This window comes from Euleptes europaea, chromosome 21, assembly GCF_029931775.1.
Source record: "Euleptes europaea isolate rEulEur1 chromosome 21, rEulEur1.hap1, whole genome shotgun sequence".
Taxonomy (NCBI): Eukaryota; Metazoa; Chordata; class Lepidosauria; order Squamata; family Sphaerodactylidae; genus Euleptes; species Euleptes europaea.
The window spans coordinates 14,210,568-14,281,685 of record NC_079332.1 but is presented as its reverse complement, the minus strand read 5'-3'; the positions used below and the strand labels follow the sequence as shown (position 1 = coordinate 14,281,685).

General features: G+C 48.7%; 1 protein-coding gene across 1 annotated transcript; it reads left to right on the top strand.

Annotated features, from left to right (window-relative positions):
• The first annotated feature begins 14,134 nt into the window (after positions 1-14,134).
• UNCX (UNC homeobox) lies at positions 14,135-19,851 on the top strand. The gene is made up of 3 exons (XM_056866625.1): positions 14,135-14,377; positions 15,791-15,966; positions 18,808-19,851. The coding sequence occupies exons 1-3, from the start codon at positions 14,143-14,145 to the stop codon at positions 19,849-19,851; spliced, it is 1,455 nt and encodes a 484-aa protein (XP_056722603.1). The 5' UTR covers positions 14,135-14,142.
• Positions 19,852-71,118: the final 51,267 nt, after the last annotated feature.

The window sequence follows — 71,118 nt, the reverse complement described above, 5'->3', positions numbered from 1 at the left end:
TCCCGCCTGAAGCCAGGCTAACAACTAACAACAGTTCAAACACCATAAAATACAATACAATAATTTAAAAAAATATTCAAAATTCAATTCAGCGTTGATTTAAAAACCAACATTTGTAACGTAAAATCAAATGGCGCTCAATTTTGGCACACAGGCGCACAGCTGGCCTGGGGAGAGCAGTTGGGACCTCCATTTGAATGGTGTAATGAAATGTAAGATGCTAAGAGACTCTGGTGCATTCTTGGTAACACATGGGAGGTGGGGGTAGGAATTAAGGCATATTCCACCAGACTCAAGAAAAGTGCCCACTTCCTTTAAAGGAAGTGCTTCAACAGACTTTTTTTTGACTACCAAAAAGATTTCACTCCCCACCCCATGAGGATGAACACATGAAGCTGCCTTATACTGAGTCAGACCCTTGGTCCATCAAAGTCAGCATTGTCTACTCAGGCCGGCAGCGGCTCTCCAGGGTCTCAGGCTGAGGTCTTTCACATCACCTACTCACCTAGTCCTTTTAACTGGAGATGCCGGGGATTGAACCTGGGACCTTCTGCATGCCAAGCAGAGGCTCTACCCCTCAGCCACAGCCCCTCCTATAGTTGATTCTGGTCTGCAGTTGTTAGCTGGAAACAAGAACTGGAGGGGGGAGATTGCTGCAGATTAAAAAATTATTCTTTCGCATTAATGTGTGAATTGAAGCATCAGGCTGATACTGGTCTAGCAGAAAGACAAAGGTCACGTTCTTTTTCCAGCTTCTAAGCTGCAATACAATTGCCTCCAGATTCTTGGTTCACAAGGGTGGTGGATCTGAACTCAGCACTTTGCTAGGGCTCCCTGTGGGCTAGTGAAAGAGGGACTAGGCTAGTTTAGCTTAGCCAGCCAGAAAATTAAAGGAACAAGACCATTGCCTTCTGTGTATTTGCGGTCTGTAAATAGCTTCTGAGAACTTTTCTCTGAGCCTTCTAAAATTCTGTACTTTTTAGAAAAAGGATACCTACCACCAGGCTGACTAACTGCTTTAAAAAAAAGCTTCTGAACTTTCAAAACAGAGTTTCTTCTTCGGCCACAAGAGCAAAACACAGCAGACCTGAGAGATATCGCCACTGCGGCAACTGATTTCTCAATAGGACAAACTTTTTAAATACTTGCAAGTTGGCTCAAGGAAAGCTCAAATGTTTTGGGGCCTGTAAATGGTGGTTCAGATATCCCAGACTAACCCGATCTCATCCGAGCACGGAAGCTAAGCAGGGTCAGTACTTGCATGGGAAACTTCTGTAGAGGAAAGCAATTGCAAACCACCTCTGCTTCTCACTTGCCTGGAAAACCCTATGAAGAGGAATTTCAGAGAGTCGCCTTGTCACTTTGACCTGGATGGCCCAAGCTAGCCCAATCTTATTGGATCTTGGAAGCTAAGCAGAGTTGGCCCTGGTTAGTACTTGGGTGGGAGACCACCGAGGAAGTCCAGGGTCGCTACGCAGAGGAAGGCAGCAGCAAACTACCTCTGAACGTCTCTTGCCCTGAAGACGCCAGAGGTACAACTTCATGGGGCTCCGATGAGTTGACAGCACAATTTACTTCTTCAATACAAGAGCCCTACTAGATCAGACCACTGGTCATTCTAGTAGGCAAGCTGTTAGTGGCCAACCAGTTTCTCTGGAGGGCCAACAACAGGACATAGGGTCCGAGGCTTTCCCCTGATGTTGCCTCCTGGCACTGGGATAGAGGTTAACTGCCTCTGAATGTGGAAGTTCCATTCAGCAACCATGGCTAGTAGCCACTGATAGACCTGGCCTCCGTGAATCTGTCTAATCCTCTTGGTAGTAGCCAAGTTGGAAAAAACCAGGTTCAGATTTCTAGGACAACTCTGAAAATCCCTGTGACAGTCACTTCCTTTATGGGGTGTGGCTTCTCTTTTAGGAGATATACAGGGTCATTTTATATTTCGAGGGCCTCCCCTTATTTTTCCAATTACCATACAAGTAGCTTAAGAAAGACCCACACACTTTCATGATTTGATCAATGGGTTCCAGAAAATATTGAAGGAGGGGTCATTAAATGCAGAATTAGGTTGCAGAACTTGCAAACTTCTTCTTCTTCCTCCTCTTCCTCCTCCTCCTCCTCCTCCTCCTCTTAAAGCCCTACCTGATTTGGGACCAGGATATCTGAAGGACTGTCTTCTTCCATACATTCCTGCCCTGGAACTAAGTTCAGAGGGAGAGGGCCTGTTGACTGTCCCAATGGCCAACGAAGCGCGCCTGGCCTTTTCAGTGGCAACCCCACAGTTATGGAATAACGTCCCCCTGAAGGTGTGCCTGGCCCCCTCTCTTTTGATCTTTAGGAGGCAGCTAAAGATGGTTTTATTTAGGACTGCATTTGACTAATTTAGTTTTTTTAAAAAATTATTGGCAGTCCAAATTGTGATTTGGAATCGTGGCCTTAATTTATTTTTCAAAATTGTTGTTTTATTTACACGGTAAGCAGCCTTGAGTCCCACAAGGTAGAAAGGCAGCAAATAAAAGTTTTAAAAAATTATCATCTTCATTTGTAGGCTGCCTTTCTCACCGAGACGCAAGGTGGATCCCGAAATATGAAAATAACTCAATAGACAGCAAAGACCTCTGATAAACGATGCGGTGGTCTAGGATTACAGAGAATGGAAAACTATGCGTACAAAAAGCTGCCTAAGCCAAACAAAACTGTTGGAGGCATGACACAGGGGGTGATTTGCTTAGAATGCTTTTGAAGAAAATAGCTAAAAATGGAGCCTCCACGTCCTGAGGCAGTATAGCTGAGTTGCAAGACACTGTGGAGGAACAAGAGGGACAGTCACCCTGATCTTTTAGAAGCATCTGGGTGGCTCAGTTATTGGAAGCAGAAGATGAGCTGAACTGGACAGGCATGTTTTCATGCAAATGTTTTGTAGGTTGCAGATGGGTAGTGTGGAAGCTAAAGCAAGGTCGACCCCGGTTAATATTTGTATAGGCGACTATGAAGGGAGGCCAGGTTTGCTGCAAAAGGCAGGCAATGGCAAGCCACCTCTGTTCATCTCATGCCCTGACTTGGATGGCCTAGGCTAGCCTAAAGCTAAGCAGGGTCAGTTCTTTGATGGGAGACCACCAAGGAAAGCTCTGCAGAGGAAGGCAATGGCCAGCCACCTCTGCTTCTCCCTTGCCTCGAAAGCCCCTTTGCTGGGGTCACTATAAGTCGGATGAAACTCAGCTTCATTTTATACACACACGCCGAGGTTCATCTAATTTTTATTAATTATTTTTATTAATTATGTTATTTATTCATTTATGACCCCTCGTTCCTCCCTCGGGGGGGGGAGTAGCTTGCCCCATTTGTTTTCCCTTCCTCCATTTTAGACCCACAGCAACGACCCTGCGAGGTAGGTTAGGCTAAGGGAAGGCACCAAGTTCGCCCGACAAGCTTCTTTGGAAGAGCAGAGATTTGAACCTGGGCCTCCTACATCATGGCCTGTCACTCCGACTAAGGGGTACTTAGTTAGTGACTGGCAGAGAGCCCAGTTAATACCCAGTTAACCAAAAAGAGCCAGATTTACTTCCATCCATGCAATGAGGCCTGTACTTCAGAGACACTCACAGCCTACCTAGCAGCTGTTCCAAGGGGGGAAATTGCCTATTTTATTGATTTACTTACTTGATTTAGATCTTGCCTTTCTTACCAACGGGGACCCAAAGCTGCAGACATCGTTCTTCTCTCCTCCATTTTATCCTGACAAAAGGCCTTCGAGGTAGGTTACCTACCAAGAACAAGCCCCACCGAGCAAGCCCCACCTTACCCACTTTCCTGAAACATGGTGCAGATGCCACATTGGGGAACCACTTGTTCCTCAGAGAGAGTATTACTGCTCTAACTACTAGACCATTGCTGCCTTGAGTTATTCCTTTAGTTTGCGGGGTTACTAATTATTATTACTTATAAAGATGCAATGTGAATTGCAGGTTACCATAAGGAATCATAGAATAGAACCATGGAATCATAGAGTTGGAAAGGACCTCCAGGGTCATCTAGTCCAACCCCCTCTACAAGGCAGGAAATTCACAACTACTTCCCCCACACACACCACCAGTGACCCCTAGTCCATGCCCAGAAGATGGCAAAAAACCTTCCAGGATCCCTGGTTTATCTGGCCTGGAGGAAAATTGCTTCCTCTCCCAAAGTAGCGATTGGCATTTCTTTGGGCATGTAAGAAAGGGCCACGAGAGCCAAATACTGATGCAACCTTTCCTGCCCTCCCTCTCATGATCTGCCTGAGGTCATAGAATCAGCCTTGCTGACAGATGGCCATCTAGCCTCTGAGTCAAAACCTCCAGGGAAGGAGAGCCCACCACCTCCAGAGGAAGCCTGTTCCACTGAGGAACCGCTCTAACTATTGGAAAGTTCTTTCTAATGTTTAGACGGAAACTCTCGTGATTTAATTTCAACCCCTTGGTTCTGGTCCGACCTTCTGGGGCAACAGAAAACAACTTTGTGCCATCCTCTATCAAGGTACCTTTGGACAAAAGTAGGAGAGAGAACACGGGGACCAGAACACTGCAGAAAGTTGGAAGAAAGTGGAAGGGGAAAGTAACGAAACCGTCAGAGGCACTTCTAAGAAGGAATAGGTATTGTATTTTGTGTGCTCCAGCTGAATGGAGCCACCTAGAAGACTTGGGTGTGCATGGCATGGTGTTGTAGTTCGAGTGTCCACACTGTCCAGCCTAGCAGGGAAGTTGTAAGGATTGCCCCAAATCCATAAGGTGGGGTAGTGGCTAGAATGCTGGACTAGAATGTGGGTGGACCCAGGTTCAAATCCCCGCCTTGCCATGAAAACATGCTGGGTGACCTCGGGCCAATCACGTATTCTCAGCCTAACCTGCTTCACAGGGTTGTTGTGCAGATAAAGTAGAGGAGGGGGAAACGCTGTAAACTCTTCTGGGTCCCACTTGGGTAGCAAAGAATATAAAGAAACACATATATAAATAAAAGCAGACTTCCTCTTTGGCCCCAAAAAGTAAAAATGACCCGAAATCACTTTCTGCAGGGAGGGGTTCCCACGTACCTGTCGATCACTTGGATCAGTGGCATGGTGTGAATGAGCCGCCAGAGGTCACACAGCATCCACAGAGATTTCATGTCACGTGGGATGCCGCTGCAATCAGAAATCCAGAGGTGTCTTACATGGGCGGACAATCCTCCATGGCTGCCCATTCTAGAAGACACGTGAACACATGAAGCTGCCTCATACTGAATCAGACCCTTGGTCCATCAAAGTCAGTATTGTCTACTCAGACCAGCAGCGGCTCTCCAGGGTCTCAAGCAGAGGTCTTTCCCATCACCTACTTGCCTGGTCCCTTTAACTGGAGATGCTGGGGATGGAAACTGGGACCTTCTGCATGCCAAGCAGATGCTCTTACCACTGAGCCACGGCCCCTCAGCAAGATTAGAAAATGATACGCTTCTCTCCCCCTCCGCCTTTTCTGGACCTCTTGAAAGTTTCCAACTGAAACTTTAAAGAACAGAAGAGGAGCCGTGTGGGGTCAGACTCCAGGTCTACTCCAACGGTGGTTTTGTGAATCTTCCTCTGAACTTTTCCATTAGTTCAAACATTTCTATGCTGCCTTCCTAACTTATTCAGGTTCCCCCAAGGTGGAGGTGGTCAAGACGCAGAGGGGACGTTCAGAGTATCACCTCAAGGAGAGTTGCAAGCCACAGCACGTCTACTCAGAAGTAAGCACTATGTTAGTTAAGGGGGCTTATTCCCAGGAAAGCTTCCCTAGGACTGCAACCTAGGGGGAAGAAGAAGAACAACAACAACAACAACAAGAGTTGATTTTTATACCCCAATTTTGTCTACCTTTTCAAGGAGACTCAAACCGGCTTACAACCGCCTTCCCTTCCTCTCCCCACAACAGGCACCTTGTGAGGTAGGTGGGGCTGAGAGAGTTCAGAGAGAATTGTGACTGGCCCAAGGTCACCCAGCGGGCCTCATGGGGAGGAGTGGGGAATCGAACCCAGTTCTCCAGATTAGAGTCCACCGCATCTAACCACACCACCACGCCGGCTCTCACTGCGTAGGATTGCCCTGGGAGTCTATATACGTTCGTATATTTAAATCATTTATACCCCCTTTTCTTCCCAATGGGGGCCCAAGCCGGCCAACATTGTTTCCACTTCTCCATTTTATCCTCACAACATCCCTGAGAGGTAGGCAAGGCCAAGAAGGTGTGACTGGCTCAAGGATATCCAGAGAGCTTCTGGGGGTTCCTGCACAATGCAGGAAATTCACAACTACCTCCCCCCCCCCACTCCAGCGACCCCTACTCCATGCCCAGAAGATGGCCAAGATGCCCTCCCTCTCATGACCTGCCTAAGGTCACAGAATCAGCATTGATGACAGATGGCCATCTAGCCTCTGCTTCAAAACCTCCAGGGGAAGGAGAGCTCACCACCTCCCGAGGAAGCCTGTTCCACTGAGGAACCTCTCTAAATGTTAGAAAATTCTTCCTAATGTCTAGATGGAAATTCTTTCGATTTCATTTCAACCCGTTGGTTCTGGTCTGGACTTCTTGGGCAACAGAAAACAACTCAGCACCATCCTCTCTATGACAGCCCCTCAAATACTTGAAGATGGTTCTCATATCCCCTCTCAGTCTTCTCCTCTTCAGGCTAAACATACCCAGCTTCTCCAACCTTTCCTCATAGGACTTGGTCTCCAGACAGACCCCTCACTATCTTTGTTGCCCTCCTCTGGACACGTTCCCAACTTGTCTACATCCTTCTTAAACCTGAGTCTGCTGAATAAAATGTGAAACTTGACTTTTATTTGTTGTAAGGTCACAGAGCAGCCAAATTCTGAGAGCTGTCATGGCTAGAGTTTCCCAGATTCTCCCTTTTCCTGCCCAGCTAGGCATTCATGCTCGCTCACGCTCTCTTTCTCTCTTGGCCTGCTTATGTATGACATTTTTCTCCCAGGGCAGCTCAGGAAAGCTCCAGTTTATCTTTGCAAAAGCCCTTAGGGGTCATTTGGACTAAAGCTACTGAAAGCCAGGCTGAAGCCCCCTCCCCAGTCCCAGGCAAAGACTCCCTGTGGACTGCAATTCATTCCACCCGGAACCCCAACCCAACTACGGAAACAAAAGTCACTCCGCTTGCCCGGTTCTGTCCCCACCACCCTGATGACCAAGGCCTCAGGAATTCTGGACCCCTTCTTCCAGAGGCCCAGACAAGGCCCAGAATCGACTCTGGGTTTGTGTGCCCTTGCAAAATAGAACGAAAACTCCAGCGACCCCTTAACTCCCCCCACTTTGACACAGAAGCCTGCTGGGTGAACTGGGGCCAGTCACCTACTCTCCGCCTAACCTACCTCTCAGGGAGGTAGTGGATCCTAGCCCCTCCCCCCAGGCTAACATGGTAACCACTACCCCATGCTGCCTCTCAGGTTGGCTCCTCTGGTTTGGTTCTAACACAGGGGCCCTCGGAGGAGGAGAGTTAGTTTTTACATGCCAACTTTCTCTACCACTTAAGGCAGACTCAAACCGGCTTACAATCACCTTACCTTCCCCTCCCCACCACAGACACCCTGTGAGATAGGTGGGACTGAGAGAGCTCTTAATAGAACTGTGACTAGCCCAAGGTCACCCAGCTGGCTTCGTGCGTAGGAGTGGGGGAAACAAATCCAGTTCACCAGATTAGCCTCCCCCACGGGGAATCGAACCAGGTTCTCCAGATCACAGCCCACTGCTCCAAACCACCGCCCTTAACCACTGCACCACTCTGGTTCCCTGCATTGAACTCGGCTGGCTGTGCCATCCACCTGGGGTGTTGCTCCAAGAGGGGGGTGGAGGTGGGAAATGACTTTTCTGGCCCCCTAGACTTTGACCTTTGATTCTCTTGAAGCCTGGGAATCCCCTCCCCCTTGATGATTTCAAAAACAGATGGGAGAATCGGGAGCAAGGAACCTGGGGAAGGAAAACAGCCCAGATATATGTCGAAGGCGACAGAGGCCTTTCATACCCATGTCCTCCTGATTGGGTTAGCAGTGGTTGTCAGAAGGGGGCGCTCTGTTCCTGGGGTTAAGAGGAGAGAAGGAAAACCGACCTGGGGTCTGTGGCAAGACCCCCAGCCCTTCCACAGGCTCTACATAGTTGTTCCTCTAGGAAACAACTGCTGTAGGCTCTTGGGGGGTGGGGGGAGAGTCTAGTTTTTCATTGGGGAGGGTTAGGTATTATTTTATTGATTTTTAGTTAAACATTTATATCCCGGCTTTCCTGGGGGTCGAGGTGGCTTAGAAGTCATAGCATTACCCTGCAAAGTAATACTAGGGATTTAATTAAACAAAATTCCAGGGGGCACCTTAAAAAACTAACAGCATTTAATTCAATATGAGCTTTTCTGAGTCACAGCGCAGTTCTTCCAATATGTGAATATATCAATAATAATAATAATTAATGATGGTGGCAATAATGCTAGTACCAAAACTAATACTACTAATAATATATTCTTCTTATTAGCTCTTGGGCCGCAGTGCAGAATCCTGAACCCTTTGGAAGTTACTGGGATTCAGGGACAACATGCGATCCTAAACAGATTGTTGCAAAGTTCCTGCAGGTGCTTACTCGTGAGAAAGGCCCCCCTTGGAGTAAGGTGGGATTGAATTCGGAGTTAAGGTAGACATAGTGTCAGACATAAATTGGTTTTGGGATTTAGCTGGGGGTAGAGCGGAGGTCCTTAATACCCAATTTAAGTTTTTTTCCCCCTCAAGAGGAAGGAAGGAGAGAGTGGATCCTCCTCTTCTGTGGATCCCAGAGAGAGAAGATCCAACTCTTCTGTGGATCCAGGGAAGAGTTTCTAAGCCTTGGAATGCCCCCAAATTCTTCTCGGGACCCCCAGGAAGATCAAAAGGCCAGGAAACGACAAATCAGAGAATCCATCCTATTCTCCCTATGAAGTGGTCCTAGGCCCCTATAGAAAGCTATGGGGCAGAACTTTTTTTTACAAAAGGGGGGGGGGTTGTCTCTGTTCTGTCCAAAGGCGCCGGTCCCAAAAACCTCATCTCTTGGAGGGGGGGAAGCTGCACCCCCCAAAGAATTCCAAGAAACGTCTCCCAAACCTTCTAAAAATTGAGTCCTCGGGTTTGGCTGGGGACGGAGGGGAGGGCAGGGATGCAGCCTCTCCCCTCTGGCCTTCCTCAGCTCCCTTCGGCCAGGGGGGTCCCCAAACGCCCCCCCCCTCTCCAAGGCTGGCGGCACCCCGAACCCCTCCCTTCTCCCTGCCTTGGGCGGAGGAGCTCTCGCCCTTCCGGGGTTTTCATTTGGGGGCTTTTTCTTTCTCTTCCCAGGAGACACTCTCTCTCTCTCTCTATATATATATATTTCCTTTTTTAAAAAATCAAGCGAGCGCCCACAACAGCCGGCCGCCAGAGTAAGAAGCTCTGCCTGAAGATAAAACAGAGAGATTGTGATAAAGAAAGAAAGAAAGTGGAGAGGGAAGAGGGGGGGGGAAATATACCAGGCGAGGCGCGTCCAGAATGCGGGGCTTGTTCGTCTTATTATCAAGTTAATTAAAGGCAGCATCTGACAATGTCACTCGGCTGTAGAAAAAAGGATTTAAATGCAGCGTCTCCCAGGACCGCGTGTCAAGGGCTCTGCTTTCTCTCTCTCTCTCCCCCCCCTCTCTTTGCGTGTGTGTTTTCTCTCTCTCTTCTTCTTCTTCTTCTTCCCTTCCTCTCCTTCTTCTGCTCTGGGGCTGAAGGGGGGGCGCAATTTTTTTTGCCTCCGCTTTGAAAGGGGACCGCAATCCGGCGAAGAAGAAGCAATTATGAAAAAAAAAAGATGTTGGAAATAATAAAAGGAGATGTTGGGGGGGGGGGAGAGAAGAAAAAGGGTCTGCTCTTCTTGGCGGGGGGGGGGCGGTTTAATAGAGAAAAGATGAGGACAGGAAGATACGGGGAAGGGCCTGCATCAAAGGGACCCCTCCCTTGAAAGGGCCTTCTCAAGTACTTTAAGAGAGATTTATCCCCCCCCCTTCTGTTTTTGAACCTGGCCAAAGATCCGGGAAACATGAAATAAGGAAGAGAGGAGAGGGTTTTTTTTGGGAGGGGGGGTTCTTTCTCTCTGTGTATGTGTGTGTGTATATATATATATATTTGAAATGCACAGAGCTGATCTCTACCTTGCTCTCGGAGGTCAAGTGACGGACGGCTTGTATGCTTCCCCATAATAATATTAATTAAACAATTTGCATGCTAATAAGGTAACAATTATCGGGGCTTCTGTTGAAAGAGTCGGGTTATTACAACACGCCAGGCTGGGGGCCAAAGGTCAGGGAATGAGAGGCGAAGGAAATTTCGGCTCAAATTAACATTCTGTCAGCTCCAGAAAATGGGATAAATAAAGTCGAATTAATTCATTATAATAAAGAGAGTGGAGAGAAGGGGGGCGAGAAGAGAGAGAGGGGGGAAGAGATCCACCCCCCCTTTTTTATTCTTTGCAGGATTGATTACCGTTCTGTATTCAAAAACACGCTCCTTTGGCATTTCTGTCCTGAAATCCGATAGAAAATGAGGCTTTTATTGCTACAGGCGAAAGGGGGGGGGGGAAGAAAGCCCCTTGCTTCAGTGGCTACAGTTTACATTTAGTATTTATAGAGAAAGAAATTAAATTATGCTGAAAAGAGAAGCCCTTGGCCTTTCACCCCGGAATTAATACCAACACCATCATTTTCGCCTGGCTCTTTTGGGGTGGTGGTGGCAGGAGAGCTTGGGGGGGGGGGCGAGTGCGTCTCCAAACCATTTTTATTTTATTTTTTTAAACATAATCTTTTAATTGCCATCTCTGGCGGAAGGGGTGGGGGACAGGAGGACCGAAACGGTGGCACGTTGTGGGATATTCAATTAGATGTGTGTTTGGGAAAGGGGGGGGGATTAGCGGGGATCTGGATTCCGCGCTTCGGTTCGGACGGGAGATCGCATCCCGGAATACCCCCCCCCCAAAAAAAAAATATCAACCTCCTTCCCCTCCGATGGGGGCGAAAACGCACGGGAGGTTTTGCCTTGGATTTGCCACTCTCTGAATGCACGTTTTTCCCCCATCTGAGTCCTCGAAACTCTGCAGGGGGGACTTATTTTTGAGTTTTGAGAATTTGGCTGGGGGAAATGTGCATTCAGAGAGTGGCAAATCCAAAGGCGGGTTGGTCTTTTAAAATGCGCTTCCCCAAGAATAACGCGCTTAACTTTTCCGGTCCCTGAAAAAGTTGGAAGATTTCCGACGGGCATCGGACGCCCAGAAAGGGTTGAAATACCGAGAAAAGAAAAGAGAGAAAATAAATAAAAGAAATTCACCGCCGGCGTAATCCCTCCCCTTCCAGTTTCTGTACAGGTTTTAAAGAATACAATAAAGTTGCCATCCTAAACACGTTTAGGGTGCGATCATAAAAAAAAGAAGACTTTTCCGAAAGTAAACCGTATTGAAAAGATCTGAGAAAAACTCTAAGGCCATTTATGCATGGGAAGTTTTGCTTTGGGTTTGCCGCTCTCTGGATGCACATTCCCCATCCAAATTCTCAAAACTCTGCATGGGGGCTTATTTTTGAGTTCTGAGAATTTGGATGGGGAATGTGCATCCAGAGAGCGGCCAAACCTCCCATGCATAATTGGCCTAAGTAGTTCTGCTCGGGATTACTTCTGAGTATACATGTTAGTTGCCCAGAAGAGGACCCCCCCCCCCAAATTCCATTTTGTGTAAAAAGGCCTGGAGACAATACCTTCCAAAGACCAAGGATAGAGAAGTTGGTTTTCTTTTTGGAGAACCGGTTTTCAATGCGCAATAGCCGCCGGATTCTGCTTCGCATCCCCGGCCGGAATCCTCCTCCTTCAGGCTTCGCAGCTTCCCGGTCCGATCCACCGGACCCCCCTAACTTCGGCTAGAAAGGGAAAGGCGCAAAGGAAAGTCCCCCAAACCGGCGAGACCGCGAGGAGAGGGGAGACAGGTACCCTTCTCGGGCTGGAGTCCTACTCACATTCACTTTGGGGCTGAGTAAGGTGGAGCCTTCCGCAACTCTAGGCGTCCTGACTCCGGGCAAGCTTGGGGGAACACCCGGGTTTACTCTCGAGGAAGCGTGCCCGAGCTCCGGCAGCAAAGTCCCAGAGACGTCCCCCAGCAGTCGATCCCCCAGTATCCGCAATCTTGGTTTTGGAGAGGAAGCTTTCCCGGATCCCCTTACAAACGCGTGCGTTTCTTTCCGCTCCAGGTCTCCCTGCGAGAAAAGAGCTTCACGTTGCCGGGCGGGTGTAAATGTAATTAAATGACGCAGGATTGGGAGCAACTTCGAAGGAAGCTCCGGTGAAAGGGGACAGGAGGAGTTTCAAACCGGAGTTATTCTGGATTGGGCTGAAAGTGTACAGTTTGGTCCGGCGTACCGGTTTAAACCTTAGGTTTATCTCCCCCCCCCCCATCCCAAGCGACCAGTATGTGAACGCGTGTCAACGGAGGGCACACGGGCGGAATCGGGAGCGCGGGTTGCTACCCCGAGTAAGTACACTTACTTAAAAGTAAGTCCCCTTGAACTGAACCTGATACATTTCTCCAGCGACAGGCTGACATTGCAGCCCCCTCACAACTACTCGTGAGTAAAAGCAGCGACTCGGTTGCCCTTTGGGGCTTCTTGTCTATTTGTTTTTTTAAACCGAGGTGGAGGTTCATCAGGTTACACGTTACTTCTTCTGACCCCAACCACGGGCTTATTCCCAAGCACAGCGAACGCCTTCGGTAGGCCGCTGGGGTTGGTGCCTCTTTGCCGGGCGAAGGCGGGGTGGGGAGGGGGACACCTTTCTCACTGTTTTTGCAGAAGGACCGGCAAAGTCCCAGGCCCGCATTCACACGTGCCTAGACCCCAGCTTCTCTGCCCAGGCGCGCGTTTCTCCAACACCTGCGCGTCAAAACGCACAACAGGGGCGCGCGTTTGCTTCCACCCACACCTCGGGCCCTTTCCCCCCCCCTTTTTTTTGCTAAGTAGCCTGCCTTTTTAATTAGACACCCCCTGGCCCCATTCATAATTTAATATGGGCTTTCCCGCGGATCAATAGGGGGATGCCGTTAATTATTATTTTGATTGATACGATCCGATGGGCGCCGGGGTTTAAACGGTGGCGCGCAAAGAGGCGCGTTATAAAAATCTAATTCTCCCCCCCCCACCTCCGTCCTTTCCCGTTTCTCTGCCCCCCCCCTCCGGATAAAAGTCTCCTCCGCCCCCCCCTCCTCCCCCGCGCCGGAGAAGCCCGAGAGGAGATGAAAAGGCTTGTAGTTTTAAATTCATTGTGACAGGTCTGGAAAGAGCGGATGATGAATCTCCTATTATTGGATCAGTCTATTTCCCGCTCAATGTCTCCCTGTAATTGGAGCAACATCACTTTAAGGGTTCAGAGGAGTCGAGCGTTTTCTGGTGTAGACGGGAAAGGGGGGGGGGAGGAGAAGCGGGAGAGGGGGGGGAGAAGACAAGAGAGAGAAAGAAACGCTCTTTTCCGCCGCGGACCCCGGCCAACGTTTCCAAGGAGGGGTGGGGGGAGAGAAAAATCTATTAGTGGTTTGCAGGCGGGAGCGCGCAGCTCCGGGTGGCTTTGGAGTATTTAACCGGGTATCAATCAGGGCTCCTCCTCTGCCCCCCATCCTGGTTGGCCTGGGCTTGCCCCCCATCCTGGTTGGCCTGGGCTTGCCCCCCATCCTGGTTGGCCTGGGCTTGCCCCCCCCCCCGGTCCCCGTTTCCAGGGGCTGGGAGCCCCCCTGCTCTCCCCCCCCTCCATCGCCCGTGTTGTGACAACTCCGATACTGTTTATGGAGGGTGGATGTCAGGTATAATTAGCAATCGATATGGAAAGGGGGGGGGGAAAAAAAGGGAAGAAAAGAAAAAAGCGGCCCTGGCCCGTCTCTGACGTCAGGCGCGATTAAGGCTTCTTATTGGTCCCAAATTCCCCGGGCCCGGGCCTAATTATTGGGAGGCCCCCCGATGGTGAGCGCGTTAAAGCGGCCCGGCACCCGGCGGCATGCGCCCTTCCTTGCGCGCCGGCCGCCCGGCAGCTCCGCCGCTCCTCCCGGCCCTGCGCGGCTGCTGAGCCCGCGGCTGGCCTCCCCCCCGCCCCGGTCCATGATGGACAGCCGCATCCTGGAGCACCCCCATGCCCAGTTCGGCGGCATGGTGGGCTTCCCCTACCCCCTGGGCCACCACCATGTCTACGAGCTGGCCGGGCACCAGCTGCAGGCGGCCGCCGTGCCCTTCTCCATCGACGGATTACTCAACGGCTCTTGCGCCGCCTCGGTGGTCAACCCCACCCCGCTGCTGCCCTCCGCCTGCGGCGACAACCAGCCCTTCAAGCTGGCCGGTAAGCTCGCCCCCCCCTCCCCAGCCTTCTCTCCGCGCCCATCCGGTTCCCGGGCCCTCCTTCTTTGCGCGCCCCCCACCCCCGGTTTTCCCAAAACTACCTTTTTTGCAGGTGGCCGGCTGTGCGCGCCTAGCCCAGCCTTCCTGGGGTGAATTGGCTTTCGAGGCAAATCGGGAATATTCTCCCCCACCCATACACACAAACACGCGCCAAGATTGGGGGGTGGGTGGGTTGGGAGGCACTTGCGAACTGCCCTCCCCTCTGAGTTGGGGGCACTGAGCCCCGCCGGGGGAGATTTTTGGAGAGCTTGATTTGGGAAGGAAGATCTGCTGTCAGTCTTGTTGTTTTTAAGAGTGGATTTTTTTTGGGGGGGGGGCGCAGGCCGAAGACAAAAGCCTCCATCCCAACTGGAGCTATCCTCGGGTTCGTGCAATTTTTTAATTTTTTTTTGGGGGGACGGGTGTGTTTTTGAAATCGGGATGTTCTGGCTCTTAGGGGAACCGGTTTCCCCTCTCTGTTTGGTTTTTCGAATTCCTGTTTGCGCCAAACAGGGAACACGAGGGCCTGGAAATAGGTTATTCTCTTTTATTAAATATTCCGATTGTTGATGTCAACGATCTAAGGCGTCGGCACCTCTGTCTCTGCACCTTACAATTTATTTATTTTTAATTCGACCCCTGCTTTCTGCAATAAGGGAGACGGGAATGTTTTATTTTATTTTATTTTTGCTTTTCCTGGCGAAATTCGGGACTTTGTGCGGAAGGTGGTTTGGCGAATCTAGTGGACTCGGCTGGGGGTGGAGAAGAGATCGGAAAGGTGCTGCTCAAAGCCTTTGGAGGGGCTAAAGGTGACAGGTTAGAAGGGACGGTCCCTGGCCCATCTTAAGGACAGAGCCCCCTTAAAAAAAAATCCATATATTCGCGCCTTTGTTCCAGGATTTCAGACCCCGTAAGGAGAGGCCTAGATGTTGAGCCAAAGTGGGTTTGTCGCGCGCGTAAAAAACCAAAACCCACCTTTGGTCTGGCAAACACTGGCGCACGTTTGAAAGGGTGCTGAGATACCCCCACCCCCAAAAAAAATCTGGAAAGCTTTTTTTAAAAAGTGCATCCTTCTAAGGAATTTCTTAAGCCTTCCCAATGCCAGCAGCAAGAGGTTTCTCTCTCGCCTTCTCTGCAATTTCTTAAGAAATATGAAGGGGGAAAGAAAGAAGTTTTTTTTTTGGCGATTGAGGGGGTTTACTTCGAAGTAAGGACGTGTTTAGAGCGGGTGTGTGTGTTAAGGGGATCGTCTAGGAAACGGTTCCAAGCTACCTGTGAGAAGAGTCGTGCCCGGTTTGCCAGCCTTATCCCCCCGCCGGGCGGAGGGTGCGCGCGGGGACCCGGCCTGCTTGACCCGCTCCTCCGCCTCTTTCAGACTCCGGCGACCCGGACAAGGAAAGCCCCGGGTGCAAAAGACGCCGGACCCGGACCAATTTTACCGGCTGGCAGCTGGAAGAGCTGGAGAAGGCGTTCAACGAGAGCCACTACCCGGACGTCTTCATGAGGGAGGCGCTGGCTTTGCGGTTGGACTTGGTGGAATCCAGAGTGCAGGTACAAACACAAAGGAAGAAGGGGGGGACCCCGCTTTCTCTCTTCCGCCCCCTTCCCCCCCCCAGTCTTGGAGCTCAAGGGTACGATCCCGCCCCCGGTTAAGCGCTTCCAGAGACTCCCCTTCTTGGCGCGAGGGGGGACGCACGTGGACTTAACTGGGCCCGGATCGTGCCCAAAGGCCGGGCTTTCTGTTTGTGTCTGTGTGTCTTGACCCAACTTGTGCCTTTGGGAATTGGGGGGTGGGGGGCGAGAGAGAGGGAGGAGGGAGGGAGGGAGAATTAAACGTCTCCCATCTTAGAAATCCGAGGCAGGCGTGAAGGGGTGTTAATTGTAGTCCGGCTTAAATCCTGACACTTCGCCCTCCCTTCGATTTCTCTCGGTGGTGGTGGTAGTGGGGGGATAGCTCCTGGTATTAACCGCGGCGTGTGTATGCATTGTTCCTTGCTTCGCCTCCTTTCTTCACTTCCCCCTCCCCGCGAAAAAAAGCTCCTAAAAACCAAGTAGGAGGCCCTGGAGGCGATATTTCAAACGCAGGGCCTTCTGCCCGCTCTCTTCTGTTAAATATTTTCCAGAAATAGGCGTCGTGTAAACACGTGTGTTCGATTTTTGCGGCTTGCCCTCTAGGACTTGGGAGGGAGGGGGGGTTTAAAGCGCAAACGGAGCTTCTGGCGATCTCGGGACGGCGGTGACAAAGGTAATAAATGTCTACTGACCCTAGTAGCCAGCTCCACCGAAACCGTACTGGAATGCCACTAGGAGTCGGTTTTGTTTCTTGTCTCACTTTCCCTGGGGTGGTGAAAGTGGTAATGGATATTCCCGCCCCCTTTTGAGTTCTATAAAACGATTATTATTATTATTATTATTATTATTATTAATATTAATATAATAATAACTCGGAGAGGAGGAAAACTACCTTAAAAACCCGAGACGCACCCCCCTTGCGAAGTCCAACGAAGTGTGTCTCTTTGCAGCAAACTACAAAAAAACACCAGTGGATATAAGCCAGAGGGGGGACGCCCCCCCCCCAATATTTTCTTTACAGCCTCATTTCGCGAGAGTTAATAACGTGACCGGTCTTTCTTAATCGACTCCGGCATTGTCTAAAAGGTGTATTTACCAAACGCGTGGGAGCACCCTCCATTCTCTTCTCTCTCTCCCCCCCTCAATTCCTGACCTCTTCCGTTTCGAAATCCTTTTATCCAATTTGTTCGGAGGCTGGTGAAGGAAGTCAAGACCCCCCAGTTCCCCCTCTAATACGATAATGAGTAATTCTTGGTGACAAGCGCTGGCGGAGCCCACAGAGAAAGGGGCCGGAATGAAAGACGCAGGCCGGCGGAACTGGCAAATAAGAACATTATTCAAGCATTGCCAATTGGGGAGGGGGTCGCGCCTTTCCCCCGACCGCTTCCCCCCTTTTCCAATTCCTTTTTTTAAAATTTTAAGAAAGATTATCCCGCATCCCGCATCCTCCCCCATTGCTTTAAAAACTGCTCCATCCTCTGTCTTGGGGGGGGGGGGACACATCCGATTTTTAAAAGCTGGTCTTTGGGTTCTGCGGCGGCCTGTTTATTGCAGGCTGCTGGGAAGGGAAAGGAGAATAATTGGGGGGGGGGACTACAAATAAAAGCTGCTTTCTCTTTCCCCCCGGTCAAACTTTAGAAGACGCTGCAATATTTTGGAGACGGGGTGCTTGCTTTCGTGTTGTGTTTTCCATCTCGGCAGGGATCCTTGCAAAAGACGGTTTTTGCTTTAAAAAACTCCTTGAATGTCTGTATTCTGTTTGGGTTATTTTTTTGGGGGGGGGGCTTTGCTGTGTTTTCACCCCCCTTTCTCCTTTCGTCCATCGGTGTGTGTGCGCAAGGAAGAATGTCGCTAGGGAAAAGGCCTCGGGTGTGTGTATATTCAAGTCCCCGGTTAGCCTCCGCAATTTCCACCTCCAGGCGCTCGGCGTTTTCTTTTCTCTCCCTCGGTGCAAACTTTTGCGAGAGGGTGCTGCTTTCGGGGACGGGGGGGCGGCGAGAAAGGGAGGGGACTCGTGCCCTGGCTTCCCCACGCTTTGTTTCGGCTTCCCTCTTCCGACGCTTGAATCCACTGCCAAGGCGGACGCAAGGGAAACCAGTAGCTTCCATTCAAAGGATGAAATGGGGCTGACGTCTGAGTTGGGCTCGCTCGGTGTGTATTTCGGAGGGGTCGGAAAGCGCAGACGTTGTCTCGGTGGTCCATTCCCAATCTTCTGCGAAATGTCTTTCTATTTTTTTTAAAAAAACATATCTTTGCTTTAAAAAGAGGGAATAATCTATCCTGCCCCTGTCGGAATACCCCCCCCCCCCACAGCGAGTTTGCAAAAAGGGCGACTGCAAAACCTTGCGGCGGCTTCTTATATAGGGTCGCCACGGGGAACTTCTCCCAGTCCAAAGGGCGCGGACTTCGGGGGGGGGGGATCCCGTTCTGGAGAGGTCGCCTCTGCGTCGGCATCACAGGGGAAAGGCGTACCTGGAGGACGGAAGGCACCCGGCCGATCCCGGGGTCTGCTTTCTCTCCGCCCCGGAGCCTTCCCAATGTTTCAGCCCCGATCCCGCAATCGTTTTCGGGTTCTCGCCCGCCCCAAGGCCGTAGCGCGCCGGCGTCAGATCTGGTTTTGGAGAGACCCTCTCCAAACGCCCCTTGGAAAGGTTAGGGGAGTCGTCCAGTTCTTTTTCTGGCTCCTTAAGAAGGGGACGTGATCGGGATGGGGGGGGGCGGGATTGGCCCCCACTGGCTTGGTTCTCCCCCCCCCCACCCACCCACAGCGCGCCCTGGGGGGGCCCGGCTGTTAACGGCTTTTCCTTGTTCGGTGTGTAGGTCTGGTTCCAAAACCGGCGGGCCAAATGGCGCAAAAAGGAGAACACCAAGAAGGGGCCGGGCCGGCCGGCGCACAACTCCCACCCCACGACGTGCAGCGGCGAGCCCATGGACCCCGAGGAGATCGCCCGCAAGGAGCTGGAGAAGATGGCCAAGAAGAAGCGCAAGCACGAGAAGAAGCTGCTCAAGAGCCAGGGGCGCAACCTCCACTCGCCCAGCGGCCTCTCGGTCAACAGCAGCACGCAGAGCTCCGACAGCGACGGCGGCGGGGGGGGCCTCTCCCCGGACCCGCCCGACGCCTGCAAGCCCCCCCTGGGCGGCCCGCCCCACCCGCCCCTGCCCGGCAGCTGCGACCCCACCGGCCCGGCTTTCTACCCCGGCAACAGCTGCGCGGCCAAAGGGGCCTCGCCGTCGGGCTCCGAGGGCGCGGCGCCCCCTCCCTCGACGCCGCGGGGCCCCGGCTGCCCCAAGCTCAACCCCTTCAGCGTGGAGAGCCTCCTGTCGGACTCTCCGCCCCGGCGGAAAGCGGCGCTGGACTTCCCCCCGGCCCTGGCGCCGTGCGCCCCGACGGCGCGCACCCTCATCGGCAAGGGCCACTTCTTGCTCTACCCCATCACCCAGCCGCTGGGCTTCCTCGTGCCGCAGACGGCCCTCAAGAGCCCCCCGGGCCAGGAGCCCCCCCAGCGGGGCTCCCCCCTGCCGGCCGCCAACCCCAGCCCGGACCCGGCCCCCCCGAAAAGCAGCACCACCGCCGCCGTCTCCGCCGCGCCGGGCTCGCAGCTCGGAGGAGGCTCCGGGGAGGGGGCGCCTTCGCCCCCCGCCCCCCCGGCCGCCGCCGCCTCGCCCCCCTCCTACTGCGACTCTTCCTCCTCTTCCTCCCAGGCGGACAGTAGCGGCGCCCCGGCGCGACCAAAGTCCCCCTTTCGCCTCTCCCCCCCGGCAAAGGACCCTTGCCAAGCCAGAGACAATTCGGATTGTCGCCCGGAGCCCAGCTGTCCGGCAGAGACCAGCAACCTAGACTGTGAAGAAGTAGACATGGAGTAGAGGGGGGCGGGGAGAACTATATACTAGACTGGGGGTTGGGGGGCGAATTAACTTGTTAACCTAAACTTCGGACATTCCCAAAGTTTCCCCCGGCCAGAGTTCGGTTTTATTACATATATTTTTGGAGGAAAAACAAAAAGCACCCCGTTTTCCTTTTCTTCCCCCCTTTACCTTTCTCTCCTGACACCCCCCCTCCCCAAAGTCCATAACGCAACCCGTTTAAAATCAGGTGATTAAATTTTTCTTTTTAGCTTTGTTTTGTTTTGTTCCTTTAAACAAAATAAATAATAATAAAAAGACACTCGGTTTAAGAGAGACCGGCTCGGAGCGAGCGGGGTATGGATTTAATGACTGGACTCGAACTGTCAAAAAAAAAAAAGTTAAAAAAAAAAGACACAACAGGAAATCCTCAGACCTTGTAAAATGCAAAAATGTTTAAAGATATTTATATATGTAATTTTTTTTAATAAATAAAAAAAACCTCTTTAAAAACCCGCCTGGTTTTTCCCCTTCTCCTTTGCTTCTTTGCACGTTTTTTAATCCTGTTTTTAAAAGTAATTAAAAGGGGGTTGGTCTTTAAAAAAAAATACTACGCCCTTTCCCCAATCTTTGGGCGTTCCTATGTGTGTTTATTGCTTAACAAATGTATTCATTTAATAGCCTCCCCCCTCCCCCGTTTTCCTGTGTCCCCCCACCCCCCCAACTCGAGGTTAGCCGCTCAGGGCTATAAGACACCGGCCGGCTCCTGGTGAGTTTTGATATGAAAGTAATTATTTTGCCGATGGCTGCTGCCGGGATTCGGTTTCCTCGCCCAAAGGGTTATTATACATTACCGATTTCGAGTGATATGAAATCACATAAACTTCCTACAATAATAGAATTAGCATGAAAAGGCTGGGGTGTCAAATTGAAATTGGAAAATAATAGCCTCGCCAAGGCCGGGGGAGTGGGCGCGCATATTGGAGCGGAGATGGGAATACGTGGGGCGGCATTTTCATGAGGTGGCCGCCCCCCTCGCCCCCCCATCCCCGCCCCTCCCTCCTCCCTCTCCCTCCCCCCCCTCTCCCTCTTTGTCAGTCCTCTTGTAGCAGGCTATATTAAGATAGATGTCCAATGATATCTTTCATTGTTCTGTCGCTTATATGGATGTTGCCGTCTTATCAGACTATTGATCATGTGTCGCCTATAATAGGACAGCCGCGGCAAACGCTCTCTTCTTCTGCCTCTCTTTTTTTATATATATACAAAAGGCGAACACATTTGTTCTAATAGGGTTGGGGGTCCTTGGGGAACCTTTGGGGGCCGCGAGACAGCTGCCCCCCAAGATATATTAGCAAACTTGGCCAGAAATAAAAAAAAAAATCACTGAAGGGGTGGAAAAAAAGCCCCGCCAGCGCCTTAACCCCCTCCCCAAAAATCTATATATGTATATATATGGAATTTCTCAGCCGGTTGGAAATTTGCAGGGCTTTAAAACTCCCCAGCAATTCCCTAGAAATGGTCTTGCCAATTATTAAAACCATTAATTCTGGCGAGGCTGCGCGCCGCGGAATTATGTTTACAGCCTCCTTAAATATCTCTGATCCCTCCTGGTCATCGGGCCCTTTATTTGCAAATAAATTGAAAATAATCAGAAGGACAGGAGCCGCTTCTCCGCCCCCCCCCCCCGTCGGAGCCGGGCGGCAAATGAATTTCTGAGCCTCAGTCCCTTTAATAATATTTACATAATTTTCGCTCGGTGGCTCTGATATTTGCTCTCTAGGAGACCGGGCTTATGGAAGGGGGTGTGTGGAAATAATTAGATCCGGAGGAGGGGGGGGTGCGCAAAAAAAGTGAGCGCGGCCGGGAGGAGAAAACCCACCAGCCGGGAAGGAAATCTCTCATTTTTGTGCCCTAAAATTTTTTTTTTTTGGGGGGGGGAAGGAACTCATTCCGCGGGGAAGTTTTCTTGCGCAAGCCCCCTAACCGCCTTGCGCATGAGGTTGCGCATGGGAAAGTTCCTATTTATTAGCCCGCAGCGTCTGCGGGAGAATTTCCTCGGCGTTCCCCCTCGTCCAATTAACTCTCCCCTCTAATTAAAAGTGGTCTGGAAAGTCTTTCCAGGTCTCTTTTTTATATTTCCGAGTTGGGGTGGGTGAGTGGGGGGAAGAGTAATAACTTCAAGGCTGTTTTAAAGGAGGGGGGGGGTCCTTTCGGCGAACCCAGTTTGGAGTCCCACTTGAACCAAGCCCCCAATCTGGAATTGGCACGGGGCGGCCCTTTGTTTCCAACCCCCCCCGTAAAACCCGCCTCCCGCCCTCCTCCCCACACCGTCTTTCTCCCCCCCCCCCCCACAACCCGCGGTGTATTTAAAATGTCATTTGCCCTGATGAAACCGGAGCAGAAAATCGTGCGTAAAAATGTTGGTTATTTTATCGGGAGGTGAACAATTTGTCTGGCAGCGATAAATCGCCTCCCCTTCCTTCAATTTGCAGCTGTTCATTTGGGTGGCTGAAACGGAGGCAAGAAGACTTGGGGGGGGGGGGAGAGAAAGAGAGAGAGAGAGAGAGAAAGAGGCGAGGGGCGTCTCATGTATAATGGATTTGCAGTTTGAATGGTGGAGTATCGCTGCCCGCACACTCGTGTCCTTAAGGTGAAATTACTGATTTACTTAAGCAGTTTAGAGGTTTTCTCTGCCCCCCCTTTCCCTCTCCTCCCCCCCCCTCGCCAACCCCCCCCTTCCCCAAGCATCCGGCTGTGAGATTCTAGACAAACTATCAATCGATCTGATCCCAGGCAGCCCGCAGGAGCCGCCCGCGCCATGAATCATACTTTATGAATTCAATTTCTACCAGGAGAAATTTTCAATTTGAACGCCGGATCATTATGGGAGAGTGTAAATTGTTTTTGCTCTATTATGCATCGGACGCGATCATTTTTCTTTCTAATTACGGAGGTGTCAGGTCGGCCTGTCAGGCAGGAGCTGATTTTCAATTTAACTGATCATCATACATTCATTTTCCCATTTGATAAATCTGCTATCGAGACGGGCGCGCCATGCCCGGAATATTAAGAGAGAGCCAAGGAAAGCCGCCGTAATGGGGGGATGTGTATGCGGCAATAAGCGCAGATCAGCCAGCTAATTTAGCACCTCCTGATTCCCCATCTCCATTTCTCATTTCCAATTCTCCAAGGAGAGGAAAAGGAGGGGAGGGGGTTTAAAAAAAAAAAAAACCCACCCTGCCCAAAGGCAGAGAAACGCCTCGCTCGCTTTTCTCTCCAACAGCCAAGAAGGGAAGGCTGGTTTGGAGGAAGGGGGGGGGGAGAAGAGTAAGGTTGTAGGGGGGGAGGAAGCTAGGAGAGGAGGAAGGGGGCGAGAGAGAAGAGAAGAAACCCCCCCCTCTCCAAAACGCTTGTTTTCTATTACACAACTTCCAAATTAGGATATCAAGCTTAATTAATGCTAATTGAGTTCTTCAATACGTGTTATTTTTATTTAATAGAAACAAATTTGCTCAATTAATTATCGGCGTAATTTTCAAGAGCCTCGTTTTGCGAAGGCTCGGAGCGCTTTTATTTATTTATTTATTTATTTGTCGGCCCCCCCCCCCCCATACACACACAGAATAAACGACCCGCAGCAAATTAATGGGCTTTTTGGAAACCTGGGGCTTGGGTGGTGGAGGGGGGGCGGTGATTTTTTGGGGGAGCGGGGTAGGAGGGAGAATTCGGTTTTCTTCTCTTGGACATGGTTCTGCGAGGGGGGGTTTATACCCGGCTGGGAGGCTTGAAAGGGCACAAGGCTATATCTATATATTTGGATGGGTGTTTTTGGATGGGCCAGAGGGTGGGCTTTTTGTGTCCCCCCCTTTTTTGTTGTTGTTGCTCTGGATGAGTTTGGTTTCTGGCGTTGAGGAGCTTTTGAGGGAAGAAAGGCTCTAAGATTTTCAGGCGGGGGGGGCAGACTGGCGGCCCGAAAGAGACTTGGCATTTGGAAAGACTTTCCTTTCCTTTCTCTCTCTCTTTCTCTCCCCCCCCCCCCCCAATACTTCATAGCTTTGTAACGCGATTCCAGTTCAAGGGAAAACAATCTCCCCATAAATGTCTGGCAGTTTCTGGTCGCCGTAGCCACTAACTTGTGGGTAAACCCTTCGGCGGGGGGAGAGGTTTATTTCTTTATTTCCTGATTTTTAAATGCTTTATTGTTGGCTTGTAAAACCCGGCTAGATGGAGGCGGCTTTAATTTTGTTGATAAATCGGTTCCGTTGGGGTGTGTGTGTGTGTGTTGCGCTTGTGTATTGCGGGGGGACGGGGGTGGGTGGGTGGATGGGGGGGTGTTCTTTGCTGATTTATTTTTAACCCGAGGTAGTACACGGCTCTGACAGTTTGGATAAATTAGCCAAGCTTCGCAGCCTCCTAATGAGAGGATATTATTTCACCACCTCGCAAGGAGCGTGAAAAATGAGAGAGACTCCATCCAGAGGTGTCGGATCGATTCACGATCAGGGTGTAAATTATATACAACTAAATATCCTAACCGCTGATAGCAGGCTTCTTGGCTTAGAAATGCAACATTAAACAAAGATTATAAGGCAGATAGGCGCCTATATATGGAAGTCTCCGGGCCGTCTTTGAATCTCTTCAGGGCGCGGGGCGCAAAAAAATAACGCACAGGAAAAAAGAGGAAACAGAAGGAGATCAGAGAATCGCCAAATCAGAAGGAGATCAGAGAATCGCCAAATCGGTCGATTCTTTGGTTTGCTGCGAGTGGGGAGGTAAACATCGCAACCCCATCCCAAAAATGTGACTTTAAAAAAACAACCTTGGATTTCCCCCCCTCCCCCAATGTGGGGGTTTAGATTGGAAAGATTTTATTAGATGGGTGGATTCTAATATCTGGGGAGTCCCATTCACACCCAATTTTTTTGGGGAAAAAGAGAGATTCCCCGATGGGGGGGGGAAGTCACAGTGGCGCGGTGCGAAGTCTTCCGCACGCGCCCCCTCCCCAAAAATCTCCATTTAGGACTTCCAGAGCCGGTGGTAATTATATAATTTAAAATCCATTTAACACTGGCTCGCCCGACAGTAAATATATGCATATTGCTAATAAGATTTGCACAATTACGCCGGTCAAACACAGAGAAGTGTTTACCGCCTTTCAAAATAATAAATAAATAAATATATATTTAAAAAAGTTTCCCCGGTAACTTATTCTCCCCCCTTCTTCTTTTTTGCTTTACTGTGGGGGTAGGTTGGTGGGGGGGGGGCTCTTTGCAGCAATTAAAAAAAATGGAAGTGGGGGAGTCAAAAAGCGCCTCTGAAATTCGGAGTCCTCTTTGCTACCCTGCAAAAAAAGAAGATAATCAAATATTTGCAGGGTTGCTTCTCGCAGTTAATAAAATACGATTATCAGATAATCCTCGGTAGCGAAGCTATTTGTATAGTTAACAGATGATTACAAAAAAGGGGGTGTGTGATGGAGGAGGAAAAAGGAACAAACCCCTCTCCTAGAATCAGACCCCCCCCCCAAAAAAAAGAGCCAGGCTTGCAATATTAACAACCACCAGTGTTTAATAACTGTGCTGCGATGGCCCGAAGGCCTTTGCTATCTTTCGGGGACCCAGGGTTGCAAGCCAGCCGACGCGTGTCCGAGCTTTCTCATTACATAATAAAAAGCAGGGTGTGTTTGTGGAGGGGGGGATAGGGGGCTGGCGGAGGGGGGCGTGTCGTAAAAGGACTGGAAGGTTTGGAACGATGCTTTTTAAATTTTTTATTTGTTTTTGCTCAGAATGAATTGCGTGGAATTGCTTCGTCTGTATCCGGGCTTGCGGATCAGAAACGCGCCGGTTCCCCTTCCGACATGCGAGTGGGGGGGGGGGTCTCTTTCCAAAGAACCGGGTTAAGGTCAATTACCCGGGGGGGGCAGCTTTTGCACCTGCCAAAGCCAATACTAATTTGCACCGAGTTGCGGTGACTCCTGAATGGACTTACTCGGGAATAAAATCCCCCAGACATGGAGGAGGGGAGAGGAAAAGTAGCTTGGCTCTGGCCAGAGAGGTTGGAGAAAAGCGGTTTGCGCCCAGGCCGGTTCCGAAGAACAACCCCCCAAATAAACTGGGGCCCTTTTAGCAGGAACGACCCCAAACGACGCAAAGAGGGGCGCCAGCTTCCGAGTTGCACAGAGCTCTTTCAGTCAGGGTGGGAGTTATAAAATAAAATATGGGGGTGTGTGTGTTTCAGGCCGTGGAGCGGGTGCCGGCGCAGTTCCTGAAGGCCCCCATACTTCGTTGAGCAGGTAATTCTGCCCCTCCCACCCCTTTGGAACGCCCCCTCCCAACTTTGCAAACTCCCTCCCCGGACAGACTTCAGCCTGGGGGGGGGGTCGATTTAGATGCCCGACTGCCAACCTTTGAAGGCGCGGGCTGCCCCCCCCCTTCTGGTTCATGTACCCCTTCTGGTTCATGTACCCCTTCTGGAGGCTTCGTCCAGAAGGGCAGTTTCGCCCCTTAAGGCCCTCGCTCTCTAACTGCAGGGGGAGGACCCCCCCCCTCCATAAGAAGACCATTCTTTTCCAGTTGGTTGAGAAAGGCGCGATCCAGGGGAGAGGTTTGCAGCGCCCTCCCTCCCCCAAGGAAGGAAAAAAACTACTTCTGGCCTCGGTTTCTCTCCCCTTTCGGTGCCTTTTGCAAAAAAAGCTGGATCGGGCCCCCCCTTCAGATCCACGGGGTTTGGAAGAAGGCCCGGCCCACGCGAGGGGCTTCCCAGCCCCATGGCTAGGGATGCGCGACCGCCTTCCGAGGATGCGCTTGGCAAAACGCTCAAGCCCACTCCAAACCGGTGGGTGTAAAAAGTGTGTAAGTGTGGGGCGGGGGAGATAAAAGGGCGAAAGACCAGGAGAAAGGGGGGGGGGGCGAGGAGAGAAATCTCCCAGTGCTTTGCAGCCGGGGGGGGGGGCACCCAGGCCGTGACCCCTTCCTTAGGACGGACTTCGAAAACCTTTCCAAAACCTGTTAACTCGCCTTTGCAAACGGGGAGGGCCCTCTATTTATGTTTGTGTTTTCCCCTCCTCTCCTTCCTCCTCCTCCTCCTCTTTAGAAACGTTCAGAGAGGGAGGGGGAGAAGGAGGGGGGGGGAAAAGCAGCTGTCTTAGCGACACCCCCCCCCCCCCAGGAGCCTCCCTGGCTCGCTCGGCCGTCGCGCAAGCAAACCGTTTTAAAAATGTTGTTTCTCTCCTGCCGCTCGCTAATCCCGAGTCTTTCTTCCTTTGCCCCCCTTTTTGAGTAAGGGGGAGAAGGAAGGATCTGGGCAAGGGGCGGCCCTCCTCTTGCTCACCTGCTGTTCGGTTTAAAGAGAAGAGGCATTAACCTAGGAGGGGATAAATATTGAAACAAAAGATTGCCGGCGGAACGCGCCCCAAATCCCATCAAGTCAATCTTCAACCCTTAATTCCCCCCCTCCCCTTCTTATTTCTCTCTCTCACTTTCTCAAGCATTTGGAGATGGCTCTTCCCTTCCTCCCCCCGTCCCCCCTCCCCCCAAAAAAAGGTTTTTTCAGATCACTTTAAACTTCACAGGAAACTTATTATTAATAGCAGTACTAGTAACACTAGTAATAATAATGTAGTAACAATGATAGTAACAATAAATAAATAAAAAAAGTTTTTTTCAGATCACTTTAAACTTCGCAGGAAAATTATTATTAGCAGTACTAGTAACACTAGTAATAATAATGTAGTAACAATGATAGTAACAATAAATACATAAAAAAAGTTTTTTTCAGATCACTTTAAACTTCGCAGGAAAATTATTATTAATAGCAGTACTAGTAACACTAGTAATAATAATGTAGTAACAATAATAGTAACAATAAATAAATATTTCTGGATAAGGTGACAGTAAGAAGAAGAGTACGAAAAATGTAAAAACTCAGGGATGTCATAATAATAGTAACAATAAGAGTAATAATAAATACTTATTACTGGATAAGGTAACAGTAAGAAGGAGAGGTGGGGGGAATGTAAAACCTCAGAGAAGTAATAATCGTTAACAGTAATAATAATAGTTAACAGTAATAATAATAGTTAACAGTAATAATTATAATAAATAATTATGACTGGAGAAGACATCTTCTTCCAGAAAGAGTGAGGGAAATGTAAAACCTCGAAATGCGGGTAATAATAATAATAGTAACAGCCATAATAATAATAGTAACAATAGTAATAATAAATATTAAAGTAACAATAGGGGAAAATGAAAAGCCTCAGAATGTGGGTACAGCTGTAACAGTAACAGCAATAATAAATAATTATTATTGCACAAGACATCTGCTTCCAAGCAGAGTGGGGAAAAATGTAAAAACCTCACAATGTGGGTACAGCTGTAAAAAAGGGGAAAAAATAATAATCAGAGAAGCGAGATCGTAAAATTTGGATTAGGGAGGCCTGCATTTAAAACACACACACACATGCGCACGCACACAAAACACATTTATTAAAGCATTAGAATAATTGAAATTTGCTGCCGGAGCAGGCCGATCTGTTTAAATAATTCTATGGGTGTCTTGTTGTGATAAAAGATTATCTGGAATTCTATTAAAGGCGCCAGGAAGCGCCCGATTTCAAAAATCCTATTTGGGGACTTTCAATAAACTATCGGTAATCTGATCTTTTCAACAACCTCCCGCCGGTCACAGGCTTTATCTTAAAGTTTACAGCGCCCTTCCTGGAGAATTTCAGCATCCTTTAAGGGGAGAGAGGAAAGAGGGGGAGATGGGGGGAAAACCCAGGGACGTAGGAAACCGGTACACCTGTCATTCATGTTGGGATTAGAAAAAAATATATTAATATGAGGGAACTGGGGGGGAACAAAATAAATAAAACGCCATTTCATTGGAGGGTGGTGTGGGATGAAGTGGCATGTTAAGAAGTTGCAATCTCGGTGGGTTTTTTTTTATTTTCCCGGGGTTTGGTGGTTCCAATCTCACCTGCAGGTTATTTGAACAAACGATTCTTGTCTGTTTATGGCATAATTACATCAAGCAGCCTTCTGAATAAGGTGTGTTGTTGCCAAGTATTAATTAAAGGCCTTCCTCTCGTTCTACAGGGGTTCTCTATTCATAGCCATGAATTAACAGCCAGGTTTTCCCTCCTTAATCCTCCCCTCCCCACTTATTACAATTTCCCCCCCTCCCAGTTAATTTTAGACTGTTTAATATCATCCCAGTGCCTAATTTCCTTTGTTTATGCGCAAAGTATCATTTTTAATTGTCAGTAGATACCCTTCCCTGCTCACGCAAAACCTTGAAACGCCCAGACGACACTAATTGCTGTTAATTTTCTTCATTAGTTTCATTTACTCTTCAACCTCTTAATTGTATTTTTTTAAAAAGAATATATATTTATTCCCCTCCCCCTGTGTTTTCTAGGAATTGGGTGTTTTTTTTAAATTCCAAAGGGAGAATTAAATAAGGCAGACAGGGAAGATGCTTCCCCATGAAAATTAAACCACCCCACTTTGATTAATTCATTCGGGTAGGAGGGCTGTGGAACCATTCTGGTTCCTTCGATTAAGGCGGAACCTCAATAGAACTTCCCAGCACCATGGCAGTCTATCTCTTGACCACCAAACGAATGGACCGCTGTTGCAGCCGGCCCCTGGACTTTCTTGACTGGCTGCTGCAAGGAAACAGCAAAATAAAGCCGAGACAAGTGGCACCTTAAAAAACTAACAATATGTATTCCAGAAGGTAGCCGTGTTGGTCTGCAAAAGAAGAGCTAGATTCGAGTCCAGTAGCATTTTAGAGACCAACAAGATTTGTTTTGGGGGGTATGAGCTTTCGAGAGCACAGCTCTCTTCGTCAGATGTATTCCGGATGCTGATTTTTGCGAGCTAACTTCATCACATGCATGGAACGCTCATCCATTTGGCAGATGCATGTATACAAATAGTTGCAGATGACTGGAAGCAGAGGAGGAGAGAGCTTGCAAACAGAGGGTTCCTGTTTGAACCCATCTACAGTCGAAAGAGGAACCAGTCCACCAAAGAGCCCCAGGAAGCACGATGCCAGATTAAGAAGGGGCCTTGGATATGATCCAGGAGCACCGCTCTTGCGTTCTGAAGACAAGCACTTTCTAAATTTGAAAGGCCAACGAGGTAGCTCTTTTGGAAGCCACTGGGGTTAAATTCTCCACTCCCCTTGGCCACAAGGCCCTCGGCTTCTCTGCTTGCTGTACAGGTACAGGGATTTCCTGGTCTGCCCCTTGTCTTTCTCTCTACCCGGCAAGTGACAGCACCCTCTCAGAAGTAAAGGCCGGCTGCCACATCAATAATGTCTCCCTCCCCACCATCCACAATACTTTCTGGTTTGGAGAGCAACCAGCATTTCAGGATAATTTCAACAACAACAAAAAGTTGGGGGGGGGGGGAATGCTTCCAGCAGTGGTGTTAAAGTCACAGCCAACTTACGATGACCCCTCGTGGGGTTTTTGAGGCAAGAGATATTCAGAGGTAGTTTGCCATTGCCTACCTCTGCGTAGCAACCCTGGACTTCCTTGTTGGTCTCCCACCAAGAATTCATTAAAAATAAATAAAATGAAACAAGTTCAGCAGAGTCGGTGTCGGCCTAAAACATTTCAGGAAACGTTCGGTTTAAATGGACAACAGTTGGCCGCCACGTTTGGCTGCGTGAAGCCAACGCCTGGGCCTATTGCTTGGCTCTCAAAAGCCGCCAAAAACCGATCCTGGTTTTTAAAAAGTTAGACAAAACTAAAAATTCTGGAAGCATCACCAGGATCTTTCGATCCCCGTCCGTAGGCAGTGCCGGTTACTTTTTAAGGACACCCCCCATCCCGGAAGATTCAGCTTGCCTGCAGACCCCTGACATCCTCTAACCCCGAAACACTTTGTACATGCTCAGGGGCACCATCCTCTTATGTGACGACCTTGGCATTTCCAGGTATGTAGCTGAGCCTTGGTGAACCCTGATGGTCTGGGATGAGAAATGCATATCAGGGATCTATTTGTGAGGTTTAGTGAGAATCATAGAATTATAGAGTTAGAAGGGACCACCAGGGTCATCTAGTACAACCCCTTGCATAACGCAGGACATTCACAACTACCTTCTCCCCCCCCCCCCAGAGTTGGTTTTTATATGCAGACTTTCTCTACCACTTAAGGAAGAATCAAACCAGCTTACAATCACCTTCCCTTCCCCTCCCCACAACAGACACCCTGTGTGGTAGATGAGGCTGAGAGAACTGTGACTAGCCCCATGTCACCCAGCTGGCTTCATGTGGAGGAGTGGGGAAACCAACCCAGTTCACCAGATTAGCGTCCGCCGCTCATGTGGAGGAGTGGGGAATCAAACCCGGTTCTCTAGATCAGAGTCCACCGCTCCAAACCACCGCTCTTAACCACTACACCAAGCACCTGGATGAACAGGCTGTATTTGGTGTCTTTCACTCTCTCTTCTTAGAATGCAAGGCTGCTTTTAGTGGACAGGGCCCAAATCCATGAAGGTAGTGGATTTCCCTTGGGCCTATCTGTTATTCAGAGGTAGACTGCTCCTGCTCGTGGAGGCTCAAGTCAATAGCCACCTCCTGTCCATGACAAACTACTTAAAATGCTGCTGTTTCTTCTCTGGCAATACTTGCGTATGAGATGCATAGAATCGTACAGTTGGAAGGGGCCCTACAGGCCATCTAGTCCAACTCCCTGCTCAATGTAGGATCAGCCTGGAGCACCCCTGACAAGTGTTTGTCCAGCTGCTGGATGAAGACTGCCAGAGAAGGGGAGCTCACGACTTCCCTAGGCAGTCAATTCCATTGCTGAACTACTCTTACTGTAAAAAAAAAATTTCCACTCCTAATTTACACCCATTATTGCGAGTCCTATCCTCTGCTGCCCTCCTCTATGTGACCACCTCCAGGGTTGCTATGCAGAGGCAGGGAATAGCAACCCACCTCTGGTCATCTCTTGCTGTGAGCTAGATAGTCCTCCAGGCCAGTCAAATCTCAGCAGATCTTGGAAGTTAAGCAGGGTTGGCCTTGGATGGGAGACCCACTAAGGAAGGCCAGGGTTGCTATGCAGAGGCAGGGGATGGCAAACCACCTCTGTTGGTCTCTTGACTTGAAACCCTACGGGGCTGCCATAAGCCGGCTGCCACTTGATAACAAACAATTATTATGCCTTGACCTAGATGGCCCAGGCTAGCCCGATCTTGTCAGATCTCAGAAGCTAAGCAGGGTCGGCCCTGGTTAGTCCTTGGATGGGAGACCACCAAGGAAGAGCTTGGAAGTTAAGCGGGTTCGGCCCTGGTTAGCAGTTGGATAGGAGACCACCGAGGAAGTCCAGGGTTGCTACGCAGAGGCTAACCACCTGTGAACGTCTCGTTCCTCGAAAACCCTACAGGGGTCTCTTAAGTTCGCGAGCAAAAAAAATAATATTAATTGTCCGGTTCAAATATCTCTTTAGCCCCAAATTACTAGGTGGGTCAGCCAAGCCATTCTGAGCCTCAATTTCTCCCTCGAGGGGGCATTCTACATAATTTTGGAGATAAAGTATGTGAAGTTTTGCATGCTTGTCTATCACTTGACGGCCGCAGGCTCAAGTGACTACTTACACGTGTGCACGAGTTGTCAGCTGACTTGAGACCTCGCTCACACGCGGTAGCCAACGGTTAGGTTCTCTTTACAGGGTTATTCGTACATTCAACGATTGGTCCTCTAAATGTTTGACCTGCCTCCAGCGGGAAGGGGCATGTCCTGTGTCCCCTATGCAAGCCAGTGCCTGATGTTACAGGCCGTGTGGCGCAATGGGTAGAAAGTTGGCCCCGCATCTGGGAGACCCAGGTTCGAATCCCCCGCTCTGCATCCTGGAGACTTGCTGGATGGCCTTGAGCCAATTGTTTTCTCTCTGCCTCACCTCCCTCCCAGGATTGTTACAAGGGTAAAACAGAGGAGGGGAGAAACATGAAACTTACAGAGTAATCTTGGGTCAGCCACTTACTCTCAGCCTGGCCAACCTCACAGGGCTGTTGTGTGGGGGGAAATGGAGGAGGGGAGCGCCACGAACCTTACAGAATAACCTTGGGCCAGCCACACTCTCTCAGCCCGGCCTCCCTCACAGGGCTGCCGTGAGAGAAGAGGCAGAACCATGAACCTCGCAGAGTAAACTTGGGCCAGTCAACTCAGTTTGAGGTTGGCCTACCTCATCGGATCGTTGTGAGGGCAAAATGCAGGGAAGAACTGTGACTCTTACAGAGGACCCTTGTGCCAGCCATTCTCTCAGCCTTGCCTACCTTGCAGGGACAAAATGGAGGAGGATATTCCCCCACGGAGGGGGATACTCTAAATCAGGGGTCCCCAACCTTTTTGAGCCCATGGGTACCATGTTGGGGAACCCTGCTCCACATCAACAAATCAAACCATGCCGATCCAGCATCATTGGAGACAGGTTTCCCAACTCCCTCCCCTCCCTCTGATTCTCCCCCCGCCGCTGCTCCTCGACTCTCAGGACCTTCTCCGTCTCCCCCACTCTGCTTACCAGACACCCACCCGACGTCTCCCCCCCCAACAACTCCCCTCTCCTCCTGCTCATTATCACCTTATGAAAAGTGTTTCATTAAGAACCGCCGCTTTTGATTAATTATCGACAGAATGCTGACCAGGAAAAGGAAAAAAAAAAAGAGAGAGAGACAGAAATGAAATTAGTCTCTGACCTGTCTGCGTAACACTGAAAATTCATCACCTACCCTTTTAATATTGAAAAGCAGCATTGGATTTTTAATAGGAAAAAAAACACACACCGGTGTAGGCCCTGTCGTCGGCCCTCCCCCCAAACCCAAACCCTTTTCAGGCTTTATTAATGCCCTTAGGCAGGAACTGATATTGCTTTCCATCTAACACCCTTTGTTCATTTTAAATTTATTATACTGAATGCACTTCATTTTCAAATATATATATATATATATAATTTTTTTTTACTGTTTCTTTTTAATTTCGCTCACTGTTAAGTACAGCTCTAAAACGTTTAAGCGGCGGGGAGGGATGGGGGGGCGTTTTGGAGAGGAAGACTCAGCCTCGGTCGAACATAACGGCGGTTGGCCCCCTCCGATACAATTTAAGCAGAAACGATTGTAATTGTACGTTCGCAACGATCCCCTTCAGACATTATGACAATCTCCGGAACGATAAAAATCATATTATTGGGAAAAAAAAGGGATGATGCGTTTGGAAGTGGACACGTTTCCCGTTCCCGGCGAAGGGCTGGTGGAAAACGGGGATGGAGAAATTCAGCAGAACTCCCCTAAGGGGACTTTTTGGGTCGGTAGGAATCCCCTTTTTAGGGAGACGCATTTTCTCGCAAGTCCAAAGCCAAGAGCGTCCCACAGAATTCAGGAGAACCAAGAAGAGTTTGTTTAATGCAGTTTGTTTAATTCCATTTCCAAGACGCAGGCCATCCAGATGGCCCTTGGCTGAGAGAGCTCAAAGAGAGCTGTGACTAGCCCAATGAGGAAACCCACCTTTGCCCGGTTATTTCCCACCTCTAGAATTCATGGGTAGACTGCCTCACGAAATGGAGGATCCCATTTAGAAGAAGAAGAAGAGTTGGCTTTTATATGCTGACTTTCTCTACCACTTAAGGAAGAATCAAACCGGCTTCCCTTCCCCTCCCCACAACAGACACCCTGTGAGGTCGGTGGGGCTGAGAGAGCTCAAAGAGAGCTGTGACAAGCCCAAGGTCACCCAGCGGGCTCCATGTGGAGGAGTGTTTGTGGGTTAACTACAGGCTCCTGGTTGGCCACTGTGTGAACAGACTGCTGGACTTGATGGGCCTGGGTCTGACCCAGCAGGGCCTTTTCTCATGTTCTTATGAGTGGGGAAACCAACCCAGTTCACCAGATTAGCATCTGCCGCTCATGTAGAGGAATGGGGAATCAAACCCGGTTCTCTAGATCAGAGTCCACTGCTCCAACCCACCACTCTTAACCACCACACCACGCTGGCGATCACAGGAAGGGCTAGGGCTCAGTGGAAGAGCCCCTGATTTGCACGTAGGAGGTCCCAGGTTCAATCCCCGCCATCTCCAGTTATAAGGACCAAGCAGGAGGTAATGGGAAAGACCTCTGCCTGAGACCCCGGAGAGCCGCTGCCAGTCTGAGTAGACAATAGTTACCTTCATGGACATAAGAAAAGCCCTGCTGGATCAGACCAAGGCCCATCGAGTCCTGCAGTCTGTTCACACAGCGGCCAACCAGAGGACTTCCTCTAGGAAGTCCACATGCAAGACAACTCCAGCAGCATCTTGCCTGTGTTCCACAGCACCCGATATAATAGGCAATGGTCCGATTCAATATAAGGCAGCTTCATGTGTATTCATGAATTGGCCTAATCCAGTCTTTCCCCATTTTGTGGGTCCCGGCCTTAAAATGGGTTTGTGAAACCTTTAAAAATGGGGTCCAGGGCCTTTGTCATGTTATTGTTTTGTGCATGTTCCGTTGTCGTCGTTTTTAAGTGGGTTGCCGCATCAAGTAAATTCAGAATTGTGGGCCACTGTACACGAATGGTTGGGAACCACTGTCTAATCCAGTGTAAGCTTAGAGACCTGCACTGACTCATGCTGCAGGCAGTTCCATAAGCCTGAGACCCTGGAGAGCCGCTGCCAGCCTGAGTAGACAATGCTGACTTTGATGGACCAAGGGTCTGATTCAGTGTTCAAGTTTCTAACACATGGTGCAAAGAAGCAACGTCGTTCACCTGTCCTGGACGGAACGGTCCTACCAATCGACACGAGGGTCTCAATATGAGAAAGGGGGGGTAAGGTATATCTGTTTTCTCTATTCAAAGAGACGCCTGCCATGTAGTGCGATGGAATGGTAGAATAGATTGTACCGTTTAAGATGTACATATCAAATAATACATGCTTTAAAAAATTTTCATGTCTATAATATATATATATTTATATATATATATAAAATATATAGGAGCCCCGTGGCGCAGAGTGAAATGAGTACCTAGCTTGCTGGGGGTAAAGGGAAGATGACTGGGGAAGGCACTGGCAAACCACCCCGCAAACAAAGTCTGCCTAGAAAACTTTGGGATGTGACGTCGCCCCATGGGTCAGGAATGACCCGGTGCTTGCACAGGGGATCTTTACCTTTTTTACCTTTATAAAATATTCCCGGTAACTAATCAGAAAGAAAGATTGTTTCTCACCTTCCCCCCTGTGCTGTTAGTTTTCTTCTTGCGGGGAGGTTTGTGCTCATGCCACAGAGCATTTAAAAAAATGTGGTTTCCTTGCTTTATGTACTTTTGTAGCTGGGGGCTTTTGCATTAGTGCAATCGGTGAGATTATCATTCAACCCAAGGCCATGGAAGGCCGGGTCAGGTAATCACACGACAGGAATGGGAAACACCACCTCCCATAAGGCTGAGCAAGGAAAAAAATGCGCCTATGCTAAATAGCATAAGAACATAAGAAAGGCCCTGCTGGATCAGACGGAGGCCCATCAAGTCCAGCAGTCTGTTCACACAGTGGCCAACCAGGTGCCTCAAGGAAGCCCACAAACAAGACGACTGCAGCAGCACCATCCTGCCTGTGTTCCACAGCACCTAAGATAATGGTCATGCTCCTCTGATCCTGGAGAGAATAGGTGCGCAGCACGACTAGTATCCATTCTAACTAATAGCCATGAATTCCCCTCTCCTCCATGAATATGTCCACTCCCTTCTTAAAGCCCTCCAAGCTGGCAGCCATCACCACATCCTGGGGCAGGGAGTTCCACAATTTAACTATGCGTTGTGTGAAAAAATGCTTCCTTTTACTGTATCTCTTTTGAATCTCTCACCCTCCAGCTTAAGCAGATGACCCCGTGTTCTAGTATTATGGGAGAGGGAGAAAAACTTCTCCCTGTCCACTCTCTGCAAACCATGCATACTTTTACAGACCTCTATCATGTCTCCCCTCAGCCGCCTTCTTTCCAAGCTAAACAGCCCTAAGTGTCTTAACCGCTCCCCATAGGACAGTTGCTCTAGTCCCCTAATCATTTTGGTTGCTCTTTTCTGCATAAATAACACAGTCTTACATGAGCACCCAAAATGGTTTGTTTGTAACTGCTGGCTGGTTGACCGATTTGTTCACTGCTTATTTGTGGCCTGTGGAGGCGGGGGACGTAGGTCCCCTCCCAGGGCTGTGTGAGAACGCACATGAGCAAAACATGTCTGATTGTGCCGTACGGTCTGCATAAGTGAAAAGTAACCTGATGTATGCCCAGACTTGGATGGCTCAAGCTAGCCCGATCTTGTCACATCCTGGAAGCTAAGTAGGGTTGGCTCTGGCTAGGACTTGAATGGGAGACCACTGAGGAAGACCAGGGTTGCTATGCAGAGGCAGGCAATGGCGTAACCACCTCTGAACATCCCTTGCCTTGAAAAACCTTACAGGGTCGCCATAAGTTGGCTGCGGCTTGGCAGCGCTTCCTCCTGACACAGGCCTGACGAACAGGCTCAAACTGCGGTAAACGTCTAAACTGGCAGGGGGGAAAAGGGCTCTCTGTTCTGCCACTGGCGAACAGCCCGTGAGCCGGTGGATCTTTTAGCATCCCTGCTTGGTAGCCAGCCTTTGCTTTCCAGTGCTGCTTACTTCCAGGTAAGAAGCCGGCACAATCTTGAGTCACCGGTGCAGGGAGAATGCTGTCAAAACTATCTCATCTCCATTCCTACTAATGGGTCAGAAAAGGGTCATTGAGCACCTTTGGGGAAGGGCTGTAGCTCACTGGCAGAGCATCTGCTTGGCATGCAGAAGGTGCCAGGTTCAACCCCTGGCATCGTCATAGAATCATAGAGTTGGAAGGGACCACCAGGGTCATCTAGTCCAACCCCCTGCTCAATGCAGGAGTTTCACAACTACCTCCTCCCTCCACACCCCCAGTGACCCCCTACTCCATGCCCAGGAGATGGCCAAGATGCCCTCGCTCTCATGATCTGCCTTAGATCATAGAATCAGCATTGCTGACAGATGAACCACTCTGAGGAACCACTCTGACTATTAGAAAGTTCTTCCTAATGTTTAGATGGAAACTCTTTTGATCTAATTTCAACCCATTGGTTCTGGTCCGACCTTCTGGGGCAACAGAAAACAACTCAGCACCATCCTCTATATGATGGCCCTGTCCAGGGGGTTGGTCTAGATGACCCTGGTGATCCCTTCCGATTCTATGATTCTATAACATTGGGCCTTTGCGTTGATTATTGCATGTCGTTTCCGACCATCAGAGGTCACCTCGCTCTCCCCCTGCCTTTCCCCGCGTTTTGCCCACGTTTCCAGAGACGTGTTTTATCACCAATTTGAAACCGTGGGCAAAACGTGGGGAAAGGCAGGGGGAGCGTGAGGTGACCTCTGATGGTCAAAAATGGCATGCATAATCACAACGAAGACCCAAAGTCATTGGAGGGGTGATGGCGAGGAAAACAGCCATGCATAAAAGGCCTTCCTCAGCCTCTTCTTCTAAGAAATAAATTGGTTTCCCATCCTACGCATCCGTGGAGTGTCGGGTCAGTACAGAAAGAGAGATTTCTTTTTTTAAAGAGTTCCACCTGCAAATTTCATCGGTGGCCTTGATTTACAGCCGAAGTCCCGCCTCGCCCCCAGGAATCTATCTTCCTGGAAAGGGTAACACGCCCTCAAAGCCCTCTCCTCCAGGCCAGCTTGAAGCACCCCCGCAGACCGGCTGTTTTTATTGCGCCTCACCTTATTGTGCTTAGCAGATTGTGGTTTTCTGCACATTGAAGGTTTGTGGCAACCCTGGCTCTAGCAGGTCTATCGGCACCATTTCCCCAACAGTATGTGCTCGCTTGGTGTCTCCCTGTCACAATTTTAGCAATAAAGTATTTTAAAATTAAGACATGCACATTGCTGTTGTTTTTTTTTAGACATAATGCTATTGAAGAAGATGAATAAGAGTTGGTTTTTATACCCTGTTTTTCTCTACCTTTAAGGAGTCTCAAAGCAGCTTACAATCATCCCCCCCCAACACATACACCACAGGCACCTTGTGAGGTAGGTAGGAGAGAACTGTGTAGGCTCGGAGAGAACTGTGACTGGCCCAAGGTCACCCAGCTGGCTTCATGTGGAGGAGCGGGGAAACCATCCCAGTTCACCCGATTAGAGTCTGCCACTCATGTCTAGAAGTGGGGAAACAAACCTCATTCTCCAGATTAGAATCCACCACTCATGTGCATGAGCGGGGAATCAAACCCGGTTCTCCAGATTAGAGTCCGCGGCTCTTAACCACTACAACCATGCTGCACATTTATTAGACTACAGTATAATGTAAACATATTTTTTATACGTTTACTATGGCTACTAGTTAAAATGGATACTAGTCATGATGCGCACCTATTACCTCCAGGCTCAGAGGAGCATGCCTATTATATTAGGCGCAGTGGAACACAGGCAGGATAAATGCTGCTGCAGTCGTCTTGCTTGTGTGGGCTTCCTAGAGGGGCCCCTGGTTGGCCACTGTGTGAACAGACTGCTGGACTTGTGATGGGTCTTGGTCTGATCCAGCAGGGCTTTTCTTCTGTTCTTCTATGCACCGGGAAACCAAAAAAGTTATTGGGATCCGGCCGGGCCAACAGCTGCGAACCACGCGCCCTCCCAAACCTCTCCGCCAGCGCCTCTCCGTTCGAGTGCCTCCTCTTTCCCAAGGAACCCGAGCCCCGCGTTTAATGAAACGTGAAGTGTGAAAACTTCCTGAGCCGCACAGGCGACTCTTAATGAGCTTCCCAGATGCGCCGGGCGGGCTTCTCGCGAGTCGAGAGGCCTTGCAGACCTCGAGGGGTGGGCCAGGACCTCTCCAAGCCTGCCCCGTGCACAATTACGCACGGGAGAGAGCGCCTGGCTTGGTGCTGGCCGCGGAAAACAACCGCCTCCTTGGTTCTTGTAGGTTATCCGGGCTGCGTGACCGTGGTCTTGGTATTTTCTTCCCTGATGTTTCGCCAGCAGCTGTTGCAGGCATCTTCAGAGGAGTAACACTGAAGGACAGTGTCTCCCAGTGTCAAGTGTGTAGGAAGAGTAATATATAGTCAGAAAGGGGTTGGGTTTGAGCTGAATCATTGTCCTGCAAAAAGTATCAAAGGTAATGTGCTAACCATTGTCCTGTCAGTATCACATTACCTTTGATACTTTTTGCAGGACAATGACTCAGCTCAAACCCAACCCCTTTCTGACTATATATTACTCTTCCTACACACTTGACACTGAGAGACACTGTCCTTCAGTGTTACTCCTCTGAAGATGCCTGCCACAGCTGCTGGCGAAACGTCAGGAAAGAAAATACCAAGACCACGGTTACGCAGCCCGGATAACCTACAAGAACCGATGAACTCTGACCGTGAAAGCCTTCGACAACCGCCTCCTTGTTAGCCTGCCTTGTTTTCTCTTCGCCCCCCATGGCACTAGGAGAGAGAGAGAGGGAGAGAGCAGGCAGCCTCACTTGTTGAAAGAAAGACACCAGCACCTCCGAGTTAGGTTGGCGGAAATTAATTTGCACTGAATTCTAAACAGCCTCTCCGCCGATTCTCTTCCAGGCTGTTACGCGCCGCGTAGACAGCTCGGAGGAGAACAAGCCCCGGGGAACAGAAAACAGGACCCCCCCCCCCGGAAGCTTTCCGTCTGATGTACTTTATTTCTAGTTGACTAGTTAATTTATTCAGAGTCCGCCTTTCCAGTTGTGCGACTCAAGGTGAGTTACAGGATTTAACTAAAAAATTATAATAACCGGCCGGGCTGGTATGGCTGGAAAGGATCTTGGGAGCCAACATCTCAAGCGCTTACATACTAGGAGCCCATTTTAGAGGAGGGGGCGGTTAAAAAAAATCACAAGGGATGAAAATCAGCACCCCTAGGGTTGCTAAATCTGGGTTGAGAAATTCATGGAGAATTTATTTATTTATTTAGGATCACAGAATCATAAGAGTTGGAAGGGTCCACCAGGATCATCTAGTCCAACCCCCTGCCCAATGCAGGAAATTCACAACTACCTCCTCCCCACACCACCAGTGACCCCCTACTCCATGCCCAGAAGATGGCAAAAAACCCCAAACCCTCCTGCATCTCTGGCCAATCTGGCCTAGAGGAAAATTGCTTCCTGACCCGTAAGTGGCAATCGGCACTACCTTGGGCATGCAAGAAAATGCCCTGAGAACCAAACACTGATGCAAACCTTTCTGCCCCTCCTCTCATGATCTGCCTAAGGTCATAAAATCAGCATGGTTGACAGATGGCCATCTAGCTTCTGCTTAAAAACCTCCGGGGAAGAAGATCCCACCACCTCCCGTGGAAGCCTGTTCCACCGAGGAACCGCTCTAACTGTCAGAAAATTCTTCCTAATGTCTAGACGGAAACTCTTTTGATTTAATTTCATCTTTTGGGGCAACAGAAAACAACTCGGCACCATCCTCTCTATGACAGCCTTTCAAGTACTTGAAGATGGTTATCATGTCACCTATCAGTCTTCTCCTCTTCAGGTTAAACATACCCAGCTCTTTCAACCTTTCCTCATAGAACTTGGTCTCCAGACCCCTCACCATCTTTGATGCCCTCCTCTGGACACCTTCCAGCTTGTCTACATCTTTCTTAAATTGTGGTGCCCAAAACTGAACACAGTACTCTAGGTGAGGTCTAGCCAGAGCAGAGTTACTTGCTTATTTTTTTTTAAATCAAACTTATACCCCACCACTCTCTTGACCAGCAAGGCTCAGGGGCGGCTTACAACTAAGTAAAATACAACTCAATGGACAATCTTAAAAGCAACAACAACAATCAACATATAATAAATATATAGCACCATTTAAAACCAACCATAAAATCTCCTAGTGAAACCTAGCTACATACGACAACCCAAGAGTGAAATGATCTGGCCGAAAAAAATTGGAAGACATATGTGATCATTAATGAAAAGCCTGTTGGAAGAGCTGTGTGTCTTGAGGAAGGTGGGTTTTGAGGAGGGGAGGGACCTCAGCAGGGTATTATACCAGGGAGTCCACCCACCCTCCAAAACTGCCATTTTCTCCAGGGGAACGGATGCATAGTTAAATTGTGGGACTCCCTGCCCCAGGATGTGGTGATGGCTTCCAACTTGGAAGGCTTTAAGAGGGGAGTGGACATGTTCATGGAGGAGAGGGCTATTCACGGCTGCTAGTCAAAAATAAATACTAGTCATGATGCATTCCTATTCTCTGCACTCTCAGAGGAGCATGCCTATTATATTGGGTGCTGTGGAACCCAGGCAGGATAATGCTGCTGCAGTTGTCTTGTTTGTGGGGCGTCCTAGAGGCACCTGGTTGGCCGCTGTGTGAACAGACTGCTGGACTTGATGGACCTTGGTCTGATCCACCAGGGCAGGGGTCGGCAAACTCATTAGTCAAGAGAGCCAAATATCAACAGTACAACGACTGAGATTTCTTTTGAGAGCCAAATTTTTTAAACTTAAAATATATAGGTAGGTACACTGTTTATTAACTTAACAAACTTTAATTAAAGTTTTAAGTCTTAATTAAACTATAGGTACACTGAATGAAACTTGACATCATACTTAATAATGATCTTATTTAGTGATAAAAATTTAATTGTAAGTAACGTATCCATAACATTAAATCATGACAATGACTGACAAACACTTAATGTGAACAATGGCCTTGCATCTCCTTGGAAAGTTTGGGTAAGTCAGGTTTGTCTGTTGTTATTTTTAATTTTAGGCACGATTCCAGGTTCTCATCAATAAGACGACTTCTCAATTTACTCTTGATAAGGTTCATGCTTGAAAAAGCTTGCTCGCATGAATATGTAGAACCGAAAAGGGAAAGAGCAGCAAACGCTAGTTTTTTCAACTGATCATATGAGTCAGGAATACTATTCCAGGTGTTAAAAATCATCATGTCTTCCTTCTCCAGGTCTTTCAAAGCAGACCACTTGTGCTGTGAACTGGCCGAGGGGCCAGGGAGGGCGCCTCGGGGCTTAGGCCCCTCCGTCGTTGGCAAGCCCCCCTCTACACTGCAGGGAGCGCTGCGCTCTGGCGCAACGCGCGTCCTTTGGCGCAATGCGAATTAGAGGCTGGGATGCTCCGTCACAACCCCTCCCAATCCTAAAAGAAAACGTGGGCTTACCGTACAAATATCGACACGGCGGCCTCTCCCTCCGCTGCTTAAAAAAACCCCAATCCTGGCTACCGCATATTGGGATAAATTGGCAAAAACAGATTTTAAAGGTATAGTTAATGAATTATAGTTCAATGTGATTTTTAATTAATGATTATAATAATAGGTTTTTATATACTGTCATAACACTTCGCTGGAAGTCCAATGGTGAAGGGCACAGTGGTGGATGGTAGGGTTTAGGGCACTATAGGCTTTTCTAAAAGTAAAGATAGTAAACAATAATGTATTAGTAGCGTATTAGTGCTCTGTATATGTTTTTGTATTTTATGTTTTTTGTTGTACTGGATTATGATTTTATTATTATTATTATTATTATTATTGTATGTTTCATTATAAAAGCAATAAAAAAACAACAACAAAAAACCCAATCCCCACAGCAGGCCCGCCATCATCAGCAGCACTCAGTCGCTGCTTCGTCATGCGAGCGCCTCCTGCGCAGACTCTCTCCCGCTCCCTTTTGGTACTGCCATGCTGGTATTCGTCTCGTTCCCCCCCGCCCCCCGTCTCGACCGACATTCACGACCTGCGTGCCCGCACGTGGGAAGAGCCGCACTCAGGGGCCCAAAGAGCCACTTGCGGCTCGGGGGCCGCGCTTTGCCGACCCCTGCACCAGGGTCTTTCTTATGTTCTTACGAACAACTCAACCAGATTATTGGTTTCAGTCTTTTCGGGGAAAGAGAAGGCAGTCGCTCCTGCAAAGATGACCCTTAGGGAGGAAAAGAGACCAGGCCCGTCATACCCCACCCCAGGCTAGCTAACTACCTATCCTTCTGTTCATTGAGGGATTGTAATAAACAATTAACCAGGCCTGTGTAATAGTTCACGCATACTAAATCCGTATGTCTTTTTGCTTTAAAAAAAATCAAATTACCAGGGTGACTGACCAGTATTGTAAACATTATCATACCTACTTTGCAGTATAAAAAGCAACTGTAGCCAACATGCTTAAGATATACTTTTTTTAAAAAAATAATCTTCCCTATGAGAGCCAGTGTGGTGTACTGGTTAAGAGCGGTGGTTTGGAGTGGTTTGATTCCCCACTCCTCCACACGAGTGGCAGGTGCTAATCTGGTGAACTGGGTTGGTTTCCCCACTCCTACACATAAGACCAGCTGGGTGACCTTGGGCTAGTCACAGTTCTCTTAGAGCTCTCTCAGTCCCACCTACCTCACAGGTTGTCTGTTGTGGGGAGGGGAAGGGAAGGTGATTGTAAGGCAGCTTGATCCTTCCTTAAGAGGTAGAGAAAGTCGGCATATAAAAACCAACTCCTCCTTCTCCTCCCCCTCCTTCTTCTTCTCATGAGTTGGCATTTGAATTCTGTTGTGAATTTTGCTCTATCCATCTATCCATCTATCCATCTATCCATCCATCCATCCATCCATCCATCCATCCATCCATCCATCCATCCATCCATCCATCCATCCATCCATCCATCCATCCATCTATCTATCCATCTATCTATCCATCCATCTATCTATCCATCTATCTATCCATCTATCTATCCATCTATCTATCCATCTATCTATCCATCTATCCATCCATCCATCCATCCATCCATCCATCCATCCATCCATCCATCCATCCATCCATCCATCCATCCATCTATCTATCTATCCATCTATCCATCCAGGCATCCATCCAGGCATCTTTCAGCCAACTAACTGAGCCTGCAACCCTAAAAATGCTTTCCTGGAAGGAAGCCCTGCTGAATAAAACGCAACTTACTTCCAAGAAGACCTGCTTAGGGTTTCTCCCTTAATTGGGGGTGAAAGTCAGGCGGTTGTTGCTTCTAACTGATCTTTGGTTGTGATTTTTCAATATATCGCTAGCCATTTTAATTAAAGAATCCACACTCACACTGAGTGAAACCTGAGCTTGCCAGAGAAGTGGGAATTCCACCTCCTAGATGTGGCCTGGAGATCTCCCTATATGTTGTTATAGATCATAACACCATAGGCCTGCTCCTCTGATCCTGGAGAGAATAGGGATGCATCGCGACTAGTATCCATTTTTACTAATAGCCATGGATAGCCCTCTCCTCCATAACATGTCAATTCCCCTCTTCAAGCCTTCCAAGTTGGCAGCCATCACCACATCCCGGGGCAGGGAGCGCCACCATTTAACTATACAGGTCACCCCGTCCCTTCTGGGAATACATGTGGGCCCTCCCCGATTCTTGAGCCCGCCTTGAAAATTGCTGTACGATCTGGGAGTCATTTCATGGTGTTAAGAGGTTTTCCTCTTACATCTCGCTGTGGCATGCCCGGCTCCGTAAGGCAGGAGAGTAAATAAATAAATTTCTCTGTTTCTCCTACAAAAGAGAAAAGTGAGAGAGAACCGTTTAACTCCCAAATAGACCTCCGGTATCTCCTTGGCTGGCGCTGGATTTCCATAACCAGCCAATGTTACCGGGGCCCTCCTTATCTTCATGTATGGCTGCCTCGTGTTTAACACACAATTACATTTTCTCCCTCCAATTCCATTACAAATGGAATCGGGGAAAGCATTGTTTGAAGAAATGTACTGCTTCAGTTCTAGTTACGTTGTACAATTCACGGAACAGATGAGGGAGAAAGAGAGAGAGAGAGGCAGGTAAAAAAAGGAAAGAATAGAGGGGGGGAAATGGGGGGGATCTCAAAACAAACCCCCAACCCAGCCGACTCCAAAAAGAGTCAATAATATAATATTACACCGAGCTGGTTTTCAAATCACCCTCTCGGTTTTATTTATTATAAACACCAGGCTGTGCTAGATTTGGGAAAATAAGCTATTCAGGAAAAGAAGAGGAGGAGAGAGGGAAAGAAAGGGGGGAGCGGAAGAACCCCCACCCACAAAAAAAAAAAGCCAGGCGAAAACAATTGAAAGTTAATGAGTTGTATTAAACTATTGACAAACTACCTGGCTTGATCGTAATTCATTTAGCGAATATTAAAATCAGGGAGGGAAATAATAAAATCCCATGGAAGGAGATGGCGAGCAAATTGGATAGTTTTCTTAATTTGGCGTAAATAATCACATACTCCACTCTGGCCAATATTCCTCCTCACCCCAACCATATAGAGGTGGTTTTCGCGACTGATATTCAGTTCCTCCCTAGATTCTTTCCCATCCTTCCTTTGGTCTTGCAAAGTTTACCCTCTGGATTTTGGGAATTGGGATATTTTTTTGGGTGCACGGTAGGGCTGCCAGGTCCCTCTTGGAAATTGGCGGGAGGTTTTAGGGGCGGGGCCTGAGGAGGGCAGGGTTTGGGGAGGGGAGGCACTTCAATGCCATAGAGTCCAATTGCCAAAGCGGCCATTTTCTCCAGGTGAACTGATCTCTATTGGCTGGAGATCAGTTGTAATAGCAGGAGATCTCCTGCTACTATCTGGAAGTTGGCAACCCTAGTGCATGGGTATTTGACAAAAAAGAACGTTACTTATGCCTAAGCTAGGGTTGCCAACTTCCAGGTACTAGCTGGAGATCTCCTGCTATTACAACTGATCTCTAGCCAATAGACATCAGTTCACCTAGAGTGAAAGGCCGCTTTGGCCATTGGACTCTATGGCATTGAAGTCTCCCCCCTCCCCAAAACCTTGGTTGCCACCCATCCAAATACTGACCAGGGCTAACCCTGCTTAGCTTCTGAGATCTGACAAGCTCGGGCTAGCCTGGGTTATCCAGATCAGGGCAAGAGACGCACAGAGGTGGTTGGCCATTGCCTGCCTCTGCATAGCAACCCTGGGCTTTTTTGGTGGTCTCCCATCCAAGTACTAACCAGGGCTGACCCTGCTTAGCTTCCGAGATCTGCCAAGAGTGGGCCAGCCTGAACTGAAGAAGTGAGCTGTGAACAGGGTTGCCAGGTCCCTCTTTGCCACCAGTGGGAGGTTTTTGGGGTGGAGCCTGAGAAGGGCAGGGTTTGGGGAGGGGAGGGACTTCAATGCCGTACAGTCCAATTGCCAAAGTGGCCTTTTTCTCCTGGTGAACTGATCTCTGTCGCTGGAGATCAGTTGTAATAGTGGGAGATCTCTAGCTAGTACCTGGAGGTTGGCAACCCTAGCTGTGAAGGTATCTGAAGAAGTGAGCTGTGACTTATGAAAGCTAGTACCTTGCCAGAAATGTTAGGCTTAAAGGTGCTACTTGACTCTTGCTTTTTTTCTTCTGCTATTGTTACCCCTATACAGGGTGGCTACGTAGTACAGGACGCCATCTTGTAAAATCAGATTAGAAGTTATGGCTTTCAAATGATACGTTTTAATTTTATAATGTATATCTATTTATTGTTGGAAGCTGTCCTGAGCCCGGCCTGGCCGAGAAAGGTGCAAGGTATAAGTCAAATTTTAAAAAGTGTTTAAAATATTTATTTATTTTTATATACATATATAGCTCCCAACAGAGGACAAATTCTATGCGTTCCACGAAGGGGACTTTCATGAATGCTTATGCCACAGTTAGGGTTGCCAGCTCCAGGTTGGGAAATACCTGGAGATTTTCAGGGCGGAGCCTGAGGAGGGCGGGGTTTGGGGAGGGGAGGGGCTTCAAGGGGGTACAGTGCCATAGAATCCACCTTTCTCCAGGCGAACTGATCTCGGTCAGCTGGAGATCAGTTGTAATTCCAGGAGATCTCCAGCTAGTACCTGGAGGTTGGCAACCGTAGCCACGGTAAACCTGCTAGTCTTTCGGGTGCTACAATAATCCCTGTTTCAAACTTCTTCCTGGTCAAGAAGAGTGCAACCCCTTATTCCGGACCCCTTGGCTATAGAAGCTTCCGACTAGGCCCGCCAGCTTTCCCGTCCCCTTATTTATCTCCTTATTAATTCATTTATATAGTGTTTGCTTAGCTCGCTGCAGATGTAACATCTCATTTACAGCAGGGCCTGGGGGCAGAGACACATTTGGCAACAATACAGAGGAAGGAACCAAGATGCAAAAGGAGGCGGAATGATTCTCTCTTTCTCCGCGTGCCGGGTTTACGTAAATTCAGGGGGCCGGGAAAAGCTGGCAGGCAGCTCAAGCCAATGGCAATATTCTAGGGGTCCTGGGTAAATTGGGAAGAATCTTGTAGGAGGATGCTCTACCCCATCCAAAATCTTTGGACAACAGGTCTAGAGGCGTGAAGTCAATTGTGACCTCTTTGATGATCCTCTTTCCCTTCGACAAACAAACGGAGGGCAAGTTGCTAGACCCTATTAAATGGCAAGGAACAGGGGGGGAAAGGGGGGGACTGTTGGCCCGGGCCCTGATATGGAAGTTGTAGGCTAGCCCATCAGATCTCAGAAGCTAAGCAGGGTCAGCCCTTGTTAGTCCTTGGATGGGAGACCGCCAAGGAAGTCCAGGGAGGCAGGCAATGGCAAACCACTTCTGTTTGTCTCTTGCCCTGACGTGGATGGCCCAGGATAGCCCAATCTCATCTGATCTTGGAGGCCAAGAAGAGTTGGCCCTACTAAGTCCTTGGATGGGAGACCACCAAGGAAGTCCAGGGTCGTTACGCAGAGACAGATAGCGGCAAACCACCTCTGCTCATCTCTTGCCTATGCGGTCGCTGTAAATTGGCTGCAACTTGACTGCATTTGCCGCCATCATTCTGCGCCAGCATAACCTGGATTCTGCTGCCAGAGAAGCGGAGTTCTGTGACCTGCGGGCATTATGTCAAGCCAGCCTACAATCTGCATGATTTCCTTTGCTTTTGCCTAAAAGAAAAAGCGAATATTGCGCCAGCGTGACCTGGATTCTGCTCCCAGAGAACTGGAATTCTGGGACCTGCATAAATTATGTCAAGCCAGCCTACAATCTGCATGATTTGACTTGCCTGTGCCTAAAAGAACGAGTGAACAGTGCACCAGCAAAACCCGAATTCTGCTGCCAGAGAAGCGGAATCCTGTTACCTGCATAGACTACGTAAAGTCAGCCTGCTACTGAAGTGCCCTGGTTGTCTTATAGAGTCCAATGAAGACTACTAGGAGGAGGTTAAAATAAGCAACAGTTCTTTATTTAGCTAAACAGAGACCCTGGGGTGAAATAACCCACAAATAAGATGCAGTCACTCGCCAGAGAAACAAAGGAAAGTCAGTATCATTTATGCATTTGCATGGGGCAGGCCCATGGCTGCTGACAATCAGACTGATACACAAAACCCCCAATGCACATTAAGTGTCTACTTCACTCTAATTAGCATGGCCATAGATATTGGCCGAAGGCTGTCTCTAAGCAAGTTCTGGGTCTTGTGATCTTAGTAACTAGAAACCACATACCTAAAGATGAAGGTAATTCAGAGCTCTCTACTGGTGAAAGGCCGTACCAAGCACAGAGAGCATGATTTGTTGGTTCATGGCTCCCGGATGCCAACTTCCCAAAACTTCCATGTGTGTGCGTATGAATACACAGTGTTCTAAACAAGCCCTTATATCCGGGCATTACACTACCTGCATGCTGCCCCTTGCTTTCCCTAATACCCTTCCAAACCTTAACCCCACTGGGGATCTTTTATGGGGCAGCCAATGCCGGCTGCTGAGATTTCAAAGAGTCTTTCCCGCAACCAGAAGGGTTCGGACACGCGATCCTTTCCAAAGGGTTCTCAAAAGAAAGTTGAGATTCCTGGGAAACCGAACAGGCCAGCCGGGTCCGGGGAACCCCCTCCGCTCCGAAGAGGTGGCTCGGGTGGTTTTCTAATCCGGTCCACCTCTGCAGGTTGTTGTTGCGGGGTTTTTTTGTGTGTCTTCCGCTCGCAAGGTCGGGGAAGGGGAGAGGCAGAGGGGTCAGCAAGCCCTTTCGCGCGGTCCCGGCTTTCCCCCCCATCGCATCCCTCCCGACTGGTACTGATGGGAGACAGCTGCTGGTTGTTTAAACTAGGAGGCGGTTGCCTGGCAACCCCGGAGGAGGGTCATTATTCGAAGCCAGGGTGATTAAGAAAATACAGATGGGGAGGGGGTAAAGAGAAGGAGGGCTGGGAGAGGAGCTGGGCCTGAAAGTAGAACGGATCCATTATTTAATTAATTAATTGACGGTCAACTTCTTTCTTTTTTTAAATTATTCACTTGATTAAAGAAGAGTTAAGTACCGCACGCGGGTCCCACGGATGAGTTCTTGTAAAGTTTTCAGCTGTCCCCCCCCCCAAAAGAACCCATGCTATATCCCCTCCCCAGGCTGTCTCCACTCGACGTTTCACTGGATCGGAGGAACCTGGGTGGCTGGGATGGGGAGGAGAAGCATAAGGGAAAGGCGAGCGGGTTTTTTCAAAAACAGTCCAGAAACCCTGTCTCCGTTTTTTTGCTCGAAACCTAAGGCCGCAAATCATAAAGCGATGGAACGGTAGCCGGTCGGCGTTAAGGAAGAATTATGAAGTCGGGTCCCCAGGACCCTTAAATCTGATTTAAAAAAAATTAAGAAACTGGAAGGACAGCTCAGCATCCGTTCTGGAAAAGTTATCGATAGCTGGCCCCTTTTCACACGATCTTTCTTCCTGGCCTGCCCCTGGGTGACCATATCGGCAACATTTATTTTCGCTGGCCCTTGTTTCTGTCCGTTGTCCTTCTCAGAGATCTCACAAAGGGTGAAAACGCACGGTCACTTTATCCTCCTTTAATCCCTGTTTCAGCCAGGATTTAGCCAGGATCGAACGCATGCGTTTCGCTTAATGTGCGCTCGATCCTGGCTAAAACAAGGATTAAAGGAGGATAAAGGGACCATGCGTTTTCACCCAAAGGGTCACTGTCCCGAGTTTCTGCCCCCGTGCCACACCGAAGAGTCGCTTCTGTTCATTATACCCCTTTCCTCCTCGACTGCCTGCCCTCCCGGAAAACGGGGAGAGGAAGGTTTGTTCTTTTTGGATGAAGGGTATGCTTTGAGAAACAGACACACAAACACGCAACCCCCTCCTGCAATTCATCACACAGCCCCTCGAAACAAAACTGCAAAGCTAGGGTTGCCAACCTCCAGGAGGTGGCTGGAGAGCTCCTGCTATTACAATGGATGGTGCTGCTGCAGTCGTCTTGTTTGTGGCTTCCTAAAGGCACCCGGTTGGCCACTGTGTGAACAGACTGCTGGACTTGATGGGCCTGGGTCTGATCCAGTGTGGCTTTCCTTATGTTCTTATGTACAACTGATCTCCAGGCGGCGGCGATCAGTTCCCCTGGAGAAAACGGCCACTTTGGAAGGTGGACTCTATGGCATTATGCTCCACGGAAGTCCCTCCCCTGCCCAAACCCCGCCCTCCTCAGGCTTCTCCCCCCCAGATCTCCAGGTATTTGGCAACCCCATGCAAAACGGCACTGCACACTGTGCCTCGGTGCTTTGAAAGACCTGCTCCTAGTGCGCATGCTTAGAGAGCAAGGTTTCCATTGCTTCCCATCCTCTTCGCACTTGCACAATGAAAGGAGCGTAGTGAGGTGAGCTCATTCGGTCGTGGAGAGGATTCCTTTTTTAGTATAAGACAGGGCTCTTTCAAACGCCTCCTGTTCTGTTTTGCATTTATTTATTTATATTCAACTTTCCTCCCCCCATCAGGACTCGAAGGAACATCATTATTCCATCCTTCGTTCTCTCGCAACAACAGCCGTGCGAAGTAGGCCAGGCCCACAGTTTGTGTCAAGGTCATGCAGTGAGCTTCCCTGGCAGAAGTAGGGATTTTGACTTGTGCCACCCAGGGCCCTAATCTGCTAATCAGTTCCTAGTGTTGGAGTAGGAACCGGGAGACCCAGGTTCGAATCCCCACTCTGCAATGGAAGCTCAGTGGGTGATCTGGGCCAGTCACCCACCCTCAGTCTAACCTACCTCACAAGGTTATTGTAAGGATAAACTGAGAAGGGGAGAATGATGTTAAGTTGATTGGGGTCCACACTGGGGAGAAAAGAGTATAAATGAAGTAAATGAATAGTTCGGCAAGGGTGCCGAGGACTTTTAGTGAGAAAGAGAACCATAACCCCTAGGGTATGCAGCCCTCAGTTGACAACCCCTCGGACACTGGCGGGGGCAGAACTTTTCCCAGCAGTGTCTCCCAACATCACAATGTCCCTTTCCCGCTGCATAACAAGAAGTGACCTCACCACCATGGACGGCACTCTAGGATTCACCTGATACTCGGTGGTAAAAACCACAATGTTCCGGGTGAATCCTAGAGTCTTGCACAACGTGGCAACGTGACTCCCAGTTATGCAGCTGCAAGTGACATCGCGGCATCTCGGGATGCCATTTCTCCTCCATTGCCCACCAAAGAGAGCCAGCGTGGTGTAGTGGTTAAGGGCAGTGGACTCTATCTGGAGAACCAGGTTTGATTCTCCACTCCTCCACATGAGCGGTGGAGGCTAATCTGGTGAACCGGGTTGTTTTCCCCACTCCTACACATGAAGCCAATTGGGTGGCCTTGAGCTAGTCACAGCTCTCTTAGAGCTCTCTCAGCCCCACCTACCTCCCAGGGTGTCTGTTGTGGGGAGGGGAAGGGAAGGCGATTGTAAGCCAGTCTGATGCCTTAAGTGGTAGAGAAAGTCGGCATATAAAAACCAACTCCTCCTCCTCCTCCTCCTCTTTCTTCTTCTTCTTCTTCTTCTTCTTCTTCTTCTTCTTCTTCTTCTTCTTCTTCTTCTTCTTCTTCTTCTTCTTCCTTCTTCCTTCTTCCTTCTTCCTTCTTTCTTCTCCACCACCAGCCTAATAGCCTCTGATTGACAGAACAGCATTCCCAGGACATCTCTGGAGAAGGGGGAATGTACTTAAATACCTCTTTAAGTCCACTGTTCTGTGGGTTTGCAGGAGAAACCCAGACACCGACCATTGACAAAGTGTCCACAACCCACCTGTTTTGCCTGAACCATCTCTGCCTTCCATCTCGTCGTTGATTGAAGTCTCCAAGTTCTTGAAGTTTGACTTCTGGGGAGGGAGGGAGTAGTAATTCTTCTCCCCCAAGTTGATCTGCCTTTGCGTGACTCCGCTGTAGTAGCCCTTCTCTCTCCCTCCATGAAACTAATTTGGGTTTTGGCTGAGTTCTCCCCTGCCTTAAACAAACTATCTACCTGGTCGACAGCAGTTTCTCCTCTCTTTCTCTTTCTCCCCCTCTACCTGTTGATGAATTTACCACTAATGACAAAAAGCCGTCTCCACAATCAGTAGCTTAAAAGCAAGAGGGGTAATCGTCCCAGTTTCCTCCTCGCAGTGTGTCTCATTATGGGAAGAAGAGTTTTTGGCCTATAGGCAAGAAGGATGGAGCAGGCGGAGCGGGGGGCTACAGCGGGGACCCCGATCAATTCTATTTACCCGTCTGAAGAGTGATTGGATTTATTGTCAGTGGGAGGAAGACAAACAGATCGCTTGGGCCTAGCTCAATATTGGCAGTTCCGAGAACTGCTGAAGGAAGGTAAAAAGTGGTGGATTTTGCATCGGGGTGGAGGTTGGTAGGAATAATTTTTTGGGGGGGGGGGAGAGTTGCTTTTCTGCAATCATTCCCATCTCGATTGATGAGACGGTAGCTCCCTTCCCAGGTGTCTGCAGAAGGGCTACGTGACCGCTGAAGCTGGAGGGCGAGAGATTCAGAACAGATAAAAGGAAGTCTTCCTTCACACAGCACCTAGTTAAATTGTGGAACTCCCTGCCCCAGGATGTGGCGGCGGCTGCTGACTTGGAAGGCTTTAAGAGGGGCATTCAAGGCTGCTAGTAAAAATGGATGCTAGTCATGATGCATACTTATTCTCTCCAGGATCAGAGGAGCGTGCCCATTATATTAGGTGCTTTGGAACACAGGTAGGATAATGCTGCTGCAGTCTTGTTTGTGGGCTTCCTGGAGACACCTGCTTGCCCACTGTGTGAACAGACTGCTGGACTTGATGGGCCTGGGTTTGACCCAGCAGAGCTTTTCTTATGTTCATATATTCTTATGACTGCTGCCACTCTGCGAGCACATAAACTAGGGCGGACTCCCCCCCCCCCAACAAAACCAGAGCTTTCTCTTTTATTTAAATACACAAATGCAAGTTTCTAGTCCTTCTGATTGCATAGTGGTTGCTTGAAACAGGAGTGGGCTGATAAAACTGCTTTTATACTCAGCCTGACAGTGGATCTGGTCTGATTGGCAGTTCCTCTCAAAGATAGGGTTGCCAGCTCTGGCTTGGGACATACCTGGAGATTTTCCAGGCAAAGCTTGAGAAGGATGGGGTTTGGGGAAGGGAGGGGCTTCACTGGGGTAAAATGCCATAGAGTCCACCTTCCAAACTGACCATTTTCTCCTGGTCAACTGATCTCTGTTGCCTGGAGATCAGTCGTAATCCCAGGAGATCTCCAGCTACTACGTGGAGGTTGGCAACCCTACTCTAAGAAGAAGTGAAAGTAATAACAACTATAATAATAATAATCCTCCTTTGGGGAGGCTTGAAGCAGAAGGTGAGAGTTATCACCTGGACCCCTTCCTTACCTGTTAGGGTTGCCACGTCCCTCTTTGCCACCAGCGGGAGGATTTTGGGGCGGAGCCTGAGGAGGGCAGGGTTTGGGGAGGGGAGGGACTTCAATGCCATAGAGTCCAATTGCCGAAGTGGCCATTTTCTCCCAGTGAAGTTATTTATATCGGCTGGAGATCAGTTGTATATAGCGCGAGATCTCCAGCTAGTACCTGGAGGTTGGCAACCCTTTCACCAGTACTCAGTAGCAGCCTTCTTTCATGCCTGTCTCCAAGGCACTGGTACTGAACTCTGCGGGTTTGAAAGATGCTTTTAAAGCGAGGGAGGCTGAGGGTTGACTGGCTAGGGTTGCCAAACTCCAGGGTTGCCTGGAGATCTCACAGATTTACAACTGACCTCCAGAAAACAGGGATCAGTTCCCCTGGAGAAAATGGCTGCTTTGGAGGGTGGACTCTATGGCATTATAACCCACTGAGGTCCCTCCCCTCCCCAAACCCCGCCTTCTCCAGGCTCCACCACAAATCTCCAGGCATCCCCCCAACACTAACTGACCCACCTGTTTTTCTTATTGGGGATTGAACCTGGGACCTTCTGCATGTAGGGTTGCCAACCTCCAGGTACTAGCTGGAGATCTCCTGCTATTGCAACTGATCTCCAGCCGATCGAGATCAGTTCCCCTGAAGAAAATGGCCGCTTTGGCCATTGGACTCTATGGCATTGAAGTCCCTCCCTCTCCAAACCCTGCCCTCCTCGGGCTCTGCCCCAAAAACCTTCCGCTGGTGGCGAAGAGGGACCTGGCAACCCTATCTGCATGCCCTCTACCTCTAAGCTCTGCCCTTCCCCACGTACCGAGGACTCAGTAGCCAGAAGTGTAGCAGAATATCAGTGCAATCCTATGCAGTGTTACTCCAGGCTAAATCTGAATCTATGCCCCCCTGAAATTGTGGGTCGCTTGACCTTTGGCCCTCCACCCAACTCTTAGCTTTCCCCGATTCTCAGCTTTTAGATCCTCAAGAGGGACGAAATTGGGTCTCGCGTAGCATAACTTTGACTCTCCTTTCTTTCCCCCTTGCATCTTGAATCTGAAATCTAATCCTCTGACTTTCTTTAATTAAGCGGAGGGTAGTTTAAATTAGTCTAACTATCTTTGGGGGGGATTATATATTTCAATCATCATTACGGTCTGGCTATTTGTGATCCGGGTAGATAAATAGATATATTAGTTGTATAATCAGGAACACAATTATAATCCCTTCCCCCCAAAAAAGATATTTAATAATCTTTTAAAATGATGGAATATTTGACTCAGGACCTTAGAGAATTAGCTCGAGTGACTCCAGAGGTGGGGAACTGAGACTCTGAAGGACTTTGGAGAATGTCTTTCAAATAACCCCCGTTTTTAGAACGGCTTGTGCCTAATCCCGGCGTTTACTCAAAAGTAGGTCCCCTCGATTTCAGTGGGGCTTACTTTCAAGTCAGCATGTTCAAAGGTCTTCTGGGTAAGCCCTATTCAAAATGAAAGGTTATTTCAGCTTTCCTTATGCCAACCCTGCAAAGTAGGCCAGGGTTGTTATCCTCCACATTCTTGGCTGAGGTGGCATTTGAATTTGGGGGCTGAACCGGGTTGTTTTCCCCACTCCTCCACATGAAGCCAGCTGGGTGACCTTGGGCTAGTCACAACTCTTAGAGCTCTCTCAGCCCCACCTACGTCACAGGGTGTCCGTAGTGGGGAGGGAGAAGGAAGGCGGTTGTAAGCCGGTTTGATTCTTCCTTAAGTGGTAGAGAAAGGCGGCATATAAAAACCAACTCTTCTTCTTCTATCTTGGAACCATATTCATGTTCCCTTGAATTCCCCATATCTTGTTGCCTTGAGTTCCGCAGGCAAAAGGAGGGGATATCCGTGAAATAAAATACATGTACCTTGCAGGGAGGGATGACTGCCCGCATGGGGTTCATAAGGTAGAGTTGCCAAGTCTCCACCCTTCAAAGGGTGGAGTCTTGGAGTCATCTTCTTCTTCTTCTCCTCCCTCCTCCCTCCTCCCTCCTCCTCCTTCTCCTTCTCCTCCTCCTCCTCCTCCTTCTTCTTCTCCTCCTCCTTCTCCTTCTCCTTCTCCTTCTCCTCTTCTTCTTCTTCTTCTTCTTCTTCTTCTTCTTCTTCTTCTTCTTCTTCTTCTTCTTCTTCTTCTCCTCCTCCTCCTCCTCCTCCTCCTCCTCCTCCTCCTTCTCCTCCTCCTCCTCCTCCTCCTCCTCCTCTTCCTCCTCCTCAGTGCTGGAAGATTCCCGAACCCCATCTGGATGTTTGGGGGGGAATTCACACCCAGAAATCCAGTTCTGCGACAACCTTTCTCGAGCAGAACTGAGCCGGCCCGCCAATGTCTACATCAGAAGCGGATGTATATGCAAGACGTTCGTGTTATTAACAGCCGGGCCATTCCCCCCCCCCAAAGCCCCAATATTCCTATGGGTTCACTTCACTGGTTTGTTACTAATAGCCCCAGAAGCCTGTCTTTCAAGAGGAAACAGCGATACAGTTTCTTCAAACGATCGTAAAGATTATGATTAGAACGACTGCTATCTTGTTGTTTTTTTAATAGAGCTACAGAAGTTCTTGAAAAGATCTTCGGGGAGTCAGTCTCGGAGGGAACTTATAATTTTGTTATTTTCCCTCGCTGATTTTCTTGGTGGTGGTGGTGGGGGAATGGGGAAATCTGCCGTCAACTCCGCTGCAGTTTCGAACCAGACTCTTGATGGATGGGAGTTTTGGAGAATGTAAATTGTTTTTATTTATTTTTTCCCCTTCCCGCCTCCTCCGGCCACTTGAGTTTTATTTGAAATTTACAAAAGCCCGAACGCGCCGTTCCTGGGAGCGGGCCCGAAAGAGGCGGCGGGCTCCAGTAGTTAGTTTCCTATCAAACGGCATTAATAATTTAGTCTCTAATTAAAAGTGAGGTCAAACAATGAAAAATGACTGAGCTAAGTGGTTACACCACTATGTATTAAATGGGCTCTTTTCTGGGTTTTTTTTTTTGGGGGGGGGAAACACAGATGGATGAACGAAGTCTGTTTTGGTTGTTTATACCCGAGAATGCATTTAGTCACAGAAAACACCGGTGGTGGTGGTGGGGAAAAAGCTCCCGGGGAAATGCATTTTGCTAAAATCTTTTCAAGGCTCTTGAGTCGATGGTCGTGCCACGCAGCCTTTATTCCCATCAGATGGCTCCGTTTTCGGTAGAACATAGGGTTGCCAGGTCCCCCTTTGCCACCGGTGGGAGGTTTTTGGGGTGGAGCCGGAGGAGGGCGGGGTTTGGGGAGGGGAAGGACTGCAATGCCATAGAGTCCCATTGCCAAAGCGGCCATTTTTCTCCAGGGGAACTGATCTCTATTGGCTGGATATCAGTTGTAACAGCAGGAGGTCTCCAACTAGTGCCTGGAGGTTGGCAACCCTAGCAGAACAGCCTCTCAAGAGAGGTAAGGAGAAACGGGGGAAAAATCCCCTGGATGCCTTGCACCCAAGTTATGTTGGCGAGGGTTCTAGACCCGCAGGAGAAACCAAGACAGAGATAACTTTATTTCAAGGTCCCCAAAGGTGGTTTTCACACCAGACGCACATGAGCGGGGTACTATACTTTGGCCAGGGTCACAGTCAACCTTCTTTGCTAGGTGTGGCCACCGTAGTCGCAGGGATATGGGAACCACATCGGTAAGTTCTTTATTACCTGGTTGACCACTGTGTGAGCAGACTTGATGGGCCTTGGTCTGATCAAGCAAAGCTTTTTTTATGTTCTTATGTGGTGATAGCTACCAACTTCGAAGGCTTTAAGAGGGGAGGGGACATATTCATGGAGGAGAGGGCAATCCATGGCTACTAGTTAGAATAGATGCTAGTCATGATGCATACCTATTCTTTCCAGGGTCAGAGGAGCATACCTAATATACTAGGCGCAGGACAATGCTGCTGCAGTCATCTTGTTTGTGGGCTTTCTAGAGGCACCTGGTTGGCCACTGTGTGAACAGACTGCTGGACTTGATGGGCCTTGGTCTGATCCAGCAGGGCTTTTCTTATATTATTATATTCTTATGTAATCAAGAGTCACTGGAAAAGACAGTCATGCTAGGAAAAGTTGAGGACAGCAGGAAAAGAGGAAGACCCAACAAGAGATGGATTGACTCAATAAAGGAAGCCACAGCCTTCAATTTGCAAGATCTGAGCAAGGCTGTCAAAGATAGGACATTTTCGAGGACTTTCATTCATAGGGTCGCCATAAGTCGGAAGCGACCTGACGGCACTTAACACACACACACAATCAAGAGACACTAAGAATGAAGTGAATTTTGTGTTAAACACGTCCGAGCATCGTACTTGCCTTGTGCGACTGTGATTACTAGACATGAGCCTATCACCAGGTCTGTCCGGTTCAGCACCAAATGCTTCAAACAACTGCCCCAAAAGTTTGTGTCGGCGTTTCCCCAGCGTGGCGTAGTGGTTAGGAGTGGCAGACTCTAATCTGGAGAACCGGGTTCGGTTTCCCCGCTCCTCCGCATGAATCCTGCTGGGTGACCTTGGGCCAATCACAGTTCTCTCCGAACTCTCTCAGGCCCAACTTCCTCACAAGGTGTCTGTTGTGGGGAGGAGAAGACGATTGTCTGTTATTCTGTTATCTTGACACTATGAAAAGAAAAGTTGCTACATCTCTCACCCAATTGACCGATCTATTAGACAGCAGATAACGCAGCATCCGCTTCTCAGAAAGTGTCTTTAGCTGTTTTATCCAGGGAGTGATTTATTTATTTCGTGCCAATATTATTTTGTGGACATGCTAAAACAATGTGGGCTAGGGAGTCTATTTGATCCGGACAAAATGGGCATTTTTGTTCTTCTGCAGTAATTTTATTGTATCCCTCTTGTGTCTCGGCTGTGTCTTCTTCTTCTTCCTCTTCCTCCTCTTCTTCCTTTTCTCCTCCTCCTCCTCCCACAACTGCACTTGTGCAAAAACAAAGGCAGCCATTGATGTTGCTACTTTGATTAACACCAAATTGTAGGATTAAAAAAACAACAACAGCAGCATTTATTTAAGACCAATTTATATGATTTGTGCCCGATTTCATGGTATGTTTAAACAGCTGCCTGCTCAAATGCCTGTCTGTTTGGTTCCCTCCCTGTTTGCCAGTCGCAAACCAGGAACCAGCTTTTCGACAGACCTGTTCGTTGACTTGTTTGTGGTTGGTTTAGTTGGTTTAGTTGGTTGCTTCCCTGAGCTCCTTCCTAACAATGCAGTATGGGGAAATGGGCTTTTCTTGCACGTATGTTCCCACACAGCCCAACTGATTTCTACTCTTCTCTACCCCATATCATCCTCTGCTTGGCAGGCATTTGTTTGAATAGGTTCAATAAGTCACAAATCATATAAATCACAAACAAATGCTATGTTTAAAATGCCTACTGTTTGTTGCCTGTCTAAGTAGTTCCTTAGTGATGTTAATGTCTGGCAATCTCTTTGCATCAGCAACGTTTTCGCACATGGGGAGTTTTGGGAAAAAACCCCACCATAAATCTGTTTGACACATGAACATATGAAGCTGCCTTATACTGAATCAGACCCTTGGTCCATCAAAGTCAGTATTGTCTACTCAGACTGGCAGGCAGGGTCGCAGGCAGCGGTCTTTCACATCACCTACTTGCCTAGCCCCTTTAACGGGAGATGCCGGGGATTGAACCTGGGACCTTCTGCCAAGCAGATGCTCTACCACTGAGCCACAGTCCCTCCCCCGAGTTGCTTGGGGCTGGACTGAACAGACTCGGTGATCGGCTCACTTCAGATAGCCAGTCGAACACGGTAAGTTTAAACGTCAAACACGTTCGCCGTAAAATTTTGTGGCATCCTTAGCAGAGATCATTTCCTGCTTTTGAACATGCACGAAGCGTCAATGCGATCAAACGCGCACGGAGATTCATTACTTCTTTTCCTGACAAATGAAATCACGAGAAATGTTATTTTAAGCGCGTCTTGATAAACTCTCGCCCAGCAAAGAGGCTTTTTTTTTGGGGGGGGGGGAGTTGGATCAGGCCCATATATGGCCAATTGGACACCCCACGTTCTAATGTCTAAACAGCTGTAATATATTTGCCCATAGTTGAGAATGGTTGCCCTGGAGAGACGCACATTTTGTATACGGAAACTCAGATTGGTTTCCCTTAAATAACTTTTGCCGTACTTTAAGATGTAACAGCTTCTATTTGTCAAATGTTAATATTCCCTCAATGTCCAGAGGACATACCTTTGAAAGTTATTTATGGGAGGGTGTGCGTGTGCGCATTTTCCCCAGTAGAAAAAAAATGTGCTCATTCCATATTTCCGCTCTGCTACAGAATCGGCGATCAACTGTAATTTGAAATACAATTATAAAGAATGTGGATATAACGAAGACCAACTAAGTTAAACACCATCAAGTCCTCGGCAGAACCTGGCGGCTTACAGTTTAGCATCGTTTAAGGGGATCCGGCCCAACCTTTCATAGTAAATTAAAGACAGAGATTTTGTTTGTTACAATCAAACCCACCGTTTCAGTTTTATAAATTTTTAAAATATTAATTATCACAAGAAAAGTACACGGAGGTGAATGCATTAACCGATTTTCCTGCTTAGATAGCAACTATTTGCTGTTTGGCATTAGATTAGCCAAGGCCAGGTTGGGAATTTTAATCCGGCTTGTTAAGTTATTAAATTTTCTTTATTTACAGACAGATCTTACTTCCATTAACATTGTAACAGGTGCTCATTAAGAATTTATCGTGGCCAAGGCAGAAAGAAGGTGGAAAGGAAGATGGATTCAAAGTTCTTTGCCTTGTATGTCTTTATTTTTACTACAGGGGTACTCAGAAGGTTAAAATAAAATTAAAGCAGGAACAATTGGTAGAGGAAGAAATTATGTGTGTGCCCCCCCCCCCCCGAAACCTGCCTGATGGCAAGCCGAATTTTGAGATGGACAAAAAGATGAAGGTCAGACCAAAGAAAATGCCTCTTCATATAACACACAACTAACTTATGGAACTCACTGCCACAAGGCATAATGACTGCTGTCTGCTTAGATGGCATTATAAAAGTTCACGGAGAAGAAAGCCAGGAATGCCTCAGAGGAGCCTCCATGTCTGGAAGCAGTATATCTCTGAATGCTGATTCTTGTGGGTACAACCATAAGGGGAGATGTTGACTTTTGATATTGTTTGGAGATCTTCTGCGGTATTAGTTTTGACCTGAGGGAAACAGGATTTCAGGTTGTTCGGTCTGATCCAGCAGGGCTCTTCTTATGTTTTTAAGAAGTGCAGATAAGAGTTTAGTTGCAGCATAACTAGGATTTTTGGGCCCTGGGGCAAGGATATCCCAATGTCCAGGAACAACGCAAAGATACGATTTCAAAATCGCTTCCATATTTAACTGCATGCGCAGTCTTTCCTTCCTTCTGTCCCCTTTCCCACCCCAGTGATATTTCAGGGAAAATATATGACTCCCGGAAACACATCCATAGTTAGCGTCAACATTAAACGCACATGTCACATTTTGGTTTTCTGAATGACCTAACGTTCAAGATTTACAAATCCTTCCTTTTCGCCTCCTTGACAAGCAGGGACATCTGTTACCCTCCCAAATTCCCTAATCTCACTCAATAGATAATGTACAACAACTGAGGGAGGGGCCGTGGCTCAGCGGCAGAGCATCTGCTTGGCATGCATAAGGTCCCAGGTTCAATCCCCAGCATCTCCAGGTAAAGGGACTGGGCAGGTAGGTGATGTGAAAGGCCTCTGCCTGAGACCCTGGGGAGCCGCTGCCGGTCTGAGCAGACAGTACTGACTTTAATGGACCAGGGGTCTGATTCAGTGTAAGGCAGCTTCATGGGGAATTATCAAGGCCTTTTTTTGTTACCGCTGACTTAGGGTACTTCTTAAGTTGATTTTTAAAAAGCCATACAACAAAGTTGTAGAAAAAGCTCTTTCTGCCTTCAGAACAGTTACCAGGGTTGGATCAGGACTCTACCCTGGGAGCAAACCAAATCCACCTGGCCAGAGACAGTATAAATGAACAATGGCTCACGCATCAGTTCCTCCTGCTTTGCTGGCTAGGTACTAGCCAAGCGGTTCCTGTAGTTTGCTGACTCTTGGTCACCGGTGGCCAACCAGAGAGGTGGCCAACCAGGAGCTTTCATTATATGTTGAAAGGGCCAGTCCGCCCTAGGCAGTTATAGGTAGCGTACGAAACAGAAGGATGAAGCGACTGCCAAGTATAAAACTCACCGGGCTTGCAGAGTAATCCACAAAAAGACTTCTCTGTTTTTTTGCACTAAGTCTCACAATTTGATAGGCGAGCAAAATCACAGTACTGAACCCCCTGCTAATGTCATGGGGCGGGATGGGCCACCCAGCTGTTCTATGGGACCATAGGCCCTGCATGGACCCAAGCCATGTGGGACCGAGACTGAAGTTAAGAAAGGGAACTGACTCGTAGTGTTGCCAGCCTCCAGGCGTGGCCTGGAGATCTCGAGGAATTACAACTGATCTCCAGACGACAGAGCCCAGTTCCCCTGGAGAAAATGGCAGCTTTGGAGGGGGGACTCTATGGCATTCTACCCCGCTGAGGTCCCTCCCCTCCCCAAATCCCGTCCTCCTCAGTCTCCACTCCCAAAATCTCCAGGTATTTCCCAACCCTGAGATGGCAACCATAGCTGATCTCCAAAGTACAGAGATGAGTTCCCCTGGAGAAAATGGCTGCTTTGGAGAGTAGGCTCTATGCCATTCTACCCCGCTGGTCTAGGGTTGCCACTAGGGTTGGTCTAGGGGAGATTTTTGGGGCGGAGCCTGAGGAGGGCAGGGTTTGGGGAGGGGAGGGACTTCAATGCCATAGAGTCCAATGGCCAAAGCGGCCATTTTCCTCCAGGCGATCTGATCTCTATCGGCTGGAGATCAGTTGAATTAGCAGGAGATCTCCTGCTACTACCTGGCAATTGGCAACCCTACGCTGGTCCCTCCTCTCCCCAAACCCCGCCCTCTCCAGGCTCCTCCCCCAAATCTCCAGGAATTCCCCGATCTGGGCTTGGCGGCCTTAGAACTGAGCAAGCAGAGCGAAAAAGCTGGTTCGAACCTTTCCATCTTCCGGAAAGGAAAGTTGGGAAGGGGGCCAGAATGGCTTTTGTAACTGCGAAAAGTGTTCTCCATAATGTTCTGTCTGTGTGAGCAGCCTGACAACCCTAGTTATACCAGTTTGAAAGAGTTGCGGAACTGGGAGGAGCGGTGGCAGACACCTTCCATGGGTAGGGTTGCCAACCTCCAGGTACTCACTGGAGACCTCCTGCTATTACAACTGATCTCCAGCCGATAGAGATCAGTTCCCCTGGAAGGACTGGATACACAAGATGATGGAATTGATGGAGATGGCGAAACTTACTGCTTATATGAATCAGACTGACAATGCACAATTTTTGGGGGGAGTGGGAGGTGTGGAGAATTTATTGTGAAAAATATTTTTCAATGGGTCATTTTAAAGGATACTCTTTGATTTAAGCCCTCACATTTATTTGGTATAGTGGAAATATTTGGATGATTACAGGTGTATTAATTAGATAAAATAAGATACTTATAAAGTAACTGAGCAGGGGGAATATACTGTTAGCAAAAGTATATACAAGTTAATGATGGACAGAAGAGAGCGAAGGGAAAGTCAATTATGTTTTGTTATTTTTTAGATTAGAAATCTTTATAGATTCAATTATATATTGTTAAGTGTTAATGGAAAATGATTTATAATGTATAAAATGAGAAAACAATAAAAACTTTGTTATATATATATAAAAAAGAGAGATCAGTTCCCCTGGAGAAAAATGGCCGCTTTGGCCATTGGACTCTATGGCGTTGAAGTCCCTCCCCTCCCCAAACCCCGCCCTCCTCAGGCTCTGCCCCCAAAACCTCCCGCCGATGGCGAAGAGGGACCTGGCGACCCTAGGAAAAGCCAGTTGGAGTCAACCCAGCACCTGCATTTCCGAACGCACGGGTCGGATCTTCTATTTTGCGGCATTCTTAAGCGAAGACTAATAGAATTTTAATATTATCTGTAATCACACTAAAAACGCGAGTTCAAAATTCCTGAGCGTCGCTCCGGCGCTACTGAATTGCTCGGGAACTAATTAGCATAATCATTTACCGAGGCCCCTCCGAGCCCCATTTTACCAGCTTTTTATATTCTGTAAACAGTTCTGTTTCCTTGGTGTATGAAGGCACGTGAGTCAGCGAAGGAGAATGGGGGTGGCAGACCAGCGTGGCATAGTGGTTAAGAGCGGTGGACTCTAATCTGGAGAACCAGGTTTGATTCCTCACTCCTCCCCGTGAACGGCGGACTCTAATCTGGAGAACTGGGTTTGATTCCCCACTCCTCCCCATGAGCGGCGGACTCTAATCTGAAGAACCGGGTTTGAGTTCCCACTCCTCTACATGAGTGGCGGACTCTAATCTGGAGAACCGGGTTTGAGTTCCCACTCCTCTACATGAGCGGCGGACTCTAATCTGGAGAACCGGGTTCGATTCCCCACTCCTCCCCATGAGCGGCGGACTCTAATCTGGAGAACTGGGTTTGATTTCCCACTTCTCCCCATGAACGGCGGACTCTAATCTGGAGAACTGGGTTTGATTTCCCACTCCTCTACACGAGCGGCGGACTCTAATCTGGAGAACCGGGTTCGATTCCCCACTCCTCCCCATGAGCGGCGGACTCTAATCTGGAGAACTGGGTTTGATTCCCCACTCCTCCCCATGAGCGGCGGACTCTAATCTGGAGAACCGGGTTTGAGTTCCCACTCCTCTACATGAGCGGCAGACTCTAATCTGGAGAACCGGGTTCGATTCCCCACTCCTCCCCATGAACAGCGGACTCTAATCTGGAGAACTGGGTTTGATTTCCCACTCCTCTACACGAGCGGCGGACTCTAATCTGGAGAACCGGGTTCGATTCCCCACTCCTCCCCATGAGCGGCGGACTCTAATCTGGAGAACTGGGTTTGATTTCCCACTCCTCCCCATGAGCGGCGGACTCTAATCTGGAGAACCGGGTTTGAGTTCCCACTCCTCTACATGAGCGGCGGACTCTAATCTGGAGAACCGGGTTCGATTCCCCACTCCTCCCCATGAGCGGCGGACTCTAATCTGGAGAACCGGGTTCGATTCCCCACTCCTCCCCATGAGCGGCGGACTCTAATCTGGAGAACTGGGTTTGATTTCCCACTCCTCTACACGAGCGGCGGACTCTAATCTGGAGAACCGGGTTCGATTCCCCACTCCTCCCCATGAGCGGCGGACTCTAATCTGGAGAACTGGGTTTGATTCCCCACTCCTCCCCATGAGCGGCGGACTCTAATCTGGAGAACCGGGTTTGAGTTCCCACTCCTCTACATGAGCGGCAGACTCTAATCTGGAGAACCGGGTTCGATTCCCCACTCCTCCCCATGAACAGCGGACTCTAATCTGGAGAACTGGGTTTGATTTCCCACTCCTCTACACGAGCGGCGGACTCTAATCTGGAGAACCGGGTTCGATTCCCCACTCCTCCCCATGAGCGGCGGACTCTAATCTGGAGAACTGGGTTTGATTTCCCACTCCTCCCCATGAGCGGCGGACTCTAATCTGGAGAACCGGGTTTGAGTTCCCACTCCTCTACATGAGCGGCGGACTCTAATCTGGAGAACCGGGTTCGATTCCCCACTCCTCCCCATGAGCGGCGGACTCTAATCTGGAGAACCGGGTTCGATTCCCCACTCCTCCCCATGAGCGGCGGACTCTAATCTGGAGAACTGGGTTTGATTTCCCATTCCTCTACACGAGCGGCGGACTCTAATCTGCAGGACCAGGTTTGATTCCCCACTCCTCGACATGAGCAGTGGAATCTAATCTGCTGAACTGGGTTTGATTCCCCACAGGGCTTGTTCTCCACCTAGTACCTGGAGGTTGGCAACCCTATCTTACCAGTAGGACATTTCAGGCGTAAAGATCCCCGTTGTTTTTTTTCAAAAGTTTTCAAAACTTTTTCAAAAGTTTTCAAAACTTTTTCAAAAGTTTTCAAAACCTTTTCAAAAGTTTTCAAATACATTGGATAGACAGAATGATATTTCGACCGGCATGGCCAAATGACTGGAGCCACTCTGTATGAATTGTTTGCCGAACTGGAGACCGAGTCGTAAAAGTTTTGTATTCCACTTCCCCACCCCCCACTAAAAATTATTTTTAAAAAAATTTAGACGACTGAAGCAATGCAGCACAGTTCGGCGACGTTTCACTTCAGACTTTAAGCATCTCTTACCTTGATCCAGTCGGCTTGCACTCTTCTTCCCTGTTGCATGTAGGTAATATCGGTCCGACCTCTTGGGCCTGAAAATAGTCGTTTTTATGAGATTAAAGTCCGATATTCCTTTCGTTGGCTGTTCTCCGGGGGATCTAATCTCCGTCGTCTAGAGACCAGTTGTAATTCTGGGAGATCTAGGGTTGCCAGGTCCCTCTTCACCACCTGGGCGGAGCCTGCGGAGGGGGTATTTAGGGAGGGGAGGGACTTCAATGCCATAGAGTCCGATTGCCAAAGCGGCCATTTTCTCCAGGTGAACTGATCTCTGTCGCCTGGAGATCAGTTGTAATAGCAGGAGACCTCCAGCTGATACCTGGAGGCTGGCAACCCTATGCCTTGAGGACTCCGGCGAGGTAAAATAGACAGTCAAATAAATAATGTTGCCAAGTGACCCGAAGCATGGACGATGGCCAAAACATAGAAAGCAAAAGCATTATTTCACCGCTGCGTAATAAACTACGTCCCCAAGCCGGGTTAAGGGTTGCCGTGGTTCCCGAAAAAAACCCACAAAGAGACTTTCGAGTGGTCCCGTTTCTCCAAACGTCCGGGGTCACAAAACGACCAAGAGCACGTGCAGAGCGCCTTTAGTCTGCCCTAAGCCGGGCCGGTCCCTTTCAGGAGTAAATCCGAAACCGGTCCTCGGCGGTCCAGAAAACGCAGGGCTGAAGCCCGAACGGTTTCAAACGGGTACGGCCAAAGGGCTCGCGGGTCTTTAATGGGTTTTTTTTTCCCCCAGAGCCTCGAACCTTGTTCGGTTCCCGCTTTCGCCATAGTTATCGGCGTCCCTCTGTGGGTCTGAAGTTGTAACGGCCGTCCGTCTGTCTCATAAAATAAAATAAAATAAAATAAAATACAGTAAAATACAATACAATACAATACAATACAATAAAATAATATACAATACAATACAATAAAATAAAATACAGTACAATACAATACAATACAATACAATACAATAAAATAAAATACAATACAATACAATAAAATACAATACAATAATAATAATAATAATAATTGTTATTATTATTATTAAAAACCAGTCCTACAATAAAATAATAATAATAATAATAATAATAATAATAATAATAATAATAATAATAATTGTTATTATTATTAAAAACCAGTCCTATGACAGTCGACGGGATACCCCCTCGAGCAAGTCTGGGTAGGACTGCAAGCCCACGGAGGGTCGGTTTTCCTCTGGGTGGCGAGGTTTATAAGAGGGGAAGGCGGAAACGTCCACCCCTTTCTTCTTTTAAATAGTAAAATATTTCCCCTCAGCAGGTGAATTCCCTTCCTGCCACTACCTTTGGCCTTCGTCTTCTCCGAGCCAAGGAGGCGGCTGAGGGAAAAACTGATATTCTCCCCCTCGCAAGCGCCTCTTTCCCTTCCCCTGAGGAAACCCATTGCTTGTGGGAATTTGCTTCTTCACACACACCTGTGTTCACACCTGTGTGAATTCGCTCCTTCCCCCCCCCAACAGAAAATGGCCGCCTCCCCTGGGTTTGAATTACGGTCGCCAGGGAAACACCTGGTGGTTGGGGGGGGAGCCTGAGGAGGGCGGGGTTTGCGGAGGGGAGGGGCTTCAATGGGTCCAATTGACAAGGGGGCCATTTTCTCCAGGGGAACCGCTTTCTATCCGCTGGAGATAGGGTTGCCAACCTCCAGGTGGTAAGAGAAAAAAGCAAGCGCCGATGGCTACGAAGCAATTCGACGTACACTTTATATATATATTTACAATGTTCGAGAAAAATGCAACCACTGATGGCTATGAAACAATTCAACATACACTTTATATATATATTTACAATGTTAGAGAAAAATGCAACCACTGATGGCCACGAAGCAATTCAACATACACTTTATATATATATTTACAACGTTCGAGAAAAATGCAAGCGCCAATGGCTTCGAAGCAATTCGACGTACACTTTATATATATATTTACAATGCTAGAGAAAAATGCAACCACTGATGGCCATGAAGCAATTCAACGTACACTTTATATATATATTTACAATGTTAGAGAAAAATGCAAGCACTGATGGCTACGAAGCAATTCAACATATAAGTGTGAGTTCGTCATATCATTGTAACTTTGCACGTTTTTGCACTTTTTGAATGACATCACTATTTTGCATATATTGCAAGAGCTTGTTACTATTCCTTTGCACAACTCCCAGGTAGTAGCAGATCTCCTGCTCATTCAACTGATCTCCAGCCAATAGAGATCAGATCCCCTGGAGAAAAAGGGCCGCTTTGGCCATTGGACTCTATGGCATTGAAGCCCCTCCCCCAAACCCCGCCCTCCTCAGGCTCCGCCCAAAAATCCTCCCGCTGGTGGCGAAGAGGGACCTGGCACACAGCGAAGGCCCTTGTGCTTTGGTGGCAGCTGCTGTCAAAGCAACATTTTTTTAAAAATTGGCAAAGCCAATCGAAATCTCCAAGGACCAATCAGGAGGCTTGCTGGGAAAAAGCCCCATCTGGTCCTGCTAGGGTTGCCAGGAGGGGAGGGACTTCAGTGCCATAGAGTCCAATGGCCAAAGCAGCCATTTTTTTTTTCCAGGGGAGCTGATCTCTATTGGCTGGAGATCGATCGTCATAGCAGGAGGTCTCCAGCTAGTACCTGGAGGTTGAACAAATATAAAGTTAGCCTGCTATATAAGTAGTTAGTAAACCATGAAATCGCAGAAAACATGCAAAGTTTTATACTGCAATCTTTTTAGTTGGATACACGTTTCACAAATATTCACATTATATTAAAGTTCGTATGTGAATTTGTACAATCACACGATATCAATCGACAATCACAAATTGTGCAAATATCTCGCTTTGACTTGCGTCTTGGGGGCGAAAACGCACGGTCGCTTTATCCTTCTTTAACGCCTGTTTCAGCCAGGATTCAGGCAGGATCGAACGCATGCGTTTTCGCCTAATGTGCGTTCGATCCTGGCTAAAGCAGGGATTAAAACAGGGAAAAATTGACCATGCGTTTTCGCCCATGGAGATGTGAAGGTAGTCCCAGTGGCAAGGGTTTCTTGCTGGGTTTGGGGAAAAAACTCAGGGGGAAGGAACCCATCCTGAGCCGAGCGCCTTCTACCCATTTCCCGTTTTGCTCCGCTCCGAATTTACGAGGGGAATAAAAAAACGGGAACAAACGAGAGAGGATTTATTCCAGACTCGGAACATGTGGGCTACCATATGTGATCTCTAACTAAGCCGGCGCCGAGATGTACGTCTGCCGATTGCAACTGGTAGGCGTTTCCCCCCCCCCCCCCCGTTCTGTTTATTAAAACTCGACGGCTGTTCTTTCCGAACTACTTTTCAACATCTGGTGAACTGTCAAATTGCACTTAAATATTTGAACAAACAAATAAAATATTTTTACTGGTGGAGGCAGTTAGCACCAAAAGAGAGAGACAGACACAGAGAGAGAAACAGAATCGCTTATGGCTTTTTTCTGCGATACATTTCAAGCCCAAAACGGGCTGTTTTGTTCAACCAGCATTTTCTCACCAGCTGTCTTTTTAAGGGACAGATATCCATCAAAGAATAACAGGGTGGAGCAGCTGTCCAGGGAGTTGGGGTTTTTGTCTGGGATTGGGCCCAGCTCCTCTATGGGTCTAGAGCACTGTGGTCTGTGGACCCCCAGGGGTCCGCGAGAACTAAATTAAGGTCCGCGAAACAAAGTTATAAACCCATAATAAATTAATATTTTCAATTAAAAGTGCTCTATTATAAAAATATATATTCAAATATCATTCTAAGTTTAATGTTTAACTAACAGTTATGATTAAAGTTTATTTTCAAATTCCCGGAATTTTTATTTTGAACCTTGGGGTCCCTGCACCGAACGAAAAAGTCCTAGTGGTCCCTGGTCAAAAAAAGGTTGGGAACCACTGGTCTAGAGAAACAGGTCTGCAATAGAGCCAGCGCGGTGTAGTGGTTTAGAGCGGTGGTTTGGAGCGGTGGACTCTAATCTGGAGAACCGGGTTCGATTCCCCACTCCTCCACATGAGCGGCGGAGGCTAATCTGGTGAACTGGGTTGGTTTCCCCACTCCTACAATAAGGCCAGCTGGGTGATCCTGGGCTAGTCACAGCTCTCTTAGAGCTCTCTCAGCCCCACCTACCTGAGAGAAGGGAAGGTGATTGTAAGCCGGTTTGATTCTTCCTTACGTGGTAGAGAAAGTCGGCATATACAAACCAACTCTCTTCCTCCTCCTCCTAGAGCAGTGGTTCTCAACCTTTTTTTGACCAGGGACCACTAGGACTTTTTTGTTCGGTGAAGGGACCCCAAGGTTCAAAATAAAAATTCGGAGAATTTGAAAATAAACTTTAATCATAACG

Coding starts and splice junctions, on each gene's coding strand:
- UNCX (XM_056866625.1), top strand. CDS start 14,143: ATGATGGACAGCCGCATCCTGGAGCACCCCCATGCCCAGTTCGGCGGC. Junction 14,378..15,790: donor CCAGCCCTTCAAGCTGGCCG/GTAAGCTCGCCC, acceptor CGCCTCTTTCAG/ACTCCGGCGACCCGGACAAG. Junction 15,967..18,807: donor TGGTGGAATCCAGAGTGCAG/GTACAAACACAA, acceptor TTCGGTGTGTAG/GTCTGGTTCCAAAACCGGCG.